Source organism: Mercenaria mercenaria, chromosome 10, assembly GCF_021730395.1.
Source record: "Mercenaria mercenaria strain notata chromosome 10, MADL_Memer_1, whole genome shotgun sequence".
In the NCBI taxonomy this organism is placed as follows: domain Eukaryota; kingdom Metazoa; phylum Mollusca; class Bivalvia; order Venerida; family Veneridae; genus Mercenaria; species Mercenaria mercenaria.
In genome coordinates, this window is record NC_069370.1 from 3,658,534 (window position 1) to 3,730,622 (window position 72,089).

Consider the following 72,089-nt stretch of genomic DNA (forward strand, 5'->3'; position numbering starts at 1 on the left):
ACTAAGAAGTAATTGTTCATATTTTCAAATATTAATTTGTGTATATTGTAGCTTTAATAACTATACATAAACGGCAGGTTAATATCAGCAGGTGGTTATTTTAAAATAACACTTTACTTTTTTGCAGTTTATATAAAGGTCAATACTAGCTATAGAAAGGTTAAATCATTGTAGATTTTCCCATTCATCCCATCTATACAGACATACTTTAAATACAAACGTGCAATTGCATATAATCAAATATTTACCGGATTAAATACCGTCTTCAGCTATATTCGCGTGTGTTTGATACTTAATCTGATCGCCGTCAACTTGCAACAGAACTATATACGTCAAAATTTGTATACTCACGTGCGTTAAATTGTTCAACAATAGCATAATACAATGTATTTCAATTTTACAACATTTGCATAAGTATAAATGCGTACATGACAAAAAGGTATTAGCTTTGTATCGAGAAACATGCAGTCGTTCTTTTGTGGAATGATAGGACGCTCTGAAAATCACGCAATAGTTGCGCTGCAAAACTCTGCGTATTTCACAAGTAAAATCTTATAACGTACAGATATCTGTAAATACTCAACTTTCTTTCCTAACATGATATGCTATTAAAGTTCTGCCATAAATAATTTTTTTTTCGGATGTTTCTACTCCACCGACCAATGCTTTTCAATATATCTATATTTTTTTCAGAGCAGCATTGAACATGAAACTTTCGTTTGAAAAATCGTTTATGATTTTTTACATGTCATTTAAAAACAAAACATCAAAGGCTATATTGAGAATGTAAAAAATCTTAAACGATTAGCCAATACCGGATTAAAAACAGATGAAATACATTGTCACGCGAAATTTTAATTTCCTTTCAACATGATTTTGTTCAATTCATAAGTGATCAGTTACGAGGAAATATTTAACTTTAATAGAACAGACCGAAGATATCTGTAAAACCTGGGATTTGATGTATTTAATTTCTTTTAAATTTACTGCGCTTGTAACATATTGTCCTGATGTAATAAGAGCTTGCTAGAAGATGAATGACAACAAACAACTACGCAATTATAAACTGCAAACTGGAAATCCAGGACACGGTAAAGTGTAATCTTTACTTCTGTAAGAGAAACATTGTTACATTTAGTATGTGCACCAAAGCTAAGTAAAATTACACGAATAACGTGCAATGTTATTGTTAGACTTAACAAACGACTTGACGCCATATGTTTTATTAGCCTTTGGTGAATCAAGCTAAAATTGAAAAATAAATGTTTCTGAATTATTACAGATACAGGGAATTTCATTTTCAAAACTCCTTCATTGGCAGCTGTAATGTTTGGTTAGGTATAATTCAAAATAGCAACTCCCATTGTTATCAAAAATTGTTTATCCAAGCAATGGTTCATGTGCTTCGCCGTGACATCTGACGTTATCTCTAATTGTACTTCGGTATTTTAACACGTGCAGTTGTTGGGTTCTGTTCAATCCGGGACTAGAGGTCGCGACAGCATGCATTTCCACCATGCACAGGCTATATCAAACCGAGCCTGTAACAGTTTCATTTCTTTTTGTGTTAGCCGTCCTTTGGAGTTTCCATTTTTTCTGTCTTATTATACATTTTATTTGAATATTTCAGATATCTTTACACGTGTTATGACACATTTCTATAGTTAAAATTTTGTTTAAAAATATTTTTACACTGACATTAGCCTGCTGGCTTCTTAAAAATGATAAAAATGTAGTGCAGTATAATTTTGCATTTTAATGGCGTTGAAAAAATATAGAGAACAGAAAACGTGTACACTTTATTATTAAAGCTAATATTGTTTTTAGAGTTATTATATTTCTTTCATTTCATAAAATACATGTGTAGCTTAAAATAAACACATGAGAAAGCAGTTCTTTAATACTGCATAACCTGTGTTTCCGCTCTAAGTCTAAACTTGACATTTCATTTGGTAGTTTTGCAGGAACCAATATCATGGGAAATTTATTACTGTACTGCAAGATAATTATTGAGAAAGATATCGGAGTTGCGAAGCTCAAGAGTGTTTTTATAGAAGTGATACCTGAAGTATAGCCTGGGAATCCAGTCTGACAATTTCTAACTTTTTTCTACCTGCAAATTGACAATAGGCTGATGATATCAGAAACTCGATGAATACCAATTAACACTAATTAGCGCAAATTAAGTGGGATCTTTAATGCATAAATATTCGGTACGATTTCTTCTGACAAAAGCACGAATATAATGAACGGCTTCCCAGGCTACCTGAAGTACAATGAATATTCTTTATTTCCAATTTTCTCAGAATTAATCTTGGTTAACACACTGTACTGCAACATAAGATAATTGCAGCTAGTTTATCCCCTTTCTGAAAACCTATTGAAGATACGTATATCAAAGGAATCGTTTATGTTTAATAATGATAAATTAAAATGATATCATGAAAAATGGTATTATATCATTTTATTACATGAGTACCTATAAATAGTAACAAATTTATGCTGAAAATTATCCCATTATCGCATTGCGTCATGCATTATCACATTATCATAATATGAACTAAGGCACTGCCTAGCATGGGGATTTATCTTTTATATATCTACTTACGAAGAAATATTTAACACTCAAAAGAAAGTGAAACTTCGCTCTAGACAGTGAAGTTTACATCTAGTGTCGTCATACCTCTTACAGCGAATATCATACTTAACAAAATTTATGGGAAGCCGTGACGGTGACGTCATTCACTGCGTTCTCGCACTGGCTTTAGGATTTTTTGTTTGTTTGCACTCCACGCAGAAACTTGACGGCCTTTAACCTTCCTTACTGTTTAAAAGTGATTTTCAGTTGCATGTACAGTTTACATTACGAAAAAGAAATATGTTGGCGCGGTTTACTAATTTCTGTGACTGATTCGGGGTGCTCGGATGTTCTTGCAGACAACCAGTCTGCGTTGTGTACATAAACCGGAACCGGAAAACATCGAAAAAATTGTCTCAGTATATGCACACAACAAAGACGAATAACTATATACGGACGTTACCGTCTCGGGGATTTTCATCCCCTAATAAGCCCCGGGGCCATTATTGATAATGGCCCTGGCGTTAGCGCGGGAAATTAACGTCCGTAAACAGAAATGACGTCATGGCGTTTCATGGAGGTAAAACAGCGAAAATTTTCGTTTTATTTTATCATCTTGAACGTAACATTGTGTATTCTTCGTGAAATAACGTATCTTTATCCCCAAATTATGCAATAAGCAAGAAAGTACTACTATCCAGGTACTTGATTTTATACAGTAAATAGACTTATACAAATAGAATCAAGCTCTAATATATAAACTGAAAAACTGAAATTTATTATGCCAGAAGATGCAAGTACATGTACCCATAAAAATGACACAAAAAACATATCTTACTATATTATAGGTAAACATGTAATAAACAGGTAAATACATGGGAGAGCGGTGCCTTTGAGTGATAATGGCCCTGGAAGAAGATAATAGCCCTCGGGCTATTATCACCTTGCCAGGGCCATTATCACTCAAAGGCACCGCTCTCCCATTTATTAACCTATACATAATAAAATTAAGAAAATTCAATTTATTTACCTTCATGTATATTAGAAGCATATTTAAATCACTGTCGCAATTCAACAAAAGTCGATTTATAGAATCGTAGGAAAATGTCTAACAAATCAACTGGAACTTACGCAGATATCTAAGTATGAAATGCACAAAATAAAAATTACGCAGCTTTTACTTTTCATTTAAGTTGTATTGTTTATAAGTCACTTTTAGAGAGAAGACAAGATAAGATAACATAAGTTAACATAACTTCACGTTTTCTGAGAAAATCAAATATGCACTTCAATAGCAATTAATACCATGCAAAAATGAAACCCAAGCCTTCTCAAACTGTAATTCAAAGCAGTGCACGCATGTACACGACCAGCACATACGCACGCCCGCACGCACGCACACACAGAGAACGAAACACACAGTAAACAAGGACGAGACTCTATCAAATTAACATAATGGAACGGTTAGTGGAAAAAACACCACTACATGTATACTGACGAGATAAAGAAACGCCTCATTCAAACTCGGTATACAATTTTTCGTTAACCGTGATTCAAAATTAGAAAAGAACAATTCCATTCGCAAATTAGATGCTTTACAAGAATTTATGGTCAATAAGAAATCATTTCATTGTCGCATTATGCTTAAATCTTGAATTTTAATAGCCTGGTCGGAGAAATTGCATTAGAAAAATCAGTAGCGCGTGTGGCCACCTCTGCTAGCAACCACAGCAGCAAGGCGACGCCTCATAGAGCCGCACCAGTTGCGTAACAGATACCGTGGGATTCTGGCCCACTCCTGGTGCAGCGCTGCTTCCAGTTCCCGGACGTTTGCTGGCTGGGGTTGACGTTGGCGTAACCGCCGTCCGAGATAATCCCACGCGTGTTCAATCGGATTGCAGTCCGGTGAACACGCCGGCCAAGGTAAAACATTAATGTTTCTAGCCTGTAGAAAGTCCCTGGTGACGCGTGCAACGTGAGGTCGCGCGTTGTCGTGCTGATAGACTAATCCTTGACGTTGACGGAATAAAGGGACAACTACATGACGTAATATCTGGTCGATGTAACGCCTGGCTGTGAGATTACCTTGGCAAATGAAGAGTTGGGACTTAAACCTATGGTTGATTGCTGCCCACACTATTACTCCACCTCCACCGTAACGATTGTGCTCCAAAACGCAATTGTTTGCGTAGCGTTCATGGCGTCGTCTATAGACACGGATACGTCCGTCGGCGTTCCACAAGTTGAAACGCGACTCGTCACTGAACACTACGTTCTGCCAACGCTGGCCGCGATGGTTGCAGGCCCAAATAAGACGTTGTTGACGGTGGCGTAACGTTAGAATTAGACCGCGGTAGGGCCTATGACAGGAAATTCCGTGTTCTCTGAGTCGATTTCTCACTGTATGTCGACTAATTGGACGTCCACGGTTACCTACAACTATACGTGACGTAGATTGCGCCGTCACAAATCTGTCACGTAAATGACGTTGACGTATATAATTATCCTGTCGTATTGACGTTACACGCGGTCTACCTGAACGTGGTCTATCGATAGACGTTCCCGTGTCTCTAACACGTCGAATAAGACGCACAATTGTCGAACGAGAGACGTTAAAACGTCTAGCAACTTGTTCCTGCGTTCGCCCACATTCAAGCATAGCCAAAACCTGAGCCCTCTCTTTAGAATTCAGCCTCGGCATTACGAAAACTAATGTTTTTTTCAGAGAATAGCTGAAAATATGGTTGTGTGTCGTATTACACATGTACATGTGCAAAAATCGTTCAATCAAACCGCATGGTTTACATGCACGGACTGCACGAGGAAATCATGACCAGGTACATGAAGTGAACAAATGGCTGAATGAAATCGCGCGAGTTTTTGTTCACTGTGTTTGTCGGTCAGAGTACATGTAGATTTACTACATTTCACAACAATTAAAAGCGTTAGGAAAAAAATAACGCCAAATTTCAATGAGGCGTTTCTTTATCTCGTCAGTGTACAAAGGAGAATGCAGTTATACAAGAATTACATCGTCAATAGCAGAGAGCTAGGCCATTTATGTAATTTGTTTTTATTTATAATTATCCAAACTGGAAATCAAAGCCGTGGTTGCCAATGAATTAATTTTGAAGATGAAAGTCTATTTTTGGTGTTTTTCTTTCAATACAAATCCCATAAATGGCCATACGATGAGAATTCAGAAAACATGAGAAAAACGAGCTTCCCGTAGAAACTATAACAGATCATGCATGTTTCTTTCATGGTCCAAGGCGTTGAAATAAGCATGTCAATTGAAAATTTCAACTTAATTGGTTTTTGTTATAGCTGAGTTTAAAGCGTTTTAACACAACACAAAAGTTCTTATCGTAAGCATGGTGGCTCCAAGCCCAAAGGGGGCAATTTTGCAAAGAATTTCTAAAATCTATAACAATACAGATGAAATGAGATTTAATGAACCTCTAATAGGGGATGAGACATTGGTATATTATTTCGAATATCAAAGGCGGGTAAACAATATACAATGGCTTAGGAAATCGACCAGTAATCACAAGAAAGTTGCAAATGGGTTCTTTACACAATTTTCATCAACTACAAAGGTCCTATTGTGCAAATACCCAACACACCCGGCAGATCTATAACTGGAAACTTTACAGGGACACTACTCTAAAATCAGTTGAAAAACATTACGTTAACGTTGCCCGCAAAATGGTACCTTATTCTTGACTATGCATCTGCATACAAGAGCAATAGTGTACAGCAGTATTTACAGATTCAACAGGTCAGGCTATTGTCGCACCCTTCATATTCACCCGACCTAAATCCCTGTGGTGTTTTCTCTTTCATTTGCTGTAAAAATGCTGGTATGGCGTCCCTCAATTCCAGATGAGTCTTTGGTAGCGCAGTGTCTGCATAGTATACCAAGAACAGACTACCATGCGGGTTGAAGGCCTCACGAAGTGATGGGTCAGGAGTTATGTCAACAAGGTTGTTTGCGGTCTTGTTGAATATGGAAGTCCTTGAGAAGTTGCGTAGATCTTGTAGGGTTCTTTCTTCAGCTCACGGAGCATATTGGTAACGCTGCTACATGTAGTTCGGTTGTAGTTGTTCTTCACGAATCTAGCAGCTTTTTGTTGGACGACCTCGAGTTGGTTGACGTGTCCTTCGTTGTGAGGGGACCAGACTGATGAAGCATACTCCACATTTGGCCGGGCATAGGTCTTGAACACACTGGCGGCCTTGGCCCTCTGGAGGATAGAACGGATGTTTCTCTTGATGAAGGACACGGAGGAGTTTGCCTTTATAGTGATGTTGTCAATGTAATTTTTCCAAGAAAGGCCGTTGGATATGGTAACACCAAGGTATTTTGCGTTGTTTGTAGTTTTCAGTTGTATGCAGTGAATGCTGTAGAGGACCATTGCAGGGTGTCTCTTTCTGGAGAAGTGTATAATTTCACATCTGTCGATATTGAATGCCACCTGCCAAATATGCTCCCATGACGCAAGGTTGTCAGGGTCTTTTTGCAGCTGGCGTGTGTCTTCCTTGGTGTTGATGATCTTGTATAGAAGGCATTCATCAGCAAACGATCGGGCTGTGGACTTGATCTTGGACGAGAGACCATTGATGTAAACGAGGAAGATGTATGTTGTACATAGGACAATGCAATAATACTTGAATTCCACCATAGATAGCAGAACTACAATGAAAACAGGTTCGATCAATTACTGGCTCACCACATCCAACTTCTATACCCACTTCTGAATTTCGCATGGTACCAATACAGGACAGCATGAATTTAATATGTTCTTACAGGTTCAGCCTCAATGTTGTTCCGTTTGAAGGCTTTATAAACTAGTACCCTCATTTCCCATCTGTACACCTGAACATAATTTCTTATTGTACGGTAAAATTCGCCTTTGTATAAGTGAGATGCAACATAAAAACGTCTTAATGAATCTGTAATTGCAGTTCTTGTTCTTACACATAACTTGCGACGTGATCAGCTAAATATTATTCGTATTTAGTTTTTACTTATCCATATTGCTAAACATACACCAATCAATTATAATTGCTTGCCAGAACTACATGTTACATGATTCCAACCAATGCCACCACAATCATATATCAACCCCAACATTGAGAAAGTAATTTGCTGCTCTATTATTAACAACAGCATTTGTACAGGTGGATGTTACATTACCCCATATAGGAAAGACACATCGCAGTTTATTGAAAGATATTCACAGATATAATTTTTTTCTCAACAGCCATGCTGTTTAGTTGATATACTTTACATACATGGATAGCAAGAGATTTTCGCAGTAAAATAATAAACATTTAGCGTAACGATAAAGTTATTTTAATGAACCTTGCATCGCTTTACAGACTTTTAATGTTTTCATAAAATCTGTTCTAGATAGAAAACGACCAAGTAAGGATTTAATTATGTTTTTGTTATAGATGTAAGAAAATCAATGCAGAATCATCTCACGACAAGGTATTTGTCTACGAACATATTGTTATGAACTGATAAAACTTACTGAAATATTATACCTGTCAAATAACATTATACATTCAGTAAAAGGATCAAATTGAAATCGGTGTCGAAAAAATATAGTTTAATTCTACAGCAATTTTCCGATACAAGTCGCTTGTCCCGCTAGCGAAGTTTTGCAGTTAAGTCACTGGTGTAGGAGGGCAGAACCTATATAACTGGTGTGCTCGTGGAGATCATCCGTTTATTCAAGAGGGACTGAGGACAACACTAGAAGGTACTTATTTCATGTCATGTTTGTTTTCTATGAAAAATGCAATTAATATTTGATGCGATGATAAATTATCAATTTAATATACTAACATGTTTGACCAATTAAATATTTATTTTGACATCCAACAATTTCGCAGAGCGATCGTTTACATTTTATTAGTAATTTCTGGTTCATTTCTTTGTTTATACATATAACTCAGTAATAAAGCTTTAAGGATGTGATGAAAGTAATATTTGCATTCAAAATTTTGTTCTAAAATATTAACTATTTTGCTGAATTACGCTTCAATACATTTGTTGGTATTTCGAATTACAAGATGAACACATTAAGGATTAAGAATCATCTGCAAGTCAAACGGCCACGGACAGCGTTTAGGCTTTAATATATGTCACAGATCATTTGCCAGTCAAATTCTTCTCAGTTTAACATTGATTGCACTATATATTTGAATATATCAACAAACTTGATTTTCTTTTCTCTTGGAAGAATTAGGTTTTCATGATATTGATACTGATGATATTGATACTTGTAATACTGAAACTTTAAACCTGCAATAAATTATTCTGTGCCTTTGCATCTACGTCAGATGATTGGAAAATCGTGACTTTTTCTCGGATGTAAATGACAGTAAAAGAAATGTCATTTTTTTTGTGTCTGACATTACCTGTCAGTTGGCAATTTGTGCTCAAACAGTTATTTCTGTTTGCAAACTTAATTGAAACATACTAAGGCAGTTAATGTTTGCCATACATGTACATACCTTCGAATAAATAATGCACAAAAATATTCTATGTTTTCCGTTCTATGTTTCAACGATTGTATATCTGACATTTGGAATGATATATTACAAGTGAAAAGCGTCATTCCTTATACGTAAAAGATTTATGATGTTTCTTTACAATGAAACTTGGTATTTGGTTATTATTAGAAGAAATGTCTAACAAAATCTCAAAACTTACCCACAAGCAGTTGTGATACTTATTCAAAACCAGTCTTGTACATGATAAGAGCATTTTATTTACAATAACATGCACATACAACGAATTCATTCTAGTTCATTTTTCGGTATATTTTTCTACGAATTAATTATGGTCATTTTACCATATATTTTACACGTAAGTCATTTCAGTTCATTTTAACGTACGTAATTTTTCAATGAATTCATGTTTGTTTTTACCGTATATATTCCCTTTTTTTCCGTATGTAAAATTCCTATTAATCGTATGTTAAACGATGAATTCACTTTAGTTCCTTTTAAGCGTATAATTCACAACGAATTCATTTCAGTTCCTTTTCACCGTATATTAAATCCTTTTAATCTTACATTTTAAGATGAATTCACTTTAGTTCCTTTTAACCGTGTATTTTACAACGAATGTATTTCAGTTTCTCTTACCGTATTCTTGTTATCTCTTTTTACATAGTTAAAATGTGTTTGCTTTTTTGGGAAGCGATTTTTGATTATCTAGATTATACAAGTCCCCCTTTTCCCACACCAGCAATAAATACTCCTTATGGTACTCTCTGTTCGATCTTCTTGATTATGTCGAAGTCATTTCGTGTACACCTCGGACAAAAATACTCTTACATATATATCAGAGACCATACTAAATGCATTAAGAGCCACTATTTCAGTTTCTTTTGTTTGTGTATTAAGAGATCATTGTACGCCCCTCTCTTTGAGGATTTTTAATACAAGTTGTACTGTAAATCAAAACTCCAACAACTTTCTCCTCGACTTGACCTTGTCATCAACAGAATAAACAGATTTTTTACATAATTTACAGATACCCATGTGTGTTGCCAAGGCAAATAGATTGCCTGAACCTTTGAAGATCACATTATTTCCACTTTTAATTGAAACGATTCACTATTATTAACAACAAGTGGGTTGAAAGATGAGAGTAGAATTGACCCTTTGAGATTAGTTTTGGTAATTTTTGTACTCCGCGTTACATCGTATAGCGGAGTACCTTTGTCCTAGCGTTATTATCTTTCAAAACCTGTTTTGAATGCTCGAGTGATTCGAGATCAGATATAAATAAGATTTTTGGCGGTAAGAAATTAGTTCTAGCGATTCACTCTGTGCGGTGACATCGTTAAATTTAAATTCAATGTTATAGATCAGAGGAACATTATTGTAATACTTACTTTATTTACACAATAATTTGTAACCTCAATGTTGAGGAAACGTAACTTATCTAGAGTTAATAGTTATCCGACATATTGTTCATAAAAGATCTTTCAAGGATGAAGCCCAACATTCAGTGGTAAAAGACATGTGATAAAAGGGCACAGGTTTCCAGACACTGGTTTTTCCTGGGCGAGTCGACCACGTTTTGGAAATCTTTTATGAATATCATGTAAAACATATTCAAAGATCGTTTGTTTAAACGTATACATTTTGTGTTTGATTAATTCACATGTATCTACGGCTTGTATGTTTAAATATGTCATCGCAAAATAAATGTGTCTCGCAAATCGCACAACAGTGTCTGTTGTTGATTTTGTATAGTATATAGAAAGGACCTGTACACATTCTAGGGTTTAGTGAATTGAAAACAGCTCGGTTTTGCTCAAGTTTGGCGTTTAAAGCGTTAAACGCATTATGGGTATTAAGAGACATGCTGTTTGGTAATATCGTTGTATTTTATCTTTCTGAAGTTTTTTTTCTGAATGGAAACAAAAACGTTTTGGGAAGGAGTATAATCTTATTGACGGAAACTGTAAAGTTAACATAGTTATTTAAGTTCACCTCACTCCAATACAGTTTAAAATGTTTTAATGCAAACACCAGGTTTGGAAAAATGTCTCACGTTTTGTATTTTTCTCTAAACTAAAAAGTTTCTAAATATATCATTTAAGAAATGTAAGAATAACTCACAAAAGACATATTTATAACCATGGTTAAAGATATTTAGAATGTATTTTTATGTGAATGATTTGTGAAGATTAACGTATTTGGAATGCGGAAGATAATGGAGTTCGCTTTGTTTTAGCATATGACTTTAACGAAAATTGTTTACCTTTTCCGTAACAGAAGTTTTCATCAGTTAGTTTACATTACATTCAAATCAGCGGCGCCATGTCTTGTGACGAACGCTTGAGATGATAATAGGAGCGTGCTGGATAATATTATGGAAGTATTTGCAGTGCTTCCGACTTACCACCAAACCACTTATTATGCAGAAATATAATGCTTAACATCTTATTTACTCTAGTATATACCTTTGATTTAATCATATTTTATTGCTCTTTGAAATGAAGTTATTACAATTACAATTCAAACATACATAATCAAAACACAAAAGGGTCGGACTACAAGTTCTGACAACATTAGAGACTGTCCTTCCCTTATATACCTTTGGAACATAACGACGGATTAAGTGTAAGAGCTTATTTGCAATTTAATTTTTGCAAATGGTAATGCCAAAGCTGTGTCCAACTGTGCATCTTTATATGTTTAGGGTTGTCCTTGTTGATTATTTTGCTTAACTTTATATGTTGATGTAAATATATCTATCGTTTACACATCAATACAAGCCCGCCCGTTTAGCTCAATAGGGAGAGCGTAGATCTACTGATCTCGGGGTCGCGAGTTCGATCCCCGGGCGGGGCGTATGTTCTCCGTGACGATTTGATAAAAGACATTGTGTCAGAAATCATTCGTCCTCGACCTCTGATTCATGTGGGGAAGTTGGCAGTTACTTGCGGAGAACAGGTTTGTACGGGTACAGAATCCAGGAACACTGGTTACGTTAACTGCCCGCCGTTACATAACTGAAATACTGTTGAAAAACGGCGTTAAACCCAAAAAAACAAACAAACACATCAATACATGCACTGCGATAGGATGTTTTGTTTGGAGGGAGCGTTCAACGGTCGTGGATAATCATATTGAATCTTTATGTTTGATTTTTGGAAAAGAAATTGTCTTGAAAATATTTCATTTTTTAAGTAATGCATAGTTTCCTATGACAACAAGCAACTTTTCTCAGAATAAACCCAAAATCTACATCCTATTACCATGCTTATCAACATTTAAAAGGTCAGACACACTGTCTCATTATGTATCAATTGTATAATGTATATCAAACATGTTTTTTTCGAACACATACTCTAATGGCTTTAACCATTTGAGCCGCGCCATGAGAAAACCAACATAGTGGGTTTGCGACCAGCATGGATCCAGACCAGCTTGCGCATCCGCGCAGACTGGTCAGGATCCATGCTGTTCGCTAACAGTTTCTCCAATTCCAGTAGGCTTTAAAAGCGAACAGCATGGATCCTGACCAGACTGGGCGGATGCGCAGGCTGCTCTGGATCCATGCTGGTCGCAAACCCACTATGTTGTTTTTCTCATGGCACGGCTCATTTGTTTTATTAAAAAACATGTGCAAAGCAAACTCTTAGTAAGTATCAAATGCTTGTTTACAAATAACGTCTTAGTTTTTCATATTTCGAAAGGTAAGTACAGCACGTACAATGTGAGTTTTGTCGGATATTCTATTTTCAAAATATACCTCAAATAAACACACCAGCAATTAAAGGTAATCAGTGATTCCTTAAGTTTGACCTGATCTGCTAACTATTTCAATGTAGTTAGAGTAATTAGATATGTATAAGGATAATAAGTTGACTACTGCTAACATATTTAAATACATATTTGCATGCCGGACAATATGTGAAAATTAATAATGATATTGTAACACATGTACCTCAGGCCGCCGACATTGTTGGAGGCCTTTCGCTGAATTGTATGGCCTTGGAGTTATAAGTATTTTTTTCCGGTTTAATGAATGCTATTAATTAGGAACAATATGGCAGAAGAAGAAAATTTTCCAATTTAATGCCTGTAAACAATAAAAAAATAAGTTATTAAAGCCATAATACTGATTTTATGACGGGGCTTGTGTCGCCAAGTAGTTGAGGTCGATGACTTTGAATCAATATGGATTCGAAACCTCTTTTGGATGAACCGTTCTTCATACGAGGAAACCATCTAGCTGGCATACGGAAAGTCGTTCTACCAGATGTGCGCTCTTTCTCCGCTATAATGTCGCTGTGTGACCTACATTTGGTGTGAATCTGATCCCTTGCCTCACTTACCTCCACCCATCCCCCAACATACATTACATATATATAAATATATTTATTTTATGCAGTGAAATACTGAAATTTATCAGTGAAATGAAATATCATTTTTATTTTTCACTGATACGGGCGAACGAATATGAATAATAAATAATAAAAAATTCCTTGCAAAGTATACTTCAGTAAAGATATAGATATATAGAAATACTAACAGGATCATAAATATATACATTTTATCATGATAAAATGTAAAAGAAATCAGAAAACGTAACAGAACTATTTACAGTTTTTCTACAAAGATATCCTGACGTCACGTTGCGTTGCACGTGACGTTGCGCGGACAAACTAGATATAATTTTGTTTAAACCATTAAAATATATAAAATGAATAGAAAATTTGTTTGTTTCAGTGTAAGATCGAAATATATTTCACTTGTGAACACCATAATTTACAATCGTGAAAATATTGGATTATAGTGTTCACTCGGTGAAATATATTTCAATCTTACACTAAAACAAACAAATATCCTCTCTATATATATTCACAGTGATGGAATATCATACAAAACAAAAAACGCATAAGTATATACTTATGTTATGCGTTTTTGTTTGGTATAATATTTCTTGGTATTTTTACGGAAGGCTTTAGAAGTCAATTAGCAATATATACGTACGTACAAAATATTCAAACGCACTTCTATAAAAAAGATTGAAATATGAGAAGAGGTACAACATCTACATTGTTAGCAGCTGAATTTCAAAGATAATAAGTGCAATTAAACTCCTATTGTCTTTAAATAAAGAAAAAAATGCCAAACTCTGTACTTTAAATTCTTCTTACTATATACATACAAACGATTGTTCCCAAGCGATAAGACGATTTGTTAGAAGGACACTAAATTCTATTATACAAATGCTTTGTCAGGAATGATTCCCATGGTGACGTCGCGGACGAACGATAATGCTTAGTATAAAAAATCAAATGAACCGACTTATGTCGAATTACTGGATGCTTTTGAGCTTAACAGGACCTATTTTGAAGATAGAAAATGAGACTAGACTCTTAAATGATTGATTTTGATTTTGTTATGATTTCCTCCGCATTTACGTCGCATAGCTCAGTGTAGGGAACTGTGTATCTAGTATATACACGACGAAAGCAGAATGTTTATACAGATACATGAAATTGAAAGGATCGTTTTTATCCCATTATAACTACAGCTTTACAATACAGACATTTTCGGAATATACACAATATATTTATAGTGTTATGAATGTTTGTCGAATGAATGAATGTTGTTTTCGACGTTGAATAAAATATGAACACTAGCGATAGAACTGTATTGCTGAGCTGTTTGTTTCTCTTTTTCTTATTCATTGTTTACTGTTGTTGATAATGGTGTTGTTTAATGGCTGTGACTAAATACAAGTTGTCATGCCTGTGATTTTGCTAGCAACCCCTGGATGGATTACCTTTTGACATAAATATTTATGTATCAAAGTACCATTTTCACATTTGAGTATTGTACCAAATCGGAGGAAAATTCTCGCTGGAATTGTAGATTGATTTTATATCAACATAATGCACTAACATTTGATATTTTACCCAGGATTTCCGAACAACTCCTTCTATATTGCATTTTAAGGAAGCGATGAGAGTGTTTCCGATTACAGAACATGAATTCTTCACGCTACATTGTACAGAAAGTGGTTTAGCTTAACAGGTGTCTGCGATTGTCGAACTTCTGTCACTAAGTATGCAACTACTATGTATGTGAAAATGAATACCTATTCGTAAAGTACTTCAACTTATGGAAACGCGATAGACACCGTGATTTTATTTCAGGTTGAAACTGTAACATATCTGAAATTAATCTAATTAATGATTAAACACTATCGCGTTGCAAATTGAGCATACAGATGATATTTCTGGAAACTATGATAAAATACTTCTATTTTAAAAGAATTGTTATTTTTAAAGGTTTCACGTTTAAAAATCCGAAGAATTATCTTTTTGTGTTCAGTTCAATATTGGTGCAAAACTCACATCCAATTCTTCATTAAGTTCACAGCTGACGAGATTTGAAGCCTTTAAGATGTTCTTGAACTTTATGTTTGACATAAATCAAACTGCTTTTTTTATATTTATTTTCTGAATACCATTTAATTTACATTTAGATTTTTACCATTCTTACACTTGTTATTGCACATTCCACACATTTGTGTGTTAATTCACAACTATTGCAATTTACTAAATTTCTTTAAAGATGCATCCGTGAAAGACTGAGCATTGTTATAGACCTTACTATAACACGACTACTAACCAAAAGCTTTTATTATAATATCATATTTAATCAAGGAACGTTGATGAATTGTCTTTGTCTAATATGTGTCTGAATACGGGTTTACCAACTTCACACTTTGTACTGTAGTTGGTGCTTTTTAAATGCTAATAAATTTTGTTTTTATGCTAAAAATTGATCATATAGCAAATTAAGTAAAAGCAAAGTCGAAAAAAAAGAAGAAAAAAAGAATGTGTATAAAACAAGTAAAAAATCCCAAAGAAATCTGCAGCACAGCCAATTACCTTCCAGAACTAACTTCAAATGTTTTTTTTTTGTTCACACAAAGAGAGACATGGCTACTAAAGACCCTAAATTTAATTGCGCAATATCTTTGGAAATTGCTTTAGAAATATAATTGTATTATCGCTAATGTGCGGAAAATACGCGATAATGAACGATAATGGAACCGTAAACATCATCTCGAATATCTCGCTGAAACGGTCCATTCTTCATAAAAATTCTCAATTTCTGTATAACAAGTATTTAAAAGATACTTGTTAACTTTTAAATCTAGTTTTCTTTTAAGTAGCATAATTTCAAAAAAAATGATTTATAAGTTTTAATGGGTGGTTTCACGAGAAATCCTGTGTTAGTGGCATTATATAGTAACTGCATAATAAATAGTTTAAAATGCTGGAAAATCATTACTTTTCTTATTCATGCAGAAATTAGAAACTTGCTTATTGTAATTCAATTATCCAAGGCAAATCAAATTCTACCACATTCTACAAATAGATGTTATCTGTGTTGTCATGGCAACCGAAATTCCAAAGCACCCATTCACCATGAAAAATAGAAGTGTATAGATAAACCAAAAATAAAGGTTAAGATATTTTTCAGTAGAATCATTTTTAACTGTTTTTAAATATTCTATAATAACAACAACAACAACAACAACATGATAATAATAATAATGTATAATGTTTAGTTAGTGATACGCATAATTTGTCACAAACATGACATGCAAAATACACGCCATGCACGACGACGTCATACTGTTTTCGTGACGTCTCTAAATGCCTTCGGTGACTAACTTAAAAGCATTGTAAGTGTTGAAATAGGGAAGATAATTTCTTCAAATTTTCGGATTTGAAAGGTAAAAGAATGTTCTTTACGAATATTTTGTTATCTCAGTTTAGACTTTTTGCAACAAACTGTTTATTTCTGTGACTTTTAACAAAAGGTAGCGTAAAAAGTTTTGTGAAATTTATCTATTCGATATATGTTAATGAATTAGCTTATCATATTCACTATGGCAGACTATAATCTAACGAGAATGTTGAGGTTTCATCTGTCACGACACATCAGTCGAAATAGAAACAAATCGCAATTAGTCTAATGTATAAGTAGATAGTTTCAAATTGGAAAGTAATTGGCTGTGACGGGCTTATATTGCAGCAATTTGTCAATGTTTTTTCCCCTTAAAATTGTTGCAACATAACTATAGCTAGAACATACTGCATACGCTATAGGCAAATGATATATATATATGTAAAGGTACATCAGTGATAAAAGTCACTGTTAGGTAGTTACTACCAAAGAGGTTTCAACTTCTAATAGGCTTTATTTATTTTAGATCAAGAAATGCTTTTGAAAAATTTCAATATTTGTTCTTAGTGCGTCTAGATGTTTACATACTTTATACTGTAGTTAATGCATGTTTCCCGTGTTTTATGTTCTGAACTTGTCTACATTACAAATTAAGTAAAAGCAAATAGATAAAAAAGAATACAATAAAGGAAATCAGATTTGTAGCACAGACAGTATGCTTCTAAGAAGGATTTTAAAACAGGCTGTTTTATACTTTAGGTGATATGGTTGCTAAATACACCTAAATGTAATTGCGCAACGGCTTTGGAATTTGATGTAGAAATATAATTGTATTATCGCTAATGTGCGGAAACTCTAATGGAACCGCAAACACTGTCTCGAATATCAAGCTCTTTAATAAAAGTTTTCAATTGAAGTATGCAATTAACTGTTAAAATACAATCTGTTCGCCAGAAGTAATGAAATGTTCAACACTCTTCACACCCTTAGCAACGACTTAAACTGAATTATGTTACTATAATAAGATCGAGTGTACTTCCAAATGAACCATAAAATAAAACAACACTGAGTCCAAATAGAGAGAGAGCATTTCTACTGCCGCCACATGGTACTTAAAGACTGCATGGGTATGTCTTTAAACAGAACCATGCATTTCATTCCAAAACAGACGCTACTTTACTGCGAGTTCTACTGTATATCTAAAATTTTGTTTTCTCGTTTGTTCATCTGCTTTTTTGAATTGATAAATCTCTGAAATGAAAAATAGTCAACGTATGGTGGCTGTTGAAAAAGCAAACATTTAGTCATCATGTCACAACGCAATCTTTCCATGGGCATCGCCCATAAATATACATGTACCCTTTATATACGACGTGGTGTATGTAAAAAGTCGTAGCCAATCAAGATATGTGAACCTTGAGATATTTAGCATTGACCTGACTTCAAAATCATGTTTTATACGGCTTTAACTTGCTAATGCATCAACGATACAAAAGAATAAGATAGAAATCGTCATAGATACGCGTTAGAATTTTACTGGAAGTGACTTTAAAATTTGATTTTCCTATTCTGGTTGCGCAACCAAGTTAAACTTATTTCAGCCAAAATAAATAAATAAAATGTTGATAAAAATACTTTGCCTGAGGAAAGATATGAATGTAGGAACTAATGTATTACCTTACTCAAAGATTTGCACTGGCAGTTAAATATTTAGCTGAAATTTATTAGAATAACAGGGTTTTATTACCCCCCTTTGCGTATCTTGGTTGCGCATCCAGAATGGATAGGATATAAATGAATTCGGGAGGTACACGCGGGTATAAAACGTGTCGATTATTTTCAAATATCAAAATATCTATTAAATGCAAATGTAACTCTACAGTTATATTGAAAAAGATATTCTGGTTCATGAAGACTTTCAGATTAAAGTGGCGAGTGGGAGGGGGATTTACAAAACTTTATAAAAGATAACAAGACACATATTTGTAATAAGGATTTAACTCTATGCCATTTGTATCTTTATTGACATAATATACGATAATTGAAAACTGTCGTACAATGTTGTTTAAATTTGATTGCTCTCCTTTAACCACATAGCCTTGCTCTATAAGCCAGGTTCCTTGACGTCAAATTACTTAAAATTTATAGTGATCGTTATGGATTTATAACATAATATAGAATAGACCAAACATTTGACATTTGGCTTTTTGTTATGTCTAACGACATTAATAAATTACGGATACTCATTGCCAGAAACGGTTACAGTTCTGCAGCTGTTTAAATAGTATGTAAAAATACTTTTTTGTGTTTCAGCCGCTCTACTGGTTCGTATCTGTACTGCAAATGCATATTGTATATTTACTTTATAATAATTTATAACTTATAAAAATGTATGCAAATGCGAAGTATTGTTAGGTTGTCATATTTTCCGTGGCAGAGGAATATGACTTTCGTCATTGCTAGTAACACACAATAACACTGAGAGACGCGACTTGTTTGCAGATGATTTAAGATAAAGGGAACTTTCATGTTTCATCAGCAAATTTAAAATTGATCATAGGATATTTTAGACTTAATAAATAATAATAGCATGTCTGGATGTTCACGTTTTAAGAACGAGCACATGTCATTCATGCGTGCTTATCTCAAATATATCATCTGCATCGAAAATAACAGCATGTCACGGTTGAACGAATTTCGAAAGTCAGTCTAGAACAAATTTACAAGTTGAAATATAATATCTAACATATAAAAAGAAAACACAACATCCTAGTGTATTTAAATTGTAAAGAACTTACACTTTAATAGCATTAATAGCATTAGCAAGAAGGTATTGCCTATACAATGTGTGGTTGTCAAAATAAACAGCTCAGCAAATTTGCCATCATCCGGTGAATTTTCCTCCGTATTTGACTAGGCTATTTACGCATTATGTGACACTTTTAATTGTTTTTGTCTCCATACTTCATTTGGTGATTGATAGACGTTCTGTCTTAGTTTATGTGAATCGTTTAATGGATTTTTCCACTGATGATTTAATTTATAATACAAAAATTGTAGTCTTACGCTCCTCATCGACTGAAGTTTATGTTCAAAATATAAAACATGTTTGAAATAGGTACCTGGAGAATATAGATTTTGAAGTTCAGAGACCAATCAAGCACAACAATAGCAGACTGCTTTAATGGAGTCTGCTCATAACATGTACTATAAAGTGAAACACCAATCACACACCCAAATCTAGCTTAAGTAGGATTCCAAATGGATTCAAAAGGCCGGAAAATATGACAATAATAAAACATCTGTGTGAAGAAGAATGCGGCCAAGTTAAATCATCACAGACTCGATTTAACGTTCAAGACAAGACTATTTTGAAACAAGCTTTCTTTTTAGAACTGAACGTAACTTAACCATTTACAGTACTTTCCACACGCGAACAAAAGTGTTTTCAGTTCAACTTAGTGACTCTTAAGAAAGCCGCTGTTTAGAATTAGTAATAAACAAAACACGCTCCAGACTGGTAACAAGATACTAACCTGACTAATAGGTTTATATTTGAATACCAAAGTGAGCTTTTGCTTTATCAGTGACGTATTAGCTATTTTAAAACAATTATTAGAAGATAGTAGATGAAGGCAATAAATGTAATGGCGTTTCTTTTCTAGCGGAGAAAAAATACACATGTATTTAAAATAAGAGGGAACAACTGCATTTGCTGATATGTTTTCTACATAACTCAAATTTGGTATCATTTTTACCAATATCTATCAACAGTATTAACTGTTTTGACAAAAGGAGTGTTCATTTATTTGTAATGGTGGACCTACATATTATTGTTAAATTGCAAGAACTTATTTCGAAGCTGGTGTTAAGGTCATACACAGGACTTCGGAGAGATAAATTGAATTTCCCAATCCCAGTTTGACTCTGCAAACATTTTCAGTATTAAGTCACTAAAGAAAGCATGAACTTGATTGTCTTGAAGATGTTAAACAACATATTTTCATGAAAGTAATTGATTTTGTAGTAGTGCTTAACGGATATGTTAGCGATGGCAATTGTTCGTGAGTAGAATACGAATGAGCAATTAATCGTCAACATTAATGTCTTGTCGTTATTGATGAAATTACTACCGATGTTGATGGAAGATGGTTTGCAATTAGTGAATACACGAATTGTTACAATGTCCTAAGGTAACATAACGTAGCGAATACACGAATTGTTACAATGTCCTAAAGTAACATTACGTACACAATTTACCCCTTTGACACTGTATAAGCTAGGTATAGATGTTCAGCGGTTTAAATAATGTAAATGTGTGAGCTAGCCATACTTTTGCATTTAAACAGGTAACAGAGTTCATATATGTTAACGTGAATTAACCACCTTGACTTGAGTGCTCCGCATTTGATAAGCCTTGAACTTGCCTTTTAAAATCACACCTTGTGACAAACACTATGAAAATTATATTCACTTCCTTTACAGGTAACACAATTCATATCTGTATACGCGATTCAGCCGTGAGTAAATGTTTTGCCTTCATTGGGAGTACTCTACGTTTGACAAATATTGAACTTGCATATTAAAATCACACATTTGACAAGCACTATGAAAACTATATTCGCTTATAAATGCATTGTCCTTTACAGATACAACAGTTCATATTTGTATACCAAGTTTAGTCGTGAGTAAATGTTTGGCCTTGATTGGACTACTCTGTGTTTGACAAGAATTGAACTTGCTTTTAAAATCACATTTGACAAACAGTATAAAAGTTATATCCGCTTATAAATTTTGTCATCCTTTACAACACATTCGCCAGTAAACAAAGAGATTCTTAAATAAATTCAAAGACAATAGCGGCTAGAACAAATTACCGTTTAAGAAGTTGTAACTTAGTATTTATCTGTAAATATGTATAAGTAGAGCCCCGTCTTAAGACCAGTCTCGAATTAATATCACCTCATTATTTAGACCAATGTTTTTTCCAGAAACATAAATTATTTGTTCTATATTTCAATGGTCGAAAAACCTTTTAAACGACAACCCATATGACCCTAAAACTCCAATTATAATACCACTTTTTATTTTTTTTACACTGGTTTGTCTGTTGAGTCAGGGGTACAAACAAGAAATCAAATCCTGTGTATCGTAAAATGATGTAATTTAATATCGTATTAAAAGCAAAGAATTTTTCAATTAAAGTTATTTTGTGTTAGATGAACTTGTTTTTCTTTGTTCACTTTGTATGTTGCGTAGAAAAATAAAAGATTTAAATACCAAAAAATGATCAATAGTCAGATAATGAAAAAATATATATTTTAGTCTATTATTCTCAATACATTGCAGTATTTTTGAATCCATCAAAGCTAAATATTTTCATATGTATTTTGTTTCTAGTAAGACAAATTACACGCATATATCTATATACATATAATAAATAATTTCACTATTTTATTTGTTTTATAGATTTTATTTTTATGGAAATTCCTTTTTTTTAAATATTTTTTCAAAATAACAGTTTGAATATGACCTAGATATTTATATTACAAAACATTTTTAGCAAAAAAACATTTCGCTCGATAATAAGACCATCCTGCTATAGGAGAGATAGTCGTGACGTCACGCATTAACATCTGTTTATCTGGTGGGCAATACAATGTTTTACACCGTTTATTGTATGGGATCGGAATATTTTTTAATACTTTTTTCGCTCTTTTATGGATTTTCAAAATTTAAAAAGTTTTGAAATACTTACAATTTTCATATTTTCGTATTCAAATATCTTTTTTAAATGAATAACCGTTTTAGGTGACATATAACTTTAATAGCGGCGTAGAGATGTTCAAAACTTTTAGAAAATCACTATAAGTTAAGCGTTCATAATTAATCTATTTTATTGCAAAATAACAGTTAAAAGTAATTGATAAATTGCTTGTTTTATAACCTTACCGTTGATCAAAAAATATTGATATAATTTGGGTTTTAAGAAAGTTTAGGCCGTTAAAAACATCACTGTTTACAAAAAAACATGGACGTTCGGCGTCTGCCCACCCGATCACTGTCTTATCAGTTCTGAAAATAGAAAATACGACGGACTTGTATACAAACACGATCTCTCCTATAAGACCACTTTTTAAAAGACGTATATTAAATTCCATTGCAGTAAAGCCGTGGCTACATGTGCATCGGACATATCCTCATATGGTATTGATAAGTGTTTGATAAATATAGTGATCGCATTGAATTGCAGTATAACTGTGGCTACATATGCATCGAGCATATCCTTATATGGTATTGATAAGTATTTGATAAGTTTAGGGATCGCAGGCAAGTTAGCGTGACATTCAATGTTTTGAAAATGAAAAATGTGTCAGAAGATTGAAAATATATACAGTAGATGATCTTTAAATCATATTTCAGTATCATCATTATCGTTGCAGGGATAATGCATGTTTTATGTTATAACAGCTGCATGATACCGAGAGACTGGTTGGTGTCCGATCCCGATACTGCGAGGTAACCAACGTGTCCCGAGGAATTTTGCAGATTTTACATTTCGAAACAATAATTTGTGAGCGCTATTCTAGCATAAAATGTTAAAAGTAATAAGAAGTGGGTAATAGTGTCCATCAATGTCATTATATGCTCATGAAAGCAGATTAATGTCAGGGTCCAATGATCATGTTGCGTCATTTCCTTTTGAATAATACATTTACGCTTTGCCCCGGAACGCGAATGTTAACAGCACGTGAGCACGGGAATCTCTGTTTATATAGTTATTTTCCAGACAAAATATCCCCTGTATAACCCAGTATACACACTAATTAGTGAAATATTGCCTTGCCTTATGCAGTTGCACATCCAGAAAAAGTATAACATTGAATTGGTTGTATATTGCGTGTGTAACCAAACAGAACATAATTCAATAAAAGCAAGTGGTAATTTCCACTTCCCACCATTAGCTCAAATCATCTTGTTTTGGTTAGGTAATAAGTAAAATGGTATAGCTGATTCAGTACAGATAAAATATGTTTGATAAAAAGTAGATATTTTCCGAGACAGCATGAATATCGTATAATAACACTGTCTTGGTATATAATACGTTTCTTTCGCATGAAAACATAATTTACCAATAGCATACTCATACCATATTAATCCTCGAATCCCAAGTTTGTACCGAAACACTTCTCTTATAGTAATCATCTACATTAAGATGGGTTATTGTGTTTTTTCTTCACTTTAAAATTCAATTTTATCTCTGCACAAATCGTAAAATAGAGAAAGGCTTCAAATAATATGTAATCAATATATAATGCCGCACGGCCTTTGATGTCTCGATGTATTGCACCTGATATAGAATATTATCATTTACATTTTTGTAATAACAATTTTTCAAGTTATAAAAGCCGTCAATATTGGTCAGATATAGTTTTATATCCTGCAGCTTCCATTAAATTCAATATTATTAATAATCTTTGAACTAAATCCCAGGAGTGATGATGTATTTGGTGTACCAAAGCATCATCAGGAAATTAATATTAATTTCACAGACAAAACAGACATGGCATGACAGACGCCAACGAAACCAATTTAAGAAAGTGAAATTTCTAAAATTAACTTACCTGGCTGTGAGAAAGACAATAACTGCAAGTTAGCTAAAATAATATTGAAAACACATGTATAACGCATAAAGATTCCTTGTTTGAGAACGGATGAATTGTGTAAAAAGATTGATTTAAAGTTAACAAATGTTTCGCAAACTATAGTGATATTTAAGAAACGAGGACATAATTATATTCAAAGGTAGGAAACGTATTATCATGTACATACATTTCAGGAATTACGTTAAGGCAAAGAGCTATAAAAATAATGTATTTTATACTTCTTTGGTTAAGGTAATTCTGCATGTTTGATAAACCGGAAGTCATAGTGTAATGTCAGTTATCCAGATAACATAGAATAAAACCTGAATACGGATTCGGTAAGGAACATCATTCAATTTGTAAATGTCATCCCAAATGTACATCTATAAAAAACGTAACATTTCTTACTTTCCAGCATTTTTGTTTGTGCAAATGTCTTAAAAATAAACACTCAAATCATTTTACTAGTGACAAAAACATTATGCATACGACTCTATCATTTTTATCTGCCGGATTTTCTTAGAATATGCTGAAGTTTTGAAATATCCGAGTTAATAGAATTATACATTGCGTTTTTTTTTTATATTTTGCCAATTTTGCGGAAAACGGGTATTTTTCTCTTGTATCTCCGGTATTGTTCATTCAATGCTAAAAGTAAATGTCTAATGTTAAGAATATCTAGAAACCGAAACAATAGACAAATCCGTCCAACAAGGATTGCTCAGTACAAATGTAGATGGATTTCAAGAAAGCCAATCAAAAGGTCACGGGTTCAGTCCGATCAAAAGGTTACGGGTTCAGTCCAATCAAAAGGTCACGTGTTTAGTCCGATCAAAAGGTCACGGGTTCAGTCCAATCAAAAGGTCACGGGTTCAGTCCGATCAAAAGGTCACGGGTTCAGTTCAATGAAAAGGTCACGGGTTATGTCCGATCAAAAGGACACGGGTTCAGTCCAATCAAAAGGTCATGGGTTCAGTCCAATCAAAGTCAGGTCAACCGTTCCGATCGAAGTAAGGTTCCATAACCAAAGTTAGGTCTCCCTGCGAAGTAAGGTTCTCCGATGGAAATGAAAGCCCAGTCAATAGGCCAAGGGTTCAGTCCAACCAAAGTCAGGTCCTCCCATCGAAATCAAGTGTTCCGATCGAAGTAAGGTTTCTCAGCCAAAGTTAGGTATTCCAGCGAAGTAAGGTTCTCCGATGGAAATTAGATTCTCCGATCAAAGTTAGCTTCTCCTTCCGAAGAATATAAAATATGAAAACACTTGATACTAAAAAAATATTTGACTACAGATATTCTGGTGTATCGTATGTTAGCTATACGATCCACTCAGTCGTAGGTTTTATTGTTGACCTACTCATATGAAATAGAAAAAGTTGAAACTCCACAGGTCGCTCAACTCGACAAAAACGAAAATGTTGCAGGCTTGGTTTGACTGAGGCTGTTTATGGACGGTAGTGGAAATGCATGCTACCGCCCATGCCCTCTAGCCCCGGGGTTGAGCAGAACTCAACATTTACACAGGCTACAAGTACAAAAACAATTTAGAGACATCCTCAGATGTGTTCATACGGCGGTGCACATGGAACCTTCAATGTCTGAAATTTGTCCTTGTTTTTTTTTCAATGATGCACTAGCGTATAATTCCATGATAAGCGGCGTATGGTCCCCAGTTAAAATATTGAGTTTGCCCTAAACGAGGAAACAATGGGCAGAACTAAACAAACTGGAATTTAGGAAGGGGATCTGATAAGCCATTTTATCATAATTCTAATATGTATTTTTTCAAGCAAATTGGTTGAATTGAGACGCTCAAACATTGACGTGTTTGTTCATTGTACCAGTTGTATTCATACGCATATTTCAGGGTTGCATCAATGCCGAATCAGATAACAGTAATACCATTACGGTGATACCATTATTGTTTCGAAACGAAACATGAGCTAGCACTTATTTTCTTAGTTACATCAATTGCTATACGATGATCGTGGTTTCGATTCAAAATTTGATAAAAAAAGATATTTACGAAAAGTTTGATGCCGGGAGCAAAATCGTTAGAAAATTAAAAAAATTGAAAAATGGAAAATTATTTACTTGTCAATACAAGGATTTTTTTACTGTTATTCATACATTTGTAATATTTCCTTTTAACGCACAAATTTATCTAACACGAAGCATAAAAAATAATCCTATAGCATACCTACGAGGTTTTTGTTTCGCATTTCACAAAGGAACAGAAAGCCATGTGTTCATATTTAATCTAATACGAAATACAACGTATTATGTAATAACTTGCATAAGTGATGACGTCACAAATGACCTTATAATCGCGTCTCGATGTTCCATGCATCAATCAGTGTGTCATTCAAACAGTACATTGGTCTTGCAATGATGCAGTTAGATTCACACTTAAGCCGGTTACAACATGGCTTTATAATAGTCCTATTACACCGTTTGCAGACTGGAACGTGTGATTCTAGAAATATCTCCTTTCGGTATAAAAGGTAGACTGGCATCAGTCGTTAGAGTCCTTTAAAATAAATATCACTGCCATTAAATCCTCTCAAATAGCACTTTCTGTAAAAAAAAAAACAATATCTCTTATCTCTGACTCTAGATGAGTCTAGAGAGAAAAAGGTTTTCTTAGAAATTATCGGTGTCATTACGAAGAAAGAAATAAACTTTATTACAGATTACTTTGATCACAACAGACTTTGTAAGTCTATTTAAAAGAATTCTTTAATATTTTGATGGTGAGACTTTCCTTTCATAGAACCTTTAAAATTTGTTATTTTTCAGAGATCTTATATTTCAACAAAAGGAGTATTTTAACTTATTGTCTTTCGCCTTTTTTTTTGATGAAAATTTATTCACGTTGTTAAATTTATGAAGGATTTTATGTCGTTTTACTGTGGTACACGTATTTGTAAACTGCTTTTGCTGGTGTAAGATATTTTAGCTGGTACATAAGGTGAAGTAGCAGCCTCTATGACATCATGTTTACTACAGTGAAAAAAATGTTTACTAAAACGTACATAACATCAAACATACATAATTTACAATTTGTAAAGATGGCAAGAATAAACAAAAAAAAAAGTATTTCTTAAAACTGACACTTGATGTTTTCATTTTTATCTAAATGCATTTTATATGATACTGAAAAAAATCAACATCAGTACGATAGTAACAGTAATTCTATAGTGTATTTTCTCGCCATTTCGGCGCTATGACTTCTACGAAATAAACATGTAAAACGAAAATTACCTAACGTCTAAAAGACGTAACGTAATATGACAGGTTCATTCACGTGATTAATACATCATATTGCGTAGGAATTTAAACAAACGAACGCATTCTGTAGAACCTCTTTCCCTCTTGAATGTTTCGTAGTAGCCAAGGTTTCTTGTGCGTATATATTTACTGCAATAAACTGTCTTAATATCCATTGCAAAACCTCTTTTAATATTGCAGTTCTACAGTATAGACAAGTCATTTTATCAGACTGTATTATATTTGAAAAAGATGTAACTATTAATCGATGCACTAAAGTGAGGTAATCTGACACTGATTTCTGTCTTCATGATTTACTTCCGTCTATGTAGAGTACAAAAAATCTGCAGTTATTTGCAATATTGTATGTTCGAAATCTTATTTAGATAGGAAAGTAATTTAATCTCACCATAAACGAGTTTGTTATTCACCTGACGTCAAATTCTGAACGACAGACTCATTCGACATTTCATGAAGAACAGGAAAGTTAATCGGGGTAGCTAGATGAAACAAATTAAATAACTTTCAACAATGTTAATAAACTAATATCTATCATCATACTGGAAAAGCAGTTTAGATTTACAATCAGTTATGTACTACTAATATTTGTATTGAATACAAGTATATTTATGTACTGAATAAATTTCCCGTGAAACTGAGTTCGTTCCTGATACATCTGATCTTTTAATTCTCATAAATCCAAGAATAACGTAAAAGGTTAGGTTAACTTGACGTCACAGTTACGTTTTGATGACGTCACACTTACGTTTTGAGAATAGTCTGTCATAATGGAACAATGAAAATATGGTTGACATATGTTCAGTCCTTTTGGTTTGCTGTTGGAAATCTAAAACTAAAAAATGAAACAAAATTTATAAATGCATGTAGACTTTCAACATATATTGTTGTTGAAGTTTACATATTACTTTTTAAACAAAATGATTCATAAAACCTTGAGCAAATTGAAAATTTTGTTTTAGGACATACAATAATAATATCTCCTGTGTATTAACTCTTTATAAATTACTAGACTTTCGTAGACATTTTTTACTTTTAATTATAACTGACGGCAAGATAAAACATTGTGTGTGCTATAAGTAAGACTGTCATTTTTATAAGGTGTTTATGAGTGTCTGTGCATTTGAAAACATAAATGAAACCATTTAATTTGTAGGGTTCTTTTAAATAACTGGGCCAGATTACTGATTTCTGTTTATGACTGGCCACAGTTCTCTTGGGTCGGCGTAATAATAGTATTCTGATCTCTGGTCCTAAAGAAACTGCACGCTGAAAGCGACTTCATTCAAAATAAGAAATGAAAATCTTTGTCCCAAAGGCCACATGCTGAAAAGAAAAATGAACACAAAGATTATTAATTATCAGCTTCATTTATACATTGAGTATTATATTATTGTTGACACAAAGCTCGTTTTTACCAGTGCATCCTTCATTTGATTGTTCTTTTCTAGATATAATGCCTCGCCATAAGCTTTATCCTTGTTGTATAATATTCTGTGGAATTTATTTATACGCACTTAAAGTTAGCACATACACACTATACAGTTGGAACAACATATTATTGCAAATCAGTCAAAGGCTACTGCCAGTTCTTTTTATCTATAGGACCTATAATTTTACATGTATCGAAATATTTAAAATGGGCTGCCTACTTTCCATATTGTATAATCTCCAAATTTTGCATCGAGACTTGGCAGTGTTGCATTTTCCATTCTAATATGCTTGTCTCTGTTAGAACACGCTTACGCTAGAATGACGTCACGTTAACGTGCGGTGACGTCAAAGTTTTTGTTGCGACCAAGAAAGAGCGCTACCATATTTTATCTACTGTTTTAGGTTAAGGGCATATTAGAATCGAAATAATTTATAGCAAAAGTGTGTTTTAAAACCATTTATGCACGATGGGTGGTTATACGTCGGGCGTAATAATTTCACGAGGGCGCAGCCCGAGTGAAATTATTTGTACGACGTGAAATTATTTCTTAATTACTGCTCATGAACAGACTCAATCAAACCGAGTCTGCAATTTTCGCTGTTTGCCTTGTTTTTGGTGCTTCCGAGGGATCTACTTTTCAGATTTTATTGGGTAAATGTTCCGCCATATTCTCTTAATTCTTCGCCAGCTTTTCGTCAGGGTTTATAGATAATTTTTTATTGCAAAACTGGTTATGGAAATACTCTGAAATAACGTTCATATTATCTATGGAACCTGTCCGCCCTGTTAGGTTAGTAGAGAGATCGCAGATCTACCGATCACGGGGTCGTGAGTTTGTTCCATTACTTTTACATAACTGAAATGTGGTATGAAAATGACACTTAACTCAAAAACGAACAATTAAAAATTTGCACAACACCTACCAAGCTTCGAAGCACTGGTCCATATAGCTTATTACATATAAAGAATGTTCGTTTTTTACTCGACGAGCTCGGCCCTCATAACTCTTAATGGGCAATATCTGTGAAAAAATATGTTATGGCTTTGCAAAGAAAAAGTTAAACAGCTACACTGACAACGATTTGTAGTGTTACATTACTGCACATTCCATTATTTTCATTGTTTTGAATGATTTGTTCTAAATGTAAAATAGTAAAAGAAACATTAATGGCAATTGTCACCAGATTTAAGTAATAAAAACTCATTTTACCTTTTCTTATACGTTTTGTTTTTGTAATCTGAAAGAGTTGTACAATTTGATAATAATAAAATAAGAATTCTGTGTTTTGATACAGAAATTGATTTTTGAGTTACAACACTAAAAAACTAAGATAGACTTATACCTTTTTGCTTTAAGGAATTATGGCGGTCCGATATTAAATTCAAGTCACAGTTGGATGCAATATACGCTGCTGATCTATTAGATGTTTCAATAGAAAAAGAAAATTTTGTTTTGTTTTTGTTGGGTTTAACGTCGCACCGGCACAATTATGTCATATGGCAACTTTCCAGCTGTGATGGAGGAGGAAGCCCCCAGGTGCCCCTCCGTGCATAATTCCATCACGAGCGGGCACCTGGGTAGAACCACCGACCTTCCGTACGCCAGCTGGGTGGCTTCCTCACATGAAAAATTCAAGTCCCCGAGTGAGGCTCGAACCTAAATCGGTGAGGGGCAAGTGGTTTGAAGTCAGCGACCTTAACTGCCACAGAGGCCCCAGAAAAAAATCTCCGCAGGTCGCCCAACACGACCAATATGAAAATGATGCAGGTTCAGTTTGATTAAGCTTGTTCATGGACGGTAGCGGAAATGCATGCAACCGTCCTCGCCCTCTAGCCACGGCTTGAGCATAACTCGACATCTGCACATGTTTAAAGTACTATAAACAATTTTAGGGAATAACTTACTGATATATGCTAGAAGTAAGTAAGCATCGTGTTACCATTTTTTTTTTGCACCTCAAGCGTAATACAATCGCCTAGAACCAAACACCCACACGGCGTGCTCACATGTAAGGTTATATCATATATTTCAATTGATATATTTGTTGAAGAGTAATTAAATGGAACTAATTCAATCGCGGCAATATAATGTTCACACACATGAACATATATTGAAAGTTTTACCACTCCCATCTATTACCTGTGAAAGTTTGTCAATTTGCTATATCACAGGGTGTCTACGCTTCTTTTTGTTAAAGCATTGTATTTCACTGAAAATTTAGTTAGGCTGAATAAATGCTAAGAATAGAAATATTTATCTAATAATACAACAAAAACGTGCCTCATACCTGAGAACATATTCAAAGGGCATAGATAACTTCGCCACCTCACATTTATAGGCGCAGACATCTATGAATTAACAAGAACAAGTCCTAATAAAGTAATCGTCATCATCTTGAGTAATTGCCTCCCTCCGTTATGGAATATATGCGCAACTATATGATATAATACTTTTTTTCTGAATTTAGAATTCTCAACTCCTATTTATATTCGTCGTAATCGTCTATGAATTTTTGTAAGCGATCAATCCTCAACGAATTTCAGACAAAAAAAAAATCTTGAATGCCGGGCAGGATTTTCCTATTCGCTTAAAAAACTTGTATTTCACGCCAGGTTGTAAGATTGACTCATGTGCTGTAATTGTTAATGAATGAATGCATGAATCCATGTATGATACAATATGGATTAAGAGAAACACACTCGATTGATTTTATTCCTTCATTTCTTTGAAGAATATAGTATGTAACAAAATGAATCTATAACTGGTCTTAGGTGTGGATGAATATGTTTGGCACGCATGTATCTGTTTTTGCGGAAACTTGACAGATGCTCTGTTACTAGACTTACAAAGTCTGTTGAGATCAAGTTATCTGTAATAAAGTTTATTCTTTCTTCATACTGACAGTAATATTTTATGAATAAACCATTTTCTTTCTAGGCTCATTAGAGTCAGAGGTTAGATATATTGTATTTTTTTTTTCAGAAATTGCTATCAAAGAGGATTGATTTTATAGCCAAGTGCTTTACATTTTATTACTCTAACGACTGATGCTAGTCTACTCCCTTACCCTCGAGTCCGATATTTCTATCTGCACCTTCAGTCAGTAAAAGTCATTAAAAGATTCTTATAGAAGTGGTCACTACAATAAATATGAAAGAAAACGCATGGGATAAAACTCATGTCCACCAACGTCCATGAACGTGCTCAATCAAACCGACCGTGTTAGCATTTTCAGTCTTGTCGTGTGAGCGATCTGTGGAGTTCCAATTTTTTCTATTGGACAGAACAACTTGCATTAAGAGACCACCCAAGAGAAGGACAAAAAGTGGTCTCTTAACACAACTGGTCTCTTAAAACATAATTTGTTCTTTATTTACAAAAAAGGGAACTGAGAAAGTGGTCTCTTAATGCAAGTGGTCTCTCAAGCAAGTTGAGCTATAAGCAAAGTATACGCGAGTATACTCTTTTAGAGCAAAGAAGTATAAAATACACAGAATCGCAACAGGAGATAATCTCGCGTAGTCTCATATCACCGCGTTAATCGCCGTTATCGTATTGAAGCACTTTGCTGACTTGGATCACCCGCGATCAAAAGAACAGACGCTTATTAAAGTATAACACTGGCGATACGCCCGACCGAATCGGATCAAATTTTTTAAACGTCCACTGTTGACTTCGAATCATAAATTCATTCCTTCCCCGTGTAGAAAATACTAACAGCATTAAAAAACCACTATTAACATTATAAACAAACGATCTGTTAGACAGAGCAAACCCCCAACAAAATTATACAGAATTTGTAATCAGATACTTGCTTATTATGCATTTTGCTTCACATCTAAATGAACTGTAGTATTGCAAGCAATAAACCACCCGATGGTCCAATAAATTTGAATCTGCACTGTTGACAAGGTATTCTACATCATTAATATGGTTAGCTAAATGAAAACCACGTGTAAATGCTGTAAATTATTATTGAGATCTAATTTAAGACTATCATAAAAACTGTTGTGGAAGTGGCTTGAACTTATGTATATAAGTATGAAAAATGGCATTTGAGCGTGTCATGCGGCATTTCATTTCCAATACCTAATGAGTGTAATGTCTGAAAAGAAACTTTATCAACTAATTATTATGAACACATATAGTGATCATTACTCATAACTCCCAGACTACGATATTAATGAGGGTAAAGGAAAACATAAATTCGCGGAAAGCAGCACACCCTTTGTTTATCGCTTGACATTATGACATGCATTGTCTGCAACATATTCTACCTTATTTCCCTTCGAGACATTATATACTGAAAAAGGTTACAGCAGCTATAGAGAGGAAACGACTGCTGCAATAAAAGTACAACGAATGCATTTTGTTTTAGTGAACTTTTAACAATAATACGTTTACGGATGTAGAAAGATAAAGGTCCCTAGATTAGCTTATTTAATTAAATCATAATAGTAATACGAAATATTTCCAAGATTTAGATAGAAAAAAACTTAAATAAGCAATTAATTGGTTCACTTACAAATTTCATGCAAATTTATAACTTCATAAATTTGGCATCCATACAAAATAAAAACTAGTAAATATTTAATTACATCTGACTCGAGTATCGTATCTCAATATGAAGTCCTGCAGATTTATCAACGGAGAGATGCGATCTGTTTCTAACTTCAAAAGCATCTTTACAGCAAAGCCTATCGGATATCCATTTATATTACTGAACACGACATTTGATGTTCGTTTATTGAATATATCTTATAAAAATGTTGAGAATTGCTGATCTAAGCACTAAATATCTACCTGGTATTTTGATATAATGTTAAAACTTTGTTTTTGTCCAGACACATAAATTCGCAAAAATAAATAAACTTCCAGACACAGTCACGACACCTTAGTTTTGAATTGCCCAAGTTGCTCTGCCAATGGACTTGCACCATTTCGTTGAACTCTGGCCATTCTGTTACATATACAGTTGTCACATCAAAGGTATGTATTAAATTTAATTGTTAAATGTTACGATTATATAGACTCCGCCTAATAACAGTGTACCTAAGTAGGGACTAACTGTAAGCATACAGCAGTTTTAAGATATTAATTTCTCGCTTCGCTGACGCTTGCTTGAAATCAATATCTTAAAACTGCTGTATTTAACTTATAACCTATACATCTCAATTGTCCTTTTCATGTGTAATAAAACACACACACATCCTTCATTGTTTATATTTTCTGTTTATGTTTTTTTCTGAAATATTTTAGTCTAACAAGAACACTACCCTAAACATCAATTCAAGAAAGTTTTGTAATTCCACGACAAAACCTATATTAGTGACTATATATATAAATATTGAAAAATAAATCAAGATCATTGCTTTTCTTGTATTTTTGCAAAACCTAGAAATTTGTATGTTGTAACGTAATTAAAAAAATAGTAAAACCGATTCAAAAGATATTTCACAAGAACAATATAAATTAAACTGAAAAAGGCGAGAAAGAAATCAATGATCTGGAGGGTATCCCTACAGATATGATAAAGATCATCTGTTTCGAGTTTTGTCCACTAGGCTATAGGGTCAGTTGAAGAATATTTTGAAGGTGATACCCAATTAAATATCTAAATTCTTAATATAATAATTATGTTCATTTAATTAGTATGACACTGAGAATTACCTGTAATGATGACTGATATTTTTTGTTGCCATGGAAACATCTTAATAATGTATATCAAGATGTCTTCTTTTACGTCTGTTCTTATCCACTTGTTCTGTAGGCTCGAAATCTTATCGGGCTTGTTTCAATGACATAAAGCGACGTTAAATGAAAGAAATCATATTTTAAGTGCTGGGTGTGATCATGTTGGTGCAGGACTCGATTGTTAAAAATTGCTAAATCAGAACAAGAAATATTACAACTTGGCAAAATATATTAAAGATGCTTATAATTTAAGAAACAATATATTTAAAAAAATATGACTGTTTTTTGAAATGTGTATTGTCATGTCACTTATAATAACCTTTATCGTTTAAATGTTGATGCATGTATGTATGTATGCCTTTGCAATTAATGTTTGTTTGCATATGACAAAGGATGTGTATTATACCAATTGTCATTAAATTTGCAAATTGAAACTTGAGACTTTTTTAAATCATGACGGCATTGACAGTATACAAATATTCCTACACACATGTTAAGTTTCAATTTGAGTAAGTTTAAAAGGAGACATTGAATGATAATGTGCTCTCCTGAAAATTATTACATACTTTTGGTCTAAATTGTTAATACTTAAGTCGTTTAAGGCACTTTATCGCTAAGGATTGGCATAATTTAGATATAAATTCTTTATTTACCGAGGAGTTATAATACTTACTCTAAAAGAAACTGATTGGAATTTATTGTGACTGCACTTCTAATAGTGTTTCCTCTTGACAATGATGATAATGGATCGGTTATTGTAGGAAATTAGAACAGTCTTAGAAACCAGAACAAATTTGTGAAAACGTGCTTTGAATATATCATTGAAGCTAAAACAAGTTTTTCTAAACACTATCGCATTTTCTGTAGTTAAAGGAACACCATTGTCAGTATAATTCATTTAAAACTGAGTCGAATCTATACTCATACAGGTTTTGATGATTTATGAAGGTATTGCATTGAACTTCAAAACAGGTTGTTAGGGTCATGAACAAGGTTCAATAATTCTGACTTTAAATTTGACAAAAAACTGCCTTTTTTGCACTTGAACATGTCCTTAAAGTGCTATTGCTTTTAATAAACCTACGCTTCGTCATAAAATGTGGAATCATAATGCGGTAAAACCCGCCTTACCAAGTTTATACTCTTTTGTTTATTGACTTTTAAGGTGGGTAATGGCAAATTTATTGCTTTCCTTAAATAGCGCTGAAAAGCAAATTGTCTTTAAAGTACTATTCTGTGACATTCCTAACAATGTGGGATCATAATGCAATAATGCACCCATCAAGTCAAGATATCTTATATATATACATGTTTGTTTTAAGTAAAAAAATATTCTGTATATTCTGCGATAAACCACGGTTGACGCGCTGACCGGTAAGGGAGCATTTTAAGGTCAATTATAACGACAATTGCCGCATGACGTCCGGCTCATTACTACTCGTATAAATGAAGCCAAGCATAATTTTTACAAAATATTTCAAGGAACATGTAAGAATGAAAACAATCAAGGCTTTATTGTGGTTTATCGTCTAATTTACCACGGTTCATCATTCAGATGCTTAGATGTTAAACCAGTAGGGTTAACGCCCTCTTTGAACTCTGGACCGTGATAAATTAGACGACAAACCACTCGAAGGCCTTGATTATTTGTTGATCAATGGATCATAACAGGTAAATGATTCATAATAGGTAAATTATTCGTTCTATCTTTACATTATACAAATTGTACCCTTCTTCTGGTTCTCGGATTGTAAGAAAATTTTGTCTGACCATGGAAGAATATAGGTGAGCTGTTCGTGTACAATATTTGGTATGGAAAACATACACGTTTAATCGAATCATCATATTTGATTTTAAAAATGTCACAGATACATACTGTCAAAATGAATTCATATTTATGAATGAATGTTTAATCGAGATGGTCCTGTATGAATGAGTTGTTTGGTTGAAAAGTATGATAGTTATGAAAGGACGATGAATAATTAGTATTGCGGCACGCGGATCTTACATTATAATGTAATTTGGTAGATCAAAGTTTAAAAATATGAGGACTTATTTACTTACAAAAGGAACTGCTTGACATTTCTATCACAGTTATATTTGAGACAAATCATCCTTAAATTTGACGATGATTTTACAGCGATATGCTTTAATCATATTGCCTTAAATCAATGTAACATATATTGCAGTTATTTAAAACGGATTATATTTTACTGTCTTTCGTTGTCTCTTATAGCTCTACCAACGAGAGGCAAAGTACATGTTTACTAAATGTTATGATGTTTGTACATGGATTTGTGATTTTTAATGAGACTCTAACGCTTCCCTCTTTGATTGTGTCTGACGGAAGAGGGGGAGGACTCTATGATAAGCAGTTTTTAAATCCTACCAGGACTGAACTGTTTTGATATCTGTCTTCTGGCCTGTTCCGTCGGGCCCTTAAGGGTGTTTCTCTTGTTGCTCTGTCTTCTGAAAAGGCATTGAGTACATACAGTTTTGGTTCTAAAGGTTTGCTTTTTATATATTTATACACGAGCATTTTTGTGTTTTACATGCCATGCCTTTTTGTTTCCATTACGTGTGTTAGAGATTCACCTGGAGGGGATTACTTTTATTTACATTGTCCCGTGTCTTTGGAACAGTTGGTGGGGGTAAGAGTGAGGTTGGGTGCGCACAATAAACCGGTTTAAGCTCCCCAGTGGTGTTTTTGCCACTGACCGTTCCAAGGCGGTGCCCCACTGTGTTCCTTTGTTTGTTCGTTTTGTCCTCTTGTGTAGGCTTTGTGTGTATTTGTGTGTGTTCCTTTGTTCGTTTTGTCCTCGTGTGTTGGATTTATGTGTGTGCACGCGTATGTGTATGTGTGTGTTTGTGGTGTGCACGTCTGCGTGCTGTAGGTTTCGTTTTGGGGAGGCTGCGATTTTGGTACGTGGCATTCCCTGTTTGATATTTGTCTTTGTTTTAATAAACAATAAAACTAGAATGTCAAGGTTGAAATAATTTCATCTAAAATATTTTTATCATATGTCCTTAACAAACCATCATACTATTTCAGTATATTATTATACTCATTTAAGGAGCAGACAAAAAGAAATTAAGAATTTTAGGCGTAAATAGCAACCAGAAAATTATAAAATCTCGATCTGTCATAATTTTTAGATTTTTCATCTGAATATTCTTTAAACTAAAATATTTCTTGAGAAATGGACGACGAAATATTAAGTTTCTTAATTATAAGATTATTAACGACATTAAAAGTGAGAACTCTATCATCTCTCGACAAATTGCTCTCAAATCAGACATTTTCTGAACAACATTTTAACAATTTGGAAGAAGTATGATGCTAATGGCACTGAAGTGCGGATATTATTAAGTCTTTTTTTCTAATAACAATGACTGCTATCTGAGAGAGAAATATGAGGATGACGTTCTTATGCCATAACTCTTTACCATCCTCTCTGTGTTTACCCATAAATTCTGCAAATGATCTCCGACTTGATGGAATATTTCCGCTATGATATATGGGATCAGGGTGTTGTTTGACAAAGTTCCGATTTACCGATTTATCAGAAGACATAATTAAAATTTGCATGACAAATGTCGTCTGATAAGATATATGTTTACAGATATGGTTCCTGACCAGCACGACTAATGACAATAATTGCTATAATAATGGCTTGTGTCTTACGTCAGTACTCTACGATCCTAATCTCATAGAATAACTAAAAACCATTTTAATGAACCAAGCCAATTTAAAGCATTTTCTTAGTGTTTCTGAGGTGTCTAAATATGTATTCTATTAAGTTTTCGTATAACATTTTATGAATATTTTATTCGCTAAAGCCACCTTGTATCTTTATTTACCACATGTTTGACGTCGCGGGAGTGTAATAAAGCCATTACATGAAAATGATAATACACTAGTGTAATAAAGCTTTGACGTCGACGTCGTTTACAATTAGCAAAAAGCTCGCATTCAAGGGCAGATAACTAAAAAGTAGCACCGTGACCCCCATTTTTTTGCATAAATTTGTTTCTACTTTGATGCTCTATGATCATGCAAAGTGTAAGAAAATTCTCTCCGCTAGTTAAATTGTTTCCTTCTTTGCCTTTATAAAAATCCACACAACTGTCACATTTCCCCTTAAGATACTCGAAACTGCACGTATGATGTGACATCATTGTATTTTATCGATGTACAAAGGCGACTTTCAGAAATTTCTTTCAAAGTCAAGAACCATATTATCAAAAAAAAAAAAAGAAAAAAGGAATATTTGAATATTTAGTTTTATGTGATTTTTATTAAATTTTAGGATAAATTAGGTTAAAACCAGCAGTTGTGCTTTTTTCAGTAAAATGTTTTGTAATATTCGTCACGTCTACTCTTGTGCGCGTTTTTCTCCCAATTTGTTCACGGCAAAACCAGTAAAGGAAAGTTTTATGCAAGAATACTAGTACAATGTGAATTAAATGTATATATAATTGTTATATCGTTGATACGGCAACTGTTTTAATAATGTTTTTATCAACATTATTGTTTTCACATCCTTTACGGACGTATAAAGAATTAGTTAGTGTTTTAAGTTCCGTAGTGTAATATGCATCTGACAGTGTATCTGACATTTTTCTTGCGAGAAAATGGCATTAAGGTAGTGGACTCGTAATGACCATCGGCAATTTCCGTTCAATTACGTCTTCTCCGAATGCAACTTCGGGATTTTCCGTTTTTTACGAAAAATAATTTTCTGTTATGGCCGAAGGATACCGAACTGGCATTCGGAATTGCACGGAAATTGCAGTTCGTCATTACGTGTCCATTACCATAAGATTATCGTCTCGAACTATAATTGCTATTGCCTCCCTTAATAGTCTCTTCCGGGCACTTATATTAACTATCCTAGATTTTGTCGTGGTATTTCAATGTCATTTTAGGCAAAGAAAAATCGACAGACGGCCTCACAAAAACTGTTATTAGCTACATAACTCATGATATTACTGAGAGAATTATTAATTTTCTTACTGAGCAACAAAAATGAGAATAAAGCAGACTTAGATGTCAAACTGTTAAATTACTGACCTTATTAAGGAAATGCTGTATAAATGTTATAAATCAGAGCTTTACTGTAGCTTCTTAAAAAGACACATTCTAATAAGACTATAAGTTAATTTATGGAGATGGGAAAATTACACACTTTTGGAATATTTATCAATTATGACGTTGCTAGGAAATACCGATTGCCTAAAGATGTTTTACTTATAAAAGGCTGCGGTTAATAGCAATTTTATTGTAGACATATGAGCTGAGTTTGTAAATCTATGGCATTTATTGACTGTAATAATACTTAAAGATGAAAGATGAAGATGGATCTTGTATAAAAAGAGATTAAATTAAAGAAATAAATTCTTGATCAATTTCTTAAACTGCAAATTTACCCCGTTCAACAGCCTCCCTTGGGACAAAAATTAAAAAAAAAAAAAAAAAAAAAAAAAGAAATACACGGTTTTGATGATGAACGCATCCAAAAAAGAAAATATGGATACTTTCCACATTTCTCGAAGTTAAGTTTATCACTGCACTCATATGGTGAAAAGACCGTGCCAAATGTTTTTATGTGTGAATACCAGAAATGTTTTTTTAGCTCACCTGAGCCAAAGGCACATGGTGAGCTTTTGTGACCACTCATTGTCCGTCGTCCGTCCGTCCGTCAACATTTTCTAAAAAAATCTTCTTCTCGAAAACCCATAAATTTAACTGGGGACCATACGCCGCTTTTCATGGAATTAAACGCTAGTGTATCATTGAAGGTTACATGTGCACCGCCGTATGAACAAATCTGCGGATGTCTCTAAAATGATTTTTGTACTTTAAGCATATGTAAATGTAGAGTTCTGCTCAACCCGGGCTAGAGGGCGTGGACGGTAGCATGCATTTCCACTACTGTCCATGAACAGGCTCAATCAAACTGAGGCTGCAACATTTTCGTTTTTGTCGTGTTGAGCGACCTGTGGAGTTTCAATTATTTCTCTTATATCATGTAGTCACATAATTGCATTATCCATTTGAGAACCCTCGCCCAACAAACCAGACATTACACACTCAGATATTTCCCGTTACCTTCAGTTATGTGTAATAGTTGCAGTTTTTAACAGTAGATCAAAGGGCAGATATTGCACTATTAAGCATAGTTTTGTGAGTGCAAATACTTTGTTCTGTTAATACTCTTCTGAAACAGGTTTAAACAGTGACTGTAACTTCTTTCTGCCTGGTTGAAAACTTTCTAATCAAAGGTCATTAATGCCACATCGCTCAGGAATTCATTTGAATTTCATTAATGAATAGCTAAAATCAAGTGTAACAAACGAATCTTGATTCAATCATACGATGCAAAGTTGTTTGTCCGACTTTCGCGAGAAATTCTCTGAAGGCAAATTATAAGCATGCATGCATTGGCATGAATTCTTCTGATAATAGATCATCAACACCTCAGTAAATGATAAATTCTGTTTTCAGTAATGTGAAATGCGTCAGCTGTGCTGAGTTCCATCTGTTTTCGCAATTTCATTTCACAAGTTTCTAAGTAATACTTCAGATTTATTAGATACTAGCCCATTTGCATCTAAAGCTTGAAATACCTTAAATAAAACATGTTTAGCTTCCTAAAAAAAAGAGAGCTGACTTGATATAGAAAGGTAGAATTCATTTGTAATAAAAACTCTCTGATACCAATACGCATTTTAACATCGACAATTGTCAAAAGTTAATATCAGATTAGCAAATACATTTTATAATTTCTGAACTAAACAACAAAGGAAATTGAACATTTTTAGGACCCAGTAATAGTTCTTCAAAATGCTACATAAATGGTAGATTGCTACACGCTAGAATTCCTATCTATAGTCATAGCATAATCTACTCAAATTATGGATTACAGTCCCTGGTTCGCGGATTTTGCTTTTTCCGTGTTACCAACGTCTGGGTGACCAGTCGCGATGATTTTGTAAGACCACGCGGTCTACTATAGATAAACTGTTCACGGCGATTCGCGATGAAAAAATCTCAGCCGGTCGCGCTGAAATGCGATGGATCGCGGTGCATCACAGGAAGTCACCGCGAAATCCAGATAAGGTTCGCTAATAACCTGGTCACAAGAACGCTACGAGCAGTCGAATTTTAGCAAACTCGTACGTCGTCGACACGGACATCGTTGATTCGTACGACCGTCGTGCGGATTTTTTGAACTCGTAGAGGAATCGGGAAGTCGGTGAAATGTTTCACCGACCTCTCGAGTTCTTTACTAGCTCGTAGAGATTTACGAAGTCGGGAGCAGCTCGCAATAGCCCCGTACGGGAACCGCACGGGTGCCGGAGGAGCTCGTACGGGCATCGCACCGATTTGGAAAACTGCGAGGCTTGCTGATTCTCGCACGAGTATAGTAGGGGACTCGCATGGTCAATGTACGAAGTCCGTACGATATTGAGGACACCGTACGGAAAACGTGCGATGTCCGCACGGGGCTAGCAGGGCGTTACGATCAGCTGAGTGGCAAAAGGACATTTTTTCAGACGTTGCAAAACTAGTTTATTCTTGTCACAGGGATACCGTACAGACACCGTACAGCAAACGGACATCGCACGAGGTACGGCCGGTCTCATTGCAAGTTCCGTACGACTTGTCTGCGATTTCCGAACGGATATCCTACGATTGTAAATGCATTTTTTTCAGACGTCGCCGAACTGATTTATTCTTTTCGCATGGACACCATGCGGACACTGTACGAGTGCCGCGCGAGCACCGTACGAAGTACGGTCGGGCTCCCTGCGAGCTCCGCACGACTTGTCTGCGATGTCCGTACGGATGTGCTACGATGGCATCCTCTAAAGATCGTACGGGACCCGTAGGTACTGTGACCAGACGCTACGATTGTACAGAGACCGTATGGATTCTAAAATTGGTGGACTCATACGATTTTTTAAAACCGTACGGACATCGTACGGTTTTGTGACCAAGGCATAAGGCGCATATTTATACACTTAACAAATGATATTACCGCGTTTATTGAAGATATCTTAAAAACTACTCAATGCATCTTTTAATAACTTAAATGCAATAATATTTATAATAGTAATTTTACTTTAATCAAAAAAAAAACTTAGACTAAAATAAGAATTAAATAAAAGCGGTGTCGTTATTTTAAATCTAGTCTATTTCCTTCGAATTAGTTTCCGGACCCAAGTAGTTTTCCGGACCTTTTACATTTCGTGCTGCATACACTTTACGCCGTCGTAAAGCATCTGGGTAAAAATATCGTATCATCTAGACGTCTGTTGCCTCTACATAGCAGCGAAAACCTAGCATTACCGAACGTATTTATTATTTGAATATCCCGGTTGTTTTAACTTACTTCGATGTAATCTTTACACAAGAGATTGTCAACTGCGGGGGAATTCATGTTACAGTGCGCATGCGCAGAAATTGAGGCCCCTTGTAGGTAAACATCAGTCATTTGATGCTCCTATTTACAGACGATACAGTAAAAGCATTCCGATAGTTATAAAATAAAACAATGAATGTCAGAAAAAATCGACCTATTCACTATACCACGGCATTAAATTATCGAAAAAAAAAAATAGGAACCGAAATAGGTAGAGATTTACCTAAGATACCGTCTATCAATCAAATGTACAGTGTCCATATGCCCGAGTGGTCAAGGCGTTAGACTACCAATTTTGAAACTGGTCTTGTTCCTTTTTTTTAAAAAAAGAAAGCTGTTAATTATATTAAAATTTTTTAATTTTTTTTTGGTAATATTACCAGTCCGTTAAATACGTCCCGTCATTTTAGCGTGACGTTGCAAACGTCATTCAAACGTTATTAGACGTAACTGTAATGAGCGTATTATATATCTAGTATTTGTTAATTGTTTTAAATATACTTTTCAAATCGTCATCACGCCTTAGAATTATGTTTTAATTTTGAATATATATAACGAAATCGGAAATGTTTGCTTTTACAGAGAGGTTACAACTGTTACAATGAAAGGTCCGGAAAACTACTCGGACTAAACGAGATTTTAATGGAATTAATTACCCCGTTTGAGGCCTCATCTACATTTGTGTTATGAACGAAAGTGTAATACGAATTCTGCATGCTGTAAACGAACAACCTAGCTTTTTTTCTGTGAAAAAATTATGTTTCTACTATGTTTTGTTTGAAAGTTACTCGCAAAAAATGACGATTTCGGTCCGGAAACTACTGGGAAACCAGTACAGTTATACTTGGTATATAAAAGTAGTATTTTATTTATTTTCATATACTGATAAATAACGGTCTGCAACGTTAAGATATTTTAGCTACAATTAAAAATATTACACACTAGAATTGATAAAAAATATTCAAAAGTGTATCTAGACATACTATTTAAAAGTTTCTTATTGATACATATTTTATAAAAAGAAGAAGCACGAAAATATATATTTCCAACTACATGTACGAACGATCACGGTCAAGGCTTTCCTTATTCACAAGTCTGGTTTTGACAGGAAACACTAGGTCAGCTTGTGGGATTTACCAAACTGATCGACGGGAATTTAGTGTTTATAATTGCATAAAATAGAGAAAAGTGGAAACTTCACAGGTCGCTCAACACGACAAAAACGAAAATGTTGCAGGCTCGGTTTGATTGAGCCTGTTCATGGACGGTAGTGGAAATGCGTGCTACCGTCCACGCCCTCTAGCCCCTGGTTGAGCAGAACTCAACATTTACACATGCTAAAAGTACAAAAAGCAATTTAGAGACATCCGCAGATGTAATCAACACCTGCAATGTTTATTTACTACTGAAACAAGATAACTATATTTATAAGTACAGTCTTTAAGTTGATTGTTTTTTTTTTCTTCTAGAGCGTGCGTGTTGGCATGCTGAACATTTCAATGAAAGCAATAAATATGTAAATAAATACCAATTAGCTCCTACCACAGGGCTGTTGATAAATAAGCTGCGAAAATAGTTAATTGTGTTTTATTATCGAGTTTCATATATGGTTGATACTGATACTTAATAGTAATATAAACACTTCCGCGTCACGATATGTCTACCTGACTATTATGGGGCTGCTATGTACAAATGCCATGACTCTCTTTATCCATGCACTGGAAATAGCTGAGATGACCTTGGGTGACACCCGCCCAAGCAAGAGAATTGTATTGAGTCTTTCGAGGAAAAAGGTTTTTGGTGTGTTTTCTACGCCGGGCATGTTCATGATTCAGGACGTTTGTTTTTAAAAAAGAGCTAGGCTAATTTAGCACTACATGTATCTAAACTTTTCATATCTGTGGGAATGTAGTAGGATAGACACTGTCCTATTGATGGTCTTCTGCACCTATCGCTAGCGCATAAATTACATACAATATTATGCAGCTTTAAAAGCCTCTAGTATTTAATATTACAATTTTTAGTTAAATAGCCTTAGTATCTGGTTTAACATTTCTATGTAAGCTAGAGAACCGGTGCTCATCGTAGCGCATTGCTCTGAAGCGAGAGACTCGGTTCGAGCCGGTAACTACAAATTTTTCTTACTCTTTCACATTCGAACAAGTTGTCTGATTGGTTCAAACAAAAATAGATTTGCGAAAATAAAAATAGCAATCTTGGAAATCTAAAATATACAGAAGACGAATGTGAATGGGTCGTTCTCAGATCTTCGTTTAGAAGATCAAGTACTTTAGTCAGATTGGACCTCTGTCCTTGATTTGTCTTATCCAGCGAACAGCGGCGCAAATACATAAAAAATCAGCAAAAGTCTACATTATTTAATATTGACAATTTATAACAGTCAGTTATGGTTTTTATATACTCTGGTTTTATACACACTGGTTATTGCCATGGTAACATTCGTAAAATGTTCTGACAAAAAAGTGTTCAGTGTCAAATATAACATCAAACTTGATGTATAGACGTAATAATGTTGTCTCCTGTCAACTTATTCAATTCCGCGATATAAAACTGGTGTTAAGAAGATAAATGATATTCAATTCAAAGCTATCAATATTAACAATCTGGAAACCAAGTTTCAGGGCCCGACATTTTAACATTTTAACCCGAAGATTTAGACTTATACTTTCTACCTTTAAAAATTCAATTAACCATAACTTCCTTCAAAGTAATTTTATTTTGCTGAAACTTTGCACCTACTTTTGCTTTACTGTATGCCATAATCTAGCTAAGTTTCAATGAAATGTGTACAAAATATACGGCAAAGAGTAATTTTAGCATTTCAAAGTCTTATGTTTTAGACTTAAAACTTTGATGAAGTATAAGGTACTTACTGTGAGGCATAAAGGAAAAGGGAAGATACTTTCATAAAAATAATTGTTAACAAGTTTGAAATAAAAACAAATACACCATTCAGCTATAAAATTAGAAAAGTTACATAATGTTCACAAAAAGCATTTAACAAGGCATTGTTCATATAAATACGTGCACGTTATATAGAACAACTATTAACAAATATAGTATGGCGGTAATGAAGCATATCTTTTATTGTGAGTGCAAATAAATGTTCTTATAAATATTAATATAACTTACATATATACATAAATACATGAACTAAAAACGCAACATCCATATATAGCGTTTTTCTTAATTCTTGAAATAGTGTCCAAATATGCGCTATGTATTTATCAAATTCGCTTTATTCCGTTAGATGGTGTCATGTGTGATATTTGAAGCGTGACAATTGACTCCTGTTAGCCATAATTTAAAGAATTCAAAGAAAAGTTTAGCCTATAGCGGCTTCTAAACGAGTCTTTTACTAGTCCTGTCAGGTATAATCAAAGAGGAAGTTGAGCGTCCAACTGGACATTTGCTGAATAAATAAAAAAACCGTCGGGTCATGTTGAATAAAACATTTCAAACATTTGGAAAACTGCCATGACCCGAAAGCGTCAGAAGATTGTATATTCAACCCAATAAAAACCATGTTGTGATACAAATCCAAGTTCTAATACATCACTGTTTGACATGTTTCCTAGTACTTTTATAATTGATTAATTTGTTCTGTATATAAAACGCTTAAATCAATGTGCTGTAGATTCATGCATTTCGTAACTTGAAATATGACGAAAAGCGGTGCAAATTTAGTTATATTTGTAGACAGAATGTTTGTGGTGTGTGTTTGATCTAGGTGTAAATGGTACGTAATCATGCTTAAGTATATAATGTATATACAGTGAAATACATACAGAAAAACTACAAAATAATACACACACGAAAATAGATAAGGAAACAATTAAGAAAATTTACATTCTTCTCGCAATTTTACCACTATCTAACTTTTATTTTCACCCACTTTATTATTTTTCAGTGTGATATATACATTCCATGCCAAACTTGGTGGCAATGAACATATTGAAAAATTTCAACCAAACTGTGGACGAGTATCTTTAACACTCTTAACCAAAAGACGAAAATCGTTTCCTTCTAATCTATATCAAGTTATAAAAGGGGTGGGGATTGAAAAATTTCAACCGAACTGTAGACGAGTACCTTTAACACTCTTAACCAAAAGACGAAAATCATTTCCTTCCAACCTATATCAAGTTATAAGGGGGGGGGGGGGGGGTGTAATAATTTTACAAACTGCCTTTAAAAAATACCACAATATATCATTCAATATCTTAATATAATCTTTGAGTGTACCGCATTCAGTCGCCTACACGCATTGTTCAAACATTTAGCAACACATGTTTTTTTTTCCCACGAGGAACGTTTTGAAAACTCGATACATGTCAACCAAGGCAGATTAACTAACAACGTAAAAGACTGACTCGCTCATACAATAGCAATGCAGACAGGGCATGAATTAAAAACAAATTTTACATTTTTGTATTGTAAAGATTACGAAACCTTTTTTATGAGAAGTGATTGCATTGAAAAAAAGAACTTATCTGTCATATGCATACCGGCTTTACATTCCTACATAACTGTATGACCGCCTCGGAACTCTCGCTTCGAATGCGGTTGGGGTATATGTTTACTCCATACTTGCGCCATTCCAAAGACGTGTAAAATTGCACTAGCAGTTTCCTTAATTAAAACTTTAAGCAATAAGAGGATAGTTTGAGGAATGGTTAAACCGCTGACAGTATGGAGTGACTGAAAAATTATTTTCACAGGGAAAATACCCACCGGGACCCGTAACGAAACTAGAGTATATGGAAATGTTTCGAACTTTGCTAAATCGTTCTTTGGGTAAGTCTAAGATTTTCCGTATTTAAGAGCTGTTGATCTAGAAATTTTTCGTATTTTCAAAAAAGCATTCATATAATAAATATTTTGTCTACTGAAGCGTTGAGACCATAAGACGTTTATAGATTATATAACGTTACAAATGTGGACGAGATATGACTGAAAAATCGTTAAAAACCGTTAAACCCGAACACGCAAACACACGCACACACAGCTGTTTCATTTGTTCTTAATTTCGTGCACTGATCAGCTGTCAATTTATAGCTTACAGTCAATTGTTTAAGTCTAATGTATAGTAAAGTAATGAAAATGTTACTAATAATTCAGAATACTCAGCAGTTCAGACGTCTTGAACATTGACTCTGAAATAGAGTGAAATGATATGACTTGTACTGTTGTTACAAAACTTCACCTGCATATGATGACTTATTTGTGTTTTCATTTTAATGCTATTTCCATATTATGCCAAACTACGATTAAGAGTTTTTGTCTGTTGGGGTTTCTAGTTTTCAATTGATGATGAAAATAAATGGAAATTTCCCATTATAATGATTATTATGATATCATGAAACAAGAGAAGAAAAGCAATGCCAAACAGTAGTTTTCAAAACACAATACTATTGTTCTGTCATCTATTGTTATACAGAGATGGATGTGTTTCTTTCTCATGCTAATGACAATCATTATTGTTATAATACATGTAATTTATTACATTTCTTACATGACATAATGTATAATAGCTACACAAATGTACATGTCAGTGTTAAAAAGCAATGGTAAACAAATCATTTATCTATTATACAAAGTCTCTCGTCCTTAGGGCACGGGATTTCGCAGTGATAATAAATAATGAAACAATTAACATGCTATTTGGGATACTTCTTTTAAAAGCTCCAAGTAGCTGTCGAATAAATCCCTTTTTTATCGCTTGTGTGTATTGAAACATGATAAGGAATTTACTGAGGCATGATTCGATCAATGTTTTGTCATTACTATTAGCTTTAATATCGGATTATATCAAGTCTGTACATAAATGATTTTATTTGTAGCATTGTGAGTTCCTATGGTACTTTCAGTGGAAATATTTGATTACGAGTTGTCTCGTTGGTTAACGGTAGTATATAGATAGAATCACACCTAATCAGTTTTACTTGATTGTAAATGGACTTCATATTGTACTAAATAATAGCTTTATGGGAAAGAACATATAATGTCTAACTGATTTAAGGATGATATGTTAGAACCTTTGGTGTACATATAAACTCCATTCAATGCGTCTGGTTTCTTAAGTTCCGCTGGCGTCTGTTTTATGTTTCAGTTTTATCGATTTGGTTTTACTAACTCCGACCATCCAATGTCAAAGTCTGTCGTCGCCATTCCAAATCTCCTTCTAACGACTTATTGCATGAAGCAGTTCAGTGGACGTTAATAAAATTTGCCATGCATGTCCTCTAGATTCTACATTTGTTCAGCCGCTTTCGCTTGGCTGCACATTGTATCCGACAAAGATTTGATTAGAAAACATCTTCAAACGGCATCTCCTCCTTAACCCCTTGTCTGACCTGAAGAATTATTCCACATAAATATATACATGTATATGTTTATACTCTACGAACGTTGTTCAATTATGGGACTTTCTCTGTTATATATGTACTAATAGTGTAAATTTAAAATGCCTTCTTGCCAAAATGATTTTTTTTTTGGGTGTAATCTTCTAAGATTAGAAAGGCGTTTAGATTTCATAATTGGAAGGGCACGTGCAGTAGTAATATCAAGTCTGCTAAATCTTTCTGATAACATTAATCGAACCACTCATTACGGACAAAGCGTGTAAACTTGCTTTTACAGGTACATTTGAATTTGTATATCGTCTGACAGGTAAATTACGTTAAACGTAATAAGCCTGCTCGTTTTGTTACACCAAAACTATTCCAAAACAGCAGATAAAAATTGAATATAAATCAAGCGTATGACGTCTGGCAGGTTAATTACGTTAGACTTAATAAGTCTGCTCGTTTTGTTACACACAAAATGTTCCCCCCCCCCCCCCAAAAAAAAGCCGATAAAAGTTTAATATAAATCAAGCGTATGACGTCTGACAGGTAAATTACGTTAAACGTAATGTGTTTTACATTAGGAAGAATATAATTTATACAAATCTATAAGAAGATCTTTTGGAAGCATATAATGCAACCACGGCAGTAGCAGGCTTGGTTTGATTAAATTTGAAAACAGTTTCACCAAAAAAAAAGGCAGTTCATCTAAAACATGTATGAAATGCATAAAAAGGGTAGTCGCATTCTGAAAAAAAAACTGACAGATATAAAGTAATCTTTCTTGGCACAAAACTGTAACAATTATCTGTCCGCATATGAAATTAAAATTAACGCAATATTAGCGGTTTTAAAAAACAGTGTATTTAAGTTAACAGATGAGTTCATGCGTGTGACAAGAATGAATATCCTATCCATTATGTCTCTAAAATACTTTACATTGAGTAAATTTGATAGCATTTTTTTTATCTGAAAATATCTCTTTATTCACAATTTGTTTTTAATGTCGAAACCTAATTCTCCTCGCTCTCCGCATTCTTTCCTGAAATAAATATTGAACTGCGTTTATGACCTTTTCATTCAGTGCCGTCTCCGATTGCATATCATATGCCTTTCTCTGGGAATCATTGTAAGTTATCGCTGGAAGTAGAAATATATTCAACCTAGATTGGAATTTAGGTATACGTAATGAGAGATCCTCAATCAAATCACTCTTTAACTTATCTGTTACATAAATCAAATCCGAATTTCTGCAATTAAAATATAAAAAGATAATTTCAACAATTGTCCGTTGGCTAGATAATCGATAAGAAATATTTTTAAAAAGCTGACTTTGGACGAATAAATGACGTATGCGTGTATATGTCCGATGTAACATCTACATGGCCGGATATCTAATTAACATGACTTTATATCATGACATACGCAGTTTCCTTTGTTAAAACATAAACAGTTTACAATACATTCTGCATTACACAAACAACATACAGGGCAGATTTCAGTATACACGAGTAAATGCATATAAGAAACTAGAACTTTCAAATCATAAAGAGGTCGACAATCGACAAGTTTACATTGATGGCAGATATAACAATTTATGATTTCAGGACAATGATGGAAGGACGAATTTATGCTCTCTCTGTACTCACGCTTATAGCATTCAAGACTACATATACAAGATCAGAACCAATTTCATCAGGTATGTCCACATTATCTTACGAATTATGTTAAGAGCATTTCATTGTGCTGTTTTCTTTCTTTTTATCAAGGTCTAATATGTCTGCCAATGGTTTTAATTTAAAATGAATATATAAATACACTTGTTTTTATCACTAAACTATATAATACAAAAATCATATCTTACACTTACTACATGTTACAGCAAAGACAAATAAGATCATTGGCTAATAATTATCTGACACAATATTTTAACAAAGTAAGAAATGTATCATTAATAAGCAAAATGGTTGGACTACACGTTTTGTCAACAGTAGCATTGAGAAAACTACACTTATTTCTTATTGTATTTGCGGAAATCCGTCAACAGAAGGGAAGTATGAAAGTACTTGCGGTGTTCATCTTTCTTTGACACAGGATATAAATTTTTAACTTTAGTACTTTCAGTTTATTGTTTAGATTTTGAGACTTGTGATACTACTAGGTCACAACAACTTCTCGATTACAGTGATAGAGAAAAGTCTGTGTGTCTGTGTTAATTTAACATTTCAGTTGGGTAATTAGCAATGCTATATTAAATTGTTTCATTTAGAAAAGGTCTATATTTACGTGCACAAAAAATGTACTTCGTTGATTATTGTATTATTTTGTAAAGTTATAACGCTATTTCTTTCTAACAAAAACCAGTGTCTTTTAAGGAATATCAAAATAAAGACACATGTGCATTACAAGTAAAACCTTTCTATTCAAATCTGTCAAAGTTTATTTTACTTCAATTTTTTCGTGTTAGGAAAAAAGGACGGAACGATAGCGCCTACACAAGCATTGTGTTATATTTCGTCAAGTCTTTCACTTTTCAAAAATGTAGTATTAACTCTGGTCTAACGTTTCTATTTTTAGATGGATCTCTTGATACAGCATCTGAACTAGAATCTCGTCTCAATCTATTAAACTCACTCTATGCCCTCCTACCAGAAGACACTGACAGCCTTGACAGACTAACAAAAAGGAGATCACTATTTCGTTTTGGAAAACGCCGCTCTTTGTTCCGTTTTGGTAAACGCGGAAGCATTTTAAGATTCGGTAAACGCCCTGCGACATATGATTTTGGTGAATATGATAGCGAATATAACCCATCAGAACTTTATGCTTTTAACGAGGATCCAAGAGCCGACAGCTTACCTCTTTCAGACAAGAGAAGTTCTCTCTTCCGTTTCGGTAAAAAGTCAAGAGATACGAGCCCTTTATATGAAAGGGACGCTGCACGTGAAAAGAAGCCACACACGCCCTGGAGATTTGGTAAAGCACTAGATGAAGGTCCACAAGACATCTAAAAATAAAATAAATATCAGAAACCAATTCGGTTAAACATACAATAAATTGTTTATGTTATGAATGTTAAAATATATATTAATTTTGTAACATAAGCTCTGCATGTTTTTCAATAATCTACGAAGTAGACAATTTCACAGGCAGATGAAACGGCATGTGGTATTTCTTCTATACATAAAAATGTTTATAAACAAGGGTGTAATAAGACAACTAATGAACATTACCTTGGGTAATCGAAAAGAAGTCGACCCAAGTACTGACTTTTTGTTTTTGCATGCATTCTATATATAACAACAGGAACACAAGTTTGTTTATACAGGAAATTACCTTTATTCTGTTATGCGCAACTGCCAAGACAACCAATTACTGAAGCCATAAATGTATAATTCAATGTATTTATGAATTATGACTTTAATCAATCTGCATCAGGTTTGCAGTCTTCTTTGAAATTATATCACAGGTTTCAAATAGCACTTAAATATATGGTGAATCAATATCAGAAATGACATAGATTTATTAAAGTTATTCATATTCCGGAAGAGTCATTTAAGAGCCAATAGCAGTAAATAATACTAGTGATTGTAAATCTTTTAAAAAAGTGACATGCGTTAGACATAACGTTGCACCGTTGTTTTTTGTTTTAAACAGATATCTCCAATTAACCATCAGAATAACATTGTATGAAAAAATGCTAAATATGAATAGAATATATTTCTGAACAAGTTGTCGTTATTACAGCCATGGATGAATCTGCTGTTTCTAGCATGTTTGTTCTGTTGACAATGTAATATTGATTAGTAATAGGCAATGTGCCACATGATCATCATGACAAACCTGAACAGAGTCTGCTATTATTTTGCTAGGTTGCATTTTATGCTTCCAAAGGATTTTTTTACAGATCTGATTAATTATCACAACATGAATCTTTAAGTGCTATGTGGCGGCCGTAAAACGTATCTCCGTACTTAGATTTAGTGTTGTTATATATTTTGGTCCTTTGGGATCATGGAGTCCATTCAATATCCATATCATATATTTCCACTTTAGTCGATGCTAGGGGCGTGAGGCGTGTTGCACTTTCCATTACCTCTCATGAACAGACTCGATTAAACCGAGTGTGCTATTAGTTTGTTTGAATGCATTCTATGCTTCCAAAGGATCTTTTGACAAATTTTATAAATAATAATTGGTAATATGATAATTCATCAAACATATCCTTCTATGCTTTATATTTTTGAACTGCAAGACGAATACAAAGCGCCCGATTCAATTTCAATATAGACTGTGTCCAAAACTCGCATTGTTAAAGAAAAGATAGAGATTGCTACAAAGCTGCCGTATGTATTTTTCTAAGCAACCAAATATAGTGAGGTTCTGTTGATCCCACACAAAACCCCACAAAATATTTAAATTATAGAATATTAGATAAATTCATGTTTAGAAACATCAATAATTACTTTGCGTGTATAAATTTTAGTTTGTGTTAGGTTAAAAACTGTACAAACCTTGTACATACGTAGCTAAGCACAGAATAAATGCGTACTATCATTAAATACTGCTTTTAACAAATGGGTGATATACATGACCTTTGATTGTGATTGCAGCTATCAAAACACGATTGCTTTATCAAATCAAACTTACTTGATGGGATATTTTTATAATTTAGATTATTACCTAATTTTGTTTTTGAAAGCTGCGCACTTGATATCTTTAACTATTTTATCAGCTCTCTGGACATCCTAGATGCACATCTTTCGTTCGAGATTAATGCAAAAACCAGCTACATGTATATTTGTAATAATAAATTTAATTATAAAGTTCCAGAATCAGTAACATATTGATAGTAACTGAAAATTAGCTAAACTAAATGACAGTCTTTCGTTTCCTGTAAACAACTTAACATTTATACTTGTACAAGCTTGTTTATTGTTTGCCTACCCGTAGTCGCGTCTGGAAAATAGTATAACTTAATTAATTGCGTAGAATATAATTTAATTTTTATATTGTCGCTGAAAGGAATCATCTTATGCACAAAATTCAATAAAAGAAAACGAAGAATTGTTATTTGGCATCTGTGTAAAGACGAAACAAACATGTTTGCATATATAAAAAGTATTGTGGTTTAGGTTAAGAACATAAAAATATTGTATAATTGTATAATTATCAAACGATTGTAAACACAATATTGCTAGCATTGTACTTTAATGGAGAGCTCTTTCATAAGTTTAAATTCAATAAGTTCTATTACGTCACAGTCCTTCGTATTAGTAGTATCGTATGTAAGCTCTAAGGCAAGAATGCTTCTGAAATAAACGGTGTTACAAATTAAGTATTATACACGACTTTATTAGACATGAATCTGTAAGAAATGAAAAATGTCATAATTTAGCATTAATTTGCACACTGAAACTAAAATAACAAACAACTTGGATGAAAAATCCACTAAAAATCGCAAACCAAATGTATTGTTTCACACATGCGCTAAATTGGACTATATGTTAGTTGAATACTGATGATATATCCAAAATAAAAGATAACCTACAAGAAATCAGGCGTGCTTTGTCGTCCAAGGCCACTCATAACCACACATGCGACCAGTTCAGGACTTAAGAAACCCTTTATTGCGTTCGATGATAACTCCACTATTTAGCTGTTACAAATCAAGATATGCATGCATGTGGACGTTTCCACCTAGACCATTTATATTTTAATATGCCATTTGCTTCTTTTTTGTTATATTTTCTGGTCCTTTGGGATCATGGAGTCCATTCAATAGTTGTGTTATAGAATTCCGCTAAAGCCGGTGCTAGGGGGCGTGAGGGGGCGTGAGAGGTATTGCACATTTCATTAGCTCTCATGAACTGACTCAATCAAACATAGTCTGCTATTAATTTGCCTGGTTGCATTCTGTGCTTCCAAGGATCTTTTTACAGATTTTATTGTATAACATAATACTGAACAATTTGCACTACGTGTGCAAAATGAGTTACTTTTCACATGATCTCGCAGTTGCCCTTATCATGACTCAAACGAATTATTTTTTTTACTAGGTGAGAAAAAATAATCTGAATTTGAGAACTTTTTCAAATTTCTTTAGCACATTTGACCTCATTGGTATTTTGTTCATCGGTTAACATGTGAGGCAGTCATTGGGTACAAACCTTTTTGTAATGGCAAGTGCTTGGTGGGAATCTCATGAGTTCTCCCCGTTGATATGCCAAAGAAAGACGCTTCCGTCAACAACGTGTACCTGGCGTCTTCATTAACCAAACGTCTTACGTCTTCGGGATCATTGATTTCAACTCATTTAGCTTTGAAGATTGAATACTGTTTAAGCCGGTGCTAGGTGGCGTGGGCAGTGTTGCATTTTCCATTACTGCTCATGAACAGACTCATTCAAACCGAGTCTGCAATTTTCATTGTTCTCGGTGCTTCCGAGGGATCTACTTTTCAGATCTTATTTACAGTAGCAATGTTCTTTGACGCCATTTCTGTTCCGGGTATGCCAGGACGAGCCCTGTCTTCAAGGACTGTCTGGTTATTTTTTTTAATTCACTCCCCCACCTGTTAACAGTTTTCTCTGATACTGCAGAATTCTCATATGAAGAATGCAGTTCACTGAGCATTTGCCTTGCAGGTATTTCTTAAGAACAAATAAATGCCTGGTCGCCGGATTACCACAAGTTCTTTTTTCATCAGCTCAAAAGTGTCTTTAACCCTTACCATGCTGGACACAATTGATTTTGCCTTTGCGACCAGTGTAGATCATGATCAGCCCGCACATCCGTGCAATCTGATCATGATCTGCACTGTTCGCTATTCAGCCAGTATCTTTTTGGTAAACATCCCTTTCTAAAGGTAATGGTCTGTTCAATTTGGAAATTTGACAAGTTCATTATAGAAATTTAGCAGGGTAAGGGTTAACAACCCTTAGAATTAGCCAACATAAATTTGTCAGGAATTACATGAATAGTTCTTGAAATTTATTAGAGGTTATATAACGGGAAACCCCATCTTCAAACAAGTTCAATTATGAGTACAAAGGAATGTAATTATTTAAAATGTAATCAATTTTCAAGAAGCTTTGTTTATTTACAAAAACTGATAGAGGTCTCTTAAAACTCCTATTGTGTTTGCGTAATTTGTATCATATAATACCGTTCTTCATCTTGTCGTTAAAATGCATCATAGTTTGATTGGTTGTTAAACCACTTAAAACTAAATAAACCGAATACAATAGTGCATTTTATTTTAGACATGCGTCAGGGAATGTGGGTTTGTACAACTTAAGAGTACAAATGTCAGCTAGTCACCTTCAACTCTCAACAGTGTTTTGTTTCAATGTGACGCAAAGATAAATAGTTTCTGAGCACAGAGGCCTGTGTTGATATAATCCCTGAACATTTAAGAAGCTTTGGGTAAGTTTTTGCAAGAAATGGTGCCTTCTGATCCATAACGCTACATGGGCTGGTTCCTATTTCAAGTAATTCATTACAAAAACGTACTTTATTTATGTCAAATCGAGCAAATTGTAAGGTCTACAGGTAAGTCATTACGTGTTACGCAGATTCTCATCTATGGTTACGTTTATAAAAAAGAAATAAACATTCAACTTTTAAGTTAAAGATAAAACCATTAAAGCCTTAAAATTTGATGTCAGAGTTTTCCATTTAAATCTGATGTAATTTCCATTTGCGTTCATGATTCTATTTGCAGTTAAATTTATCTATAAAATTACGCGATTTCTGATATCACAGAAGTAGATAGTAAATTACTTTACAATCTAACCAAAACACTTAAAATGTTCTGAACAAATAAAATGTTTGCATTGTGTATAACATGATATCTGTAGAGAAAGAACAATACAACATACCAATAAGACATCACAATGGTTGTAAATAAATTCATTTAAGACAAAGGTCTATGCCCAATCATGACTTTTTTTCAGATCGCAAGTGTATTTTATTGTATTCTGATTTTGTGGAATCGTTACATTATTGCCTTTCCAGGTAGTAATTTTTAAGAAGCCGAGTTTTTTTTGTACTTCAAAAAAATCAACGTTTAAAAATATATTGGTATAACGAAAAGATAATTCTATTGAATTCAAGTGGATAGGTGCTGCCATACTTTGTCTGCGATTAGACCGTTTATATGAAATCCTGCCTAAGCCTGGTAATACAATATGAAAGTTGAATACTGCTTAAGCCGTTGCTAGGGGGCGTGGGTAGTGTTGCATTTTCCATTACTGCTCATGAACAGAGTGAATCAAACCGAGTCTGTAATTTTCACTGTTTGCCTTGTTCTCCAACAATATCCTAGATCAAGATACTGTTACGAAGCCCCTTTATTATATACCTCCAGCATTATTTTAGCAAATGATGATTAAATATTCTTCTAAAAAATTTTTTTGTCCTAATTACCGAGCTTAGTCAGCTAATATATATTGATTCATGAAATTAGTCCGGCAACATGCCATACAAAAGGTACAATACGGAATTTTTCCCGCCTGTCCCTATTTACTTGTGAAATACAAACCGTATTTATGATAGAAATTATAAAGGTTTATAATAAAATGACATGAAAGGAAAGTGTGTGATGATCTGAGTGAGCTGTAGAGTTCCTCAAACAAAAAGGTATCAGCCTCTTCGGCAGATACAATATACTGACTAAAGGTTAGCGTTAGGTTTAACATTGGTTTAATAAAGTGTACTGGAAATTTTGATACGGCAAGCAGACAAAAGCGTTGACACAAAGCGATATCCAAATCCTTTACAGCAAAATCTAATGTACTTTTTGAAACGAAGACAGAATTACAATAATGTTAAACGTCTGTATAGAACATATGCATTTTTCTAAAACGGTCCGACTTATTTCCCTATCATCATTGCGGGGCGCTGGAAAAGCATGCTACATAAAACACAGTCAAGGATGTATATAAGAGTTAGAATCGAAATAATGTATCTCAAACTGTTATTGCTCTCGACTAAAATCAGTGCTTGTCGTTCAGATGAGTATTACTATGTCACTCGGGCTGCGCCTTCCTGATATATGTTTGTTTGATTTGGGTTTAACGCCGTTTTTCAACAGTATTTCAGTCAGGTAACGGCGGGCAGTTAACCTAACCAGTGTTCCTGGATTTTGTACCAGTACAAACCTGTTCTCCGCAAGTAACTGCCAACTTCCCCACATGAATCAGAGGTGAAGGACTAATGATTTCAGACACAATGTCGTTTATCAAATAGTCACGGAGAACATACGCCCCGCCATAGGATCGAACTCGCGACCTCGCGATCCGTAGACCGACGCTCTACCTACTGACATAATTCCTTCGATCTAAACTATGATTCTATTCAAAGGCAAATCACTATTACTTAAATGTACACATGCGTAATTTGCCAATGATCTACATTACATTACATTACCTACTATTGCAATACGGCAAAAAACCAACAACATTTTACCAATTGTCAGCGTATTATTTTGGAGACAGCATAAAATGTATCCCAGTCTCACTCCGGACTCATACAAAAAAATTGAAATGAACTCTGGTGTTAACATTCTTAAATCATGTTTGTTTTAGGGTCTTAGTGGAGAAGATTATAACCGTAAACGTATACAACAATCAAAATTGTTTTCTAGATAAATGCACGAACTCGTCTTTTCTAAAAATCATCTGACAACATAGAAGTAAGAAGTTATGAAGTAAGAAAAAGAAATCCCTCCTCGGCTTTAATATGTTTCAGACATATTCTGTAACATTGTTACAAAACATAATAGTATATATTCAAAGTATAGTAAAATGTGTCTTATCTGTAAAGAATATGCTTGGGAAACTAAAAAAAGCCGTATTTCTTGTCAGGCGTTCTCTCTGCACAGGTAGAGTTACATTATGTATGAGTAAACCGGAAGAGAAGATTGTGGTCTATATATACATTTTAGTAGTAGCATCTATTTGGAGGTGATAATTTTGTAGAAGTTTGCTTGTATGGCAAAAATCTCAAACAAAGTGTCAAAATTCCAAGGTGCTATGCATTAACATACAGTGAGTGAGCTGGGTTTTACGGCGAATCGACACAAAATGGTCATATATCGCCGAGACATTAACATACAAGTGTTAATTATATTAGCACGAAAATATGTTGGAATCTATACTAAAGTAACCTTTAAAACAAGTGTTAGTTATATTAGCTCGAAAATATGTTGGAATCTATACTAAAATAACCTTTAAATCAAATGTTATGGGGAAACAAGAGTGCCAGATTGTCACAATATACGCCCGTCACAGCAAATTTCTTTACTCTAGCACCTGTATTTGCAAATGGAATTTTAATTTTGTGGTTGTTTAGTAATCATTGTAAGTCATTTGTTTTTCTAAGTTCACAAAATAACTCCTTACCAGGTAGAGATACCTTAAAATACACCTAAAATTTGAAAGTAACATCTATGTTGTACCACAGAAAAGTGGTCTTGTTTTTTCCCTACGGTCAATTATAAAAATGTTACAATATAAGTTATTTATAGTAACAACTAAGGGAAGATAATCTTACCAAAAAAAAAAAAAAAAAAAAAAAAAAAAAAAAAAAAAAAAAAATATCAAAAAAAAAAATTGTAAGTCCACACAAAAATCTTTACCAGGTAGAGATTGGTCAAAATACACCTCATAATTGGATGTAGCATGCATGTTGTACTACAGAAAAGTGGTCTCGATTTTTCCGTACTAGTAATGAAAAAGTTACAATATAAGCTATTTATAGTAACAACAAAGGGAAGTAATTCTAAAAAAAGGAACTGCGCATGACACTTCATCTCATGATGATAATTGTGTCAAGTTACATCAAAATCCCTCCATGCATGAAGAAGAAATGCTTCGGACAAAGTCATTCTTGTATCTGACCTTTGGCCTCTAAGTGTGACCTTGACCTTTGACCTAGGGACCTGGTTCTTGCGCATGACACTCCGCCTCGTGGTGGTGAACATTTGTGCAAAGTTATATCAAAATCCCCCTATGCATGAAGAAGAAATGCTCCGGACAAGGTTTTCATTCTTGTATCTTTTGACCTCTAAGTGTGACCTTGACCTTTGACCTAGGGACCTGGTTCTTGCGCATGACACTCCGCCTGGTGGTGGTGAACATTTGTGCAAAGTTATATCAAAATCCCTCTATGCATGAAAAAGAAATGCTCCGGACAAGGTTTTCATTCTTGTATCCTTTGACCTCTAAGTGTGACCTTGACCTTTGACCTAGGGACCTGGTTCTTGCGCATGACACTCCGCCTCCTGGTGGAGAACATTTGTGCAAAGTTATATCAAAATCCCTCTATGCATGAAAAAGAAATGCTCCGGACAAGGTTTTCATTCTTGTATCCTTTGACCTCTAAGTGTGACCTTGACCTTAGACCTAGGGACCTGGTTCTTGCGCATGACACTCCGCCTCGTGGGGGTGAACATTTGTGCCAAGTTATATCAAAATCCCTCCATGCATGAAGAATATATGCTCCGGACAAAGTCATTCTTGAATTTGACCTTTGACCTCTAAGTGTGACCTTGACCTTAGACCTAGGGACACTCCGTCTCATGATGGTGAACAACTGTGCCAAGTTTCATCAAAATCCCTTCATGCATGTAGAAGATATGCTCCGGACAAAGTCTGTGGACGCCGCCCGCCCGCCCGCCCGCCCGGGGCGTTCCCATAATACGTCCCGTTTTTCAAACGGGCGTATAAAAAAGCAAACAAACAAAACGGTGTCTGCCGAAAAACACAATGATACATGTACAATCTCACTGTATGATATAAAAAATCAAAATATGTATTTCAAACACCTCTATAGAAAGTCAGTGCAATTTGATATTTACTGCATATGCGCTTAATTTTGCGACGTTAAACTATTAGCAGATTTTGTGAATGGAACATACGTAAAATAAAAATCAAATACCAGTCAAAAATCAAGTAATCTTCAAATCGGATATCATACTTAAACTTTTTGTCATTTCCATATATGTGCAATGTAATTTGTGCAAAGTACACGGTCTCTTCTAGTTATACTCGTTATCAGTGTAAATATTATTTGCTGAAACGAACGAGATCCTTAAGCACATTTTATTTGAGCTAGTTTTACACCCATTGAAAGACAAGCAAACGTATTTGTCACAGACGCTGACTAGGTGCGCCATTATACGGTGCAACAAAATAACTATTCATAAGATACTTTAAATTGAATCTACAATCGGTGCTTTATACTTGTGATTGCCCACTTTTTTTACTTCCGTACAAAATTTGCATTTATTTGCAAACTTATTTACGCGGAAAAGGTCGTTTATATTGCATTCGAATATTTCATGAGACGCAAAAATATTAAATTTTACAGTATAAAGGGTAATGGCCTTTGGAATACAAAACTGCAAAGCCACAATTCAACTGAAAAATTGTTACCAAACACTACATGACGCATTTACTGGAGATTTCAATATCTGTGTTTATCTTAAAAGCACATAGGGAATGGCCCATCAAATTCCTTTGTTATTTCTGATTTAGAATATCCTTCACAGGACGACATGAGTTGATGAATGAAATTAGATAAAATTCCATTTATGTACTCAGTATGATACTTTTTATTTTACTTGCTTTACATGCGGCATATTTCCTTTATGAAAAGAAACAAAGAGTCTATTTTGCTGCTTGTCTCCACAACCATTAAACCTAGCCGTGGCGCTATATAGACTCTGTTGGGCATTTCCCCTTTCGTTTTTCATTTAAGGTAAATAGGACTTTTCACGTAATAGTTTTGTTGTTTATTTACGGATGCATCTGACGACCGTTTCTTTGAATCAGGTTTTGTTTTGCAAAACATTTGTAAGCTTGTGTTGCAACCCCCTGCCTAGATTTGCCCCAATTATACTCCAATGTGTATGATATACGGGTCCTTCGTAGCCGAGTAGCTGACTTCAAATTAATTACCCCTCACCATTTTCGGTTCTAAACCTTGCATGGCTTGTAGAGTAACTCATGAAAAGAAGCTTTTCAGCTGGCTTATGGAAGATTTGTGGTTCTACCTAGGTGCCCGCCTCTGCCTAAAACAAGGACCGTAGGGGCGCCTGGGGACTTCACTATCAAGAACTGGACAAAGTCGTCATATGACCAAAAGTGTGTCCGTGTACCTATCAACCCAATAAAAAGTAATTTGTATATATCAAATAGTCCGGCAACATACGATACAAAAAGTACATTACGGATTTTTTCTGCCTGTTTATATTTACTTGTGAAATACAAGCTGTCTTTTTGACAGCATTTATATAGGTATATAATAAATAACACATCTTTCTGTTAGTTTGCAGTGCAAAGGAGGTGACAGCTGAGAAAGAAAGATAAATGCATTTAGTACCATTAAAAGTTGCTTTCAGCTTATGTTTTGAAACTTAAATAAAAATAAAATTGAGACTCCGTGTGTAAATTACTTACTCCATAGAGGGTGAATAATAAAGCAGCATGGGTAATGACGTTCATACAAGACTGATGCGTAGAAAGTTTGAAATGGCGCCAAAACCCTTCAAGTAAATTAGTAAAACTAATAGTGTTTGTGAAGTGTTTGATGGCCAGTTGTAATTTATAACTAATATAAACACGGGAACCAGATGGAAATAGCTGTGGTGATAATACACTTTTCATTTCAGTGTGTTTTTCCTTTTAATCTTTTCTTCTAAAGAGAAAAGGTAAAAGAAGATGCTATACAGAAATAAGCTGAGTTTGTCTGCATCACAATGCTGTTGTAACATCACAATGCTGTTGCAATCTGTCATTGTTTAGGTTTTTGTTGCGTACATGGATATGAACTCCACACACACACACACAAAACGGAAATAGACAACACTTTGTCCATAACACATGGACCTTTACATGAAAACCAAAATGAAAAAGTCAAAGTACTTTTTCCAGCCTTTTCAAAAAAGATGCAAAAGTATAACAAATCTGTTTTACAGTTTGGATAGGTGCAAATGGTTTTATCAAAATAATCAAAATGAAATATAGAATTCCTGTAGGCTTGGTTAGGTTATCTTATCAAGATTTGCGAACGAAACATATTGAGCTGCTATTTTAATTAATTCGTAGATCGTAGATTAACGTATTTCACTTCTCACTGACATAATCCCTTTTAGATAAATACTTTGTAAGGCCGTATCATGGGTTAAGAAATATTGGCTTCATAGTATATTATCAATTTATCGAAATGTTATTTAACTTGGTTGCATTCTATGCTTTCAAAGGACGTTTTTATATATCGTATTCTTAGTAAATATCAGAAAGGAATGACAAATGTTCAATATTAGTCTCTTGCAACATACAAGATAATAAGTCACAAAAAATGAAAGGAATGAATGATGCAAACTGTGACTTTGAAGACATAAGCATTACGATTATGTTAAATTTTTAATTTTTTTCCAGCTATAATGAATGAAATTACCATGTTTCACATCTTACACTCAAGAAACAGATTTAATAATTCTATTTAAAAGGTAATTTGCGAAATAAAGAATTCGGTAGTGTGTAAATGACGTCATTAACACATTAAAATGGCTGCCTCCATGATCAGCCATTTTCGTAAATTTCAAACTGCCATATCTTTTTCAATAGTGGTCCAATTTTAAAATGCATGGCTTGAGGATGGCTTTCATATGAAATTAACTTATTGGCATTCCTTGCCCTTTAACTCCCTGCTTACAAAGGCCACATAGCGTAAATATACCTGTGCCGAGAGCTCACCTCCAACGAAGACTACTTTTTCATTTCGCAATAGTTGATTTACAGAGAAGTTTGATTGTAAATCTCAGCACCCACTAACGAATTAAATAAGTGAATCTTTATTGGATCCATAAAATTCAAAATAAGGCACAATTAACGTCAATGCACGGCTTAAATTACCTAGGTTCGAACTATTATAACAAACTGTCCAGTTCATTTAACAGAAAAAGAAAAAAAAAAAAAAAAAAAAAAAGAAAAGGCCTATGTAATGATACAATCTGCAATCAAGGAAGTTCGTCAAAAGCTCGAATTGAATTTAATTACATTTCCTGTAGGCATTCATTACATAATCGACTTGAGTAGCTAAGCGTGTTTCTTTCTAATAAAACAAAAGGACGATATTAATGTTGCTATTCATGCTCAGATCGAAATATTTCAATAAGGTTTAGAATTCGATAAAGCCTGATGTTTTCCAAAAAGACAACAATGAATATCTAGTAGGGAAAGTCACGTTCTAAAAACGCAGCCTCCTCGAACGTAAACGCAGCACGAGGACGCGCACACGACCAAAACACACTCACACAAAGCAAACAAGGACAAAACGAACAAATACGGGAACACAGTGGGGCACCACCTTGGAACGGTCAGTGGCAAAACCACCAATTGGGAGATTGAACCGGTTTATGGTGCACCTAACTTCACTCTTACCGCCACCATGTTCCAAAGTCACAAGACAGTGTAAATAAAAGTTATCACCACCAGGTGAAACCCTATCATACGCAAAGGCAACACATTACTCAGTTTCGAACTTGGCCTAGGAGTCATCATGATAAATATTCATACCAAGTTTCATGAAGATAGGGTAAAAATATGGTATGTAGAGTGTTAACAAGCTTTTCCTTTGATTTCATTGGGTGGCCTAATTTTAACCCCATATGACCCAGTTTTGAAGATGGCACAGAAATCATCAAGATAAACATTCTGAACAAGTTTCATGAAAAATAGGGTCATAAATGTGGCCTCTAGGGTGTTAACAAGCTTTTCCTTTGATCCTTTGATTTGCCCTGGTGACTTAGTTTTTGACCCCACATAACCCAGTTTTGAACTTGGCCTTGGAATCATCAAGATAAACATTCTGACAAAGTTTCATGAAGATAGGGTCATAAATGTGGCCTCAAGACTGTTAACAAACTTTTCATTTGATTTGACCGGGTGACCTAGTTTTTGAACCCATATAACCCAGTTTTAATGCTGGCATAGAAAAAAAATCAAGATAAACATTCTGGTTAGGTTTTATGAAGATAGGGCCATAAATGTGGCTTCTAGAGTATTAGCAAGTTCTTAAGAACCTAAAACGCATGTACTCAATGCCTTTGCAGAAGACCGAGCAACAAGGGAAACACATTAAGGGCCCGACGAAACGGGCCAGAAGACAGACATCAAAATAGCTCAATCCCGGTGGGATTTAAGAACTGCCTATCATAGATATCCCCCTTGTTCCGTCAGACACAATCAAAGAGGAAGCGTAGCGTCAAACTGTAAAAGGGCTGAACACCAAATACGCGGTGTGTCTCAAAACAGTTGGATCATAACCCCTTTTAATAAAACGTTTAACAACTTTACTAAGTTTAGTTAATATTTACATTTTGAAACGATTTTCCCATAGAAAGCCATTGTAAAAAATGACGCAAACTGTGACTTTGAAGACTGAAAAAACAGGCACAAGACCTTATCTTGTTTGTTGAATGATTTTCCTTCAAATAAAATGCTGCTTTGAAAAAATATGATTTAACTAGATTCCTACACAAGGTGCCTCCGTGGCAGAGTGGTTATTGTTTGTTTGTTTTGGGTTTAACGCCGTTTTTCAGAAGTATTTCAGTCATGTAACGGCGGACAGTTAACCTAACCAGTCTTCCTGGGTTCTGTACCAGTACAAACCTGTTCTCAGCAAGTAACTGCCAACTTCCCCACATGAATTATCAGAGGTGGAGGACTAATGATTTCAGACACAATGTCGTTTATCAAATAGTCACGGAGAACATACGCCCCGCCCGAGGATCGAACTCGCGACCCCGCGATCCGTAGACCAACGCTATTACCTACTGAGCTAAGCGGGCGGGCGGCGGAGTGGTTAAGGTCACTGATTAAATGATTTGCCCTATACCGATCTGGGTTCGAACCTTCAACAACAAACATTCTCTATGTATCTCCATAAACTTGTGTATGCAGTTAGAAGTCAATATATACAGAGATAAGTTATTGCATTTCGTTGATAAGACAAATAATGTGTTTGCTTTGGCAATGCATACGGCATAAATACACACAAATACGGCTCCTGTGATAACTGAAAAAATACTTCAGACATTTTAAATTACACGAAATATTTTCTTGAAGTCAGATGCGTTAGACAGAGGGCAATATTTTGTTATATTTCAACTAGGACTGAAGAAACTGTGTAACTTAATGCACAACGGCGAAATCACCCAGGAATGATCGCGTAAAAATCAGGATAACGGCTTTGATGTAACCGTGCTTTGTAAGATCCTTTTAAATTGGATGAGGTGGCTTCACAATTATTGCAGCGCATGACGCTGTGACCTATCAGACTAAGGGAAGACAGCTTATGTTGTAATCAGTGGTTTTCCAGTAACGAAGATGTTTCTTTTTTGTCTTAAACAGTATTATCATTTGTTTGTATTTTGTTATCAATCTTTGTTAGTCTATTTACCTCGGCGATATATGACCATTTTGTGTCGATTCGCAGTAAAACCCAACTCACTCACTCACTATTTATTTCAAAATAGAAAAAGTGGAAACTCCACAGGTCGCCCAACATGACAAAAAATATTGCAGGCTCGATTTGATTGAGCCTGTTCATGGACGGTAGTGGAAATGCAAGCTGCCGTCCACACCCTATAGCCCCGGCTTATGCAGAACTCAACATTTACACATGCTACAAGTAGAAAAACCAATTTAGAAACATCCGCAGATGTATTCATACGGCGGTGCACATTGAACCTTCAATGATACGCCAGCGTGTCATTCCATGAAAAGCGGCGTTTGTCCCATGTTAAAAGGCTGTAGGTCAATCTTTTTCTTTGAAGTAGCAATAAATATTATAATAAATCAACTAGATCTAACGAATCAAAGATCAGCTCAGTCCATAGCTAGCAAGTAACATATACATAACTATAAACAGTGAAAGTATAAGGCAACAGTGTCCTATGGACACATATCTAATTAAATACTCCGATACAAATAAACATCTCTGAAACAAAATGGGATATTTGGAAATACTACAACAACACTGTAGTGGCATTTATAAAATATTTTTGAAACGAAAGATGAAATTCAAAATGATCATTCACTTAAACTTGCTTGCTATTTTTGTCTTTGATTAATTCTTTTTCATATTTTGTAACTTACAATTTGTAAACCAATTAATAGTGTAGTGTTACAGCAAGAATGGAGCTTTATATGTGAAAGGGTAGAAAAACTGTAATACTAGGTGCTAATAGTCGTATATGCTTAGTAGTGTTACAGGAAGGATGGTTCGAGCTTTATATGGGGTTTTGTATATTTTAGGAATCAAATAAAGTGGATCTAACAGTGTCATCAATAAATCTGTAAGATGATCCTTTGAGACCAAGCAAAACGATAGTAGACACGTATGTTAGGGTTTCACCTGGAGGTGGTAACTTTTATTTACACAGTCCTGTGACTTCGGAGCAATAAGGTTAGGTGCACCATAAACCGGTTTAAGCTCCCCAGTGGTGGTTTTGCCACTGATCGTTCCAGGGCGGTGCCCCACTGTGTTCTTTTAATTTATTGGTGGGTGCTAGGGTATTTGTATATATATATATATATATATATATATATATATATATATATATATATATATAGTAAAACCCGGCTGCAGAACCTCCCTTGGGGACTGAAAATGCTGGTATTTGTGAAAACATATTTTTTCCAAGACAGGTGACGTGTGACCATAGTAAGCAGGTTATATGTATTTGGAGGTTGTCTACAGTACTGGTCTGACTGCATAAGAGAGTTCGTCGTTCTTAAGACAAGGGTAAATGTACCAAGTAATATAGCAAAAACAAAACAAGATTATGTGGGTTAAGGCCGTGACTTTATTATAAATTTTTAAATGAAAATTATGGCATATTGTAAATATATAGCATGGTATATAGGAAAATGATGAGAAAATATGAAAGACAAAGCTCCAAAAGCTAAAATGCATGGAAGCAACATAGCAGCGCGATGGTGCAGAAAACTATGAAAATAAGCGCAGAACATATTAGACCTAAAAGGAAATTGTAGGTTCTAGTAAATCGCACTAATGAGAAACGAGTCAAAGATGCTCTCAGAGATCTCTATGACATGAGATGATATATCAACAAAAATACTCTTCCTAAGTTAAGTAAATATGAAATGAAACTCCAAGATCAAAATAAAATCCGATGTAAGTTAAGAAAGTCTTCAGCAAACAAATGCACAAAAATAATAAAATCAAGAAAAATTTGTTTTAATGTAATATATGAACAAACGGACCCGGTGCGAGGGAATGGTTATAGCAAACTATGCTACAATGATAATATAAACAATCCAAGCGATTGACTGAGCTAACCGGTAGACAGGAAACGTAAAAAAACAGGGGGAATTTACATGTCTGTTTCAACATAACCCATGTGTTAGAGGTGTGTAGCAAAGTGATCGCAAATTACATAATATGTACGGACCAACACGTACATATAATAAATGCAACTTTCGACTGATCACTAATAATCATATGGCCGATAAGTTGAATAACCCTGTTTATATAAGACACAGTCAATCCATGGACCTGGTGAATAAAGTTATAACGCTGTTTCTTCCTAACAAAAACCAGTGTGTTTTAAGGAATATCAAAATAAAGACACATGTGCATTACAAGTAAAACCTTTCTATTCGAATCTATAAAAGTTAATTTTAATTCAATATTTTTCGTGTTAGGAAAAAAGGACGGAACGATAGCGCCTACACAAGCATTGTGTTATATTTCGTCAAGTCTTTCACTTTTCAAATATGTAGTTTTAACTCTGGTCTAACATTTCTATTTTTAGATGGATCTCTTGATACAGCATCTGAACTAGAATCTCGTCTCAATCTATTAAACTCACTCTATGCCCTCCTACCAGAAGACACTGACAGCCTTGACAGACTAACAAAAAGGAGATCCCTATTTCGTTCTGGAAAACGCCGCTCTTTGTTCCATTTTGGTAAACGTGGAAGCATTTTAAGATTCGGTAAACATCGAGCAACATATGATTTTGGTGAATATGATAGCGAATTTAACCCGTCAGAACTTTATGCTTTAAACGAGGATCCAAGAGCCGACAGCTTACCTCTTTCAGACAAGAGAAGTTCTCTCTTCCGGTTCGGTAAAAAGTCAAGAGACACGAGCTCTTTATATGAAAGGGACGCTGCACGTGAAAAGAAGCCACACACGCCCTGGAGATTTAATAAGACAACTAATGGACATTACCTTGGGTAATCGAAAAGAAGTCGACCCAAGTACTGACTTTTTGTTTTTGCATGCTTTATATATATAACAACAGGAACACAAGTTTATACAGGAAATTACCTTTATTCTATTATGCGCAACTGCCAAGACAACCAATTACTGAAGCCATAAATTTATAATTCAATGTATTCATGAATTATGACTTTAATCAATCTGCATCAGGTTTGCAGTCTTCTTTGAAATTATATCACAGGTTTCAAATAGCACTTAAATATATGGTGAATCAATATCAGAAATGACATAGATTTATTAAAGTTATTTATATTCCGGAAGAGCCATTTAAGAGCCAATAGCAATAAATAATACTAGTGATTGTAAATCTTTTAAAAAGTGACATGCGTTAGACATAACGTTGCACCGTTGTTTTTTTTTTTTTTTTGTTTTAAACAGATATCTCCAATTAACCATCAGAATAACATTGTATGAAAAAATGCTAAATATGAATAGAATATATTTCTGAAACAAGTTGTCGTTATTACAGCCATGGATGAATCTGCTGTTTCTAGCATTTTTGTTCTGTTGTCAATGTAATATTGATTACTAATTAGGCAATGTGCCACATGATCATCATGACAAACCTGAACAGAGTCTGCTATTATTTTGGTAGGTTGCATTCTATGCTTCCAAAGGATTTTTTACAGATCTGATTAATTATCACAACATGAATTTTTAAGTGCCATGTGGCGGCCGTAAAACGTATCTCCGTACTTAGATTTAGTGTTGTTATATATTTTGGTCCTTTGGGATCATGGAGTCAATTCAATATCCATATCAGATAATTCCACTTTAGTCGATGCTAGGGGCGTGAGGGGTGTTGCACTTTCCATTACCTCTCATGAACAGACTCAATCAAACCGAGTGTGCTATTAGTTTGTTTGAATGCATTCTATGCTTCCAAAGGATCTTTTGACACATTTTATAAATAATAATTGGTAATATGATAATTCATCAAACATATCCTTCTAAGCTTTATATTTTTGAACTGCAAGACGTATACAAAGCGCCTGATTCAATTTCAATATAGACTGTGTCCAAAACTCGCATTGTTAAAGAAAAGATAGAGATTGCTACAAAGCTGCCGTATGTATTTTTCTAAGCAACCAAATATAGTGAGGTTCTGTTGATCCCACACAAAACCCCACAAAATATTTAAATTATAGAATATTAGATAAATTCATGTTTAGAAACATCAATAATTACTTTGCGTGTATAAATTTTAGTTTGTGTTACGTTAAAAACTGTACAAACCTTGTACATACGTATCTAAGCACAGAATAAATGCGTACTATCATTAAAGACTGCTTTTAACAAATGGGTGATATACATGACCTTTGATTGTGATTGTAGCTATCAAAACACGATTGCTTTATCAAATCAAACTTATTTGATGGGATATTTTTATAATTTAGATTATTACCTAATTTTGTTTTTGAAAGCTGCGCACTTGATATCTTTAACTATTTTATCAGCTCTCTGGACATCCTAGATGCACATCTTTAGTTTGCGATTAATGCAAAAACCAGATTTATATTTGTATTAACAAATTTAATTATAAAGATCCAGAATCAATAACATATTGATACTAACTGAAAATTAGCTAAACTAAATGACAGTCTTTCGTTTCCTGTAAACAACTTAATATTTATTCTTGTACAAGCTTGTTTATTGTTTGCCTACCCGTAGTCGCGTCTGCATTTTATGGAAAATAGTATAACTTAATTAACTGCGTAGAATTTAATTTAATTTTTATATTGTCGCTGAAAGGAATCATCTTATGCACAAAATTCAATAAAAGAAAACGAAGAATTATTATTCAGCATCTGTGTAAAGACGAAACAAACATGTTTGCATATATAAGAAGTATTGTGGTTTAGGTTAAGAACATAAAAATATTGCATAATTATCAAACGATTGTAAACACAAAATTTTGCTAGCATTGTACTTTAATGGAGAGCTCTTTCATAAGTTTAAATTCAATAAGTCCTATTACGTCACAGTCCTTCGTATTAATAGTATCGTATGTAAGCTCTAAGGCAAGAATGCTTCTGAAATAAACGGTGTTACAAATTAAGTATTATACACGAC

At 34.2% G+C, this 72,089-nt stretch overlaps 1 protein-coding gene across 1 annotated transcript; it reads left to right on the plus strand.

The window, feature by feature from the left end:
• Window positions 1-24,527: 24,527 nt before the first annotated feature.
• On the plus strand, window positions 24,528-53,450 carry LOC123559895 (uncharacterized). The gene is made up of 3 exons (XM_053552173.1): window positions 24,528-24,640; window positions 51,300-51,391; window positions 52,270-53,450. The coding sequence occupies exons 2-3, from the start codon at window positions 51,304-51,306 to the stop codon at window positions 52,701-52,703; spliced, it is 522 nt and encodes a 173-aa protein (XP_053408148.1). The 5' UTR covers window positions 24,528-24,640; window positions 51,300-51,303; the 3' UTR covers window positions 52,704-53,450.
• The last annotated feature ends 18,639 nt before the right edge of the window (window positions 53,451-72,089 follow it).

Coding starts and splice junctions, on each gene's coding strand:
- LOC123559895 (XM_053552173.1), top strand. CDS start 51,304: ATGATGGAAGGACGAATTTATGCTCTCTCTGTACTCACGCTTATAGCA. Junction 51,392..52,269: donor ATCAGAACCAATTTCATCAG/GTATGTCCACAT, acceptor TTCTATTTTTAG/ATGGATCTCTTGATACAGCA.